General features: G+C 40.2%; 2 protein-coding genes across 2 annotated transcripts in view; both read right to left on the reverse strand.

Moving 5' to 3' along the window:
• Positions 1-1629: 1629 nt before the first annotated feature.
• VAT1L (vesicle amine transport 1 like) lies at positions 1630-43533 on the reverse strand (the record flags this gene model as incomplete). The annotated part of the gene is made up of 9 exons (XM_083370336.1): positions 1630-1820; positions 2501-2584; positions 16862-17056; positions 18512-18567; positions 20991-21094; positions 25709-25851; positions 29457-29672; positions 35545-35674; positions 43262-43533. The coding sequence occupies 9 exons, from the start codon at positions 43531-43533 to the stop codon at positions 1719-1721; spliced, it is 1302 nt and encodes a 433-aa protein (XP_083226462.1). The 3' UTR covers positions 1630-1718.
• A 25019-nt stretch (positions 43534-68552) lies between these two features.
• Positions 68553-72089, reverse strand: part of NUDT7 (nudix hydrolase 7) — an 8340-nt gene continuing 4803 nt past the window's right edge. Inside the window, exons 3-4 of the mRNA XM_083370594.1 lie at positions 71436-71594; positions 68553-69106 (exon numbers count right to left, since the gene is read on the reverse strand). Coding sequence (XP_083226720.1) covers positions 68738-69106; positions 71436-71594 — 528 coding nt within the window. The 3' untranslated portion in view covers positions 68553-68737. The remainder of the gene's footprint in view (positions 69107-71435; positions 71595-72089) is intronic.

The following is a 72089-nucleotide window of genomic DNA, read 5'->3' on the forward strand; positions in this document are numbered from 1 at the left end:
ATCACATAAGGCTTACACAAAGCATCAGTATTTGGATATAGCTTTAAGAGACTAATATTTCTTTATATGGGTTGAGTGGAAATAGTTACTCTTGAGCTACCTTTAAGTATTCTTAAGAGTGCTGTTTTGCTTAACAATGCTAAAAGAAGATGCTAAACAAACATTTAGGAAAAGTCATTCCCAAAAAATTTCTTTGTACAATAATATAATTTAGGCAAACCAACTATAAACATTTGTTGGCAATATTTTTAGTGAACCCATTTTAATTAATTGGTGGAGTCTGACCACTAGTATTACCGTAACAACCATTATACACTGATAATTGCACAAATCAGTGTGTTTTAGCATGTCTTGAGGATTGACTGCTTTGTATACCAAACAATAGTGTACACATGAGGTATTTTCTTGAGAAATGAGAAGAATTTGTTTACAACGATGGGGTGATCTTTACAGAGCAGGGGAAAAAATGATAATTGCCTACCAGGATAGTCTTAGTTTGTGATTCAAAGGAGATTTTCCTTCTTTATGCCCATGCAGGAAATGCATATTTATTGATACTTCACGGGCAGTTCTCCAAATATATACTAGGATAGGGCTTTATGTGCACATGGAATTATCAGGGTTCATTCTATCATTGCGCAGTTAATGATTATATTTTTGCCATGAAGGAGAACATTGGCCTAATACAATGGTTTAAGGCTTTGTATCAGTTTATCAGCAGAGAGGGTCTGATTGTATTAACTTCCCCACCTATTATAAAGCATGAGTACAACATTTGCCTGTGGATCAATCTGAACCTTTCATAGGGCTGGGAAGAAAGACAAGCTAAGTGTCACCAAAGAGAAAGCAAGCATTAAATGTTTTCCTTCTGTTTTCTTGACTCCAAATGCATTTTAAATAGCTTGATTTCTCTTCATATTCCCCCATATTACCAAGCCACTAATTTTAACTTGTTTTTTCCTTCTGTTCAACTGTGTCCAATTCTCAGAGACTGCCTGGACAAGTCCCTGATGGCTTGCCATTGCCTCGTTCCTAGAGCTGAGAGAAAGTGACTGGCCCAACCAAGGTCACTTGGGTGGTTTGGTGCCCAAAGTGGAGCTAGAATTCACAGTTTCCTGTTTTCTAGCCTGATGCTTTAACTACCACGTCAAACTGAATTTCAATTTCAATTTAAAATTACCGAAATAGAGTTGGTAATAGGTAGGGGTTAGTCTGGGCTACAAATTGCGTGCTTGTGTTTTAAGAGAAGAAAATGTCCGTAAGAGTCCAGGCTATGCACGTCTGCAACTATTGTAGATGTGGACTACAACACTGTCCACAGAAGTTAACATCCTCCCTTTCTCCAAAACCAACCAACCTCAACCTTGTCAAAGTGGCTTGAAAATTTGCCTCGGGAAGCAACATGGAAAGATGTTTCTGTCTCCTATCACTGTAGATGATAATAAGGCTTTTGATAGGTATTCAACAAGACTCTTACAGGCAGACTGGAGACCACAGGATGGAATGTCATAATACTGGGAAAGTCAGAATGGCACTTCAGTTCAAAACATCAATGACCAACACCTGAATAGCTCAGCTGACTGCAGACAAAAGGAAAAACAAAACAGCACACACTGTACTAGAGCATTTGTTCACTGGTGCACAAAATGGGTTTCCCCAGTTGTCTTCCCTTCTTCTGCCTCATCAACTCTTCCAGCTCTCATCCCCACCTTCTCCGACTACTGTTGGATGAATGGTATACACTCTTTGTTCTCATTGTCCCCCTCGTGGTCTTCTTCCTCTTCGGCAGCTTCGCTGGTCTCTGTGCTATCATTAGCCATCTGGGGATGAGACAGAAGACAAAGGATGCAGGTCGGTCAATATAATTCTCTGGCTAACGTGCAAAGCAATCAGCATAATGGAGAAGGCCCTAAAGGTAGAGGTTTTGTCAAGAATTGCAAAGACAAGATGAAAGGGAATTTTGGGAGTGACCTTTTATCGCCATCATCTCTTGCACACCAGGTTTGCATATATTGTGCCATTTTCAAGGTGTGTTGAGTAAAAGGAGAAATGATGGATCCAAGCAGCGATTTGCAAAGGCATGGCCCACCAACTGGCAGATCTCCAAATGCATTCCAAACTGATGACTCTCGTGGAATTGAAATTTTGCAAACTCTGTGGAACATTTCATGGCATAAACATTATCCTAAAACTTTATGATATCATGCAAATGTCATAAAACCTCTTCTATGGTCAGTTCCTGATGTTTAACCATTAAATGTGGGCTATTTTCAAAATAGTCACTTCTCTGAATATCTCCATTAAAATTAAGAACTTTTCCAGTGAAGGTAGAACATTGGAAGTTCTGCCATTGTTGAAGGCACTGAGGAATCTGGTAATAAAATACCTCTGAAACAATAACCCAATAGGTCACCTAGGGGGCTAATAAAGGGGGAGGTATCTTCAGTATTCACATATTGATCAATGTAGGATTTGAAATCTGCTACTTCTTGTAACTTACCAAAGGAGTAGGCGACTTCTCCACATCCAGAATTAATTTTCCTATATTACCTCTGTCATGGATTCTTTGCATTGCTTCCTTCACCTATAATCAATAGATCTTAAATTTTAATCCTCTTTGTGATGCAAGAGCAAATCAAATCAAAGACAAAATACCCCCTACAATGGGTATTTGAGTACAAGTATGTTTCCTAGGAAATGTGTGTATATATATATATATATATATATATATATATATATATATATATATACACATACATATACATATACACATACATATACATATACATATACATATACATATACATATACATATACATATACATATACATATACATATATATATATATATATATATATATATATATATATATATATATATATATATATATATATATATATATATATATATAATATGCCTGCGTTGACTTTTAAGTGTAAGTCCAAGAAAGACATGGAATTAATTAAACATCACAAGAAAAGAAAATATTGTATCACCAGAATATCACAGCACTAAAAAGGCTGCTGTCTAAAGCCTGTTTCCTAGGAGTACATGTTTGGAGATTTCTTTTGTGTAAATGTGTCTGGCAGAACTAGGAACACAATGCCTTCAGGTTTAGACTAAAACTCTTAGAATCCTTGAGGATTGTTCATGTGTCAGCCCTACAAGGTATAACAGATCAGGAAATTCACTCCGCAGAAAGATTAGACAGAAACCTTTTGGTGAAAGGCTACAGTAACACAATCTTGCAAGTCTGCTTGTGTTTTCACTTCCGTGTGTCTTTTACATCTGGGGATCAGAAAGAATCCGATCTAAGCCTTCTTCTAATACTTTCCCAACTTCCCTGGTCTTGTTCTGTCTCTATTGTTCTAATTCTTTCTAGATGCTTTTTCCAAGGTTATCTCCCCACACCACGCAACTTTAGATAATAGTAATAATAATAATGTAATAAAAGCATCTGGAGAGCACCCCTGATGGATACAATTGAAGTGTCATATGCAATCCCATTTCTATCTCCTTGCGAGGATCATGGCAAGATATTTCACTGAGCATCACTTTGGAAAATAAGATCTCTGGCTTTCCATTCCACGCTATGATTTTATAATTGATGGGGTTTCTTTGCTGTTACATGGAATGCAGCTTAATTCCATGATACATGGATTTTGGTAACAAAATCCTGTAATCACAGTTAAATATTACATTTATACATTAGCTCAATTCAAGGGGATTTTAGGCAGTGTACAGTATATATAATAAAATGCAGTAAATAATACAATGGCAAAACCAGAAAGCACTGCATTAATGCAATAAAATCAGATTATAACATATGTAGCTATAAAAATATAGAAATACTATTTTGGTGGAAGTCACAAGAATATCATCTATATTATTCCATTTGCTGCATAGTCTTATGCATATGGCAGTTGCTATGGGCAACTTTCATCCAGTCTGTAGCTCTGAAGTCCCTCAGATGTACCTGAGCTGAAATCTGTCCAAAATACCCCATAAGGCAACAATGGTGACGTTGTAATTGTTAAGAAAACTACATGAACACATCCTGAAGTTACCAGATTGTAAAGAGGCTATTACAAGGCAAGATGGAATGCTTAATTGTTGTGTCACCATTAGCAATTTCCACACTGTATGTGGGCTACAGCTAGAAAAAAAATTAGTTTCAACTTTCCACCTTAGTAGGGCTAGATTCACACACTGTCCTAAATCATAATATTGCATGTTTAGTAACCATTTATCTATCATTGTATTTCTACCATCTTTTCTCCTTGTAGTTCAGGAGATAAGAAAGTTTCTCTCATTGCATTCCCGTAACTCTCAATGAAAGGTGTTGGGCTGAGAGTACATCACTCAACTTGAAATCAAGTGAGGATTTCAACTTGCATCTGCTTTATCCAAGCTCAATGTTAAAAAGTACAACTAGTCTTGAAATGTGAGCTCCAAGCCATGTAGGTTATCAGTTCCAAATATGGTCTGTTCAATAACAATTAGGGACTGACTTCATGTAAGCCATCATTATGCCAGACATCTATTTAACTTGTGGTGCTCCAGATGCATCCTCTTCACCACCTGTTTTCCTTGTTACCTCCTGGGAGGAGGGGGCTCCGTGCTATCAGAAGCAGAACATCTAGATTCAATCACAGTTTTGTTCCATATAGTATTAACCTTGTGAACTCTAAAGCTTTCTCCTTTCGTTATGGATTCAAGATGGACAGTGAATAATATTTATATGTTACTTATATGTAAGGGTGTAGGTCTATACATATGTTGTATATAGTAAGTTTTAAATGTGTTATGTATGGGTACATTTTGTGAGGAAGCAACTAAATTTCATTTTTAATGTGTGCCATTGTGCCCACAGGGGAAAAATAACAGTAAAGGTTATCTAATCTAATCTAATCTAATCTAATCTAATCTAATGTTACTTCATGGTTCTCAGCACCATTCATATGCCAGCCAGCTCGCATCAATGGCACCCAACCCATTTTCTCCCCTAAAGAACTCAGCCACTTTATTGTTGAGCTGAACATTGTGACTTTCAATGGTTTTCAATCCTTGCTTTAATTTGAAATTCCTCTAAAGATAAAGAATGATTAACAGCTAACTGCTATTTTACAAGCCCTTAAGTCTACAGAGAACAAATGTTTCAATTGCTTCTACACTATCAAGAGAGAAAAAAATAATCATGCTGTCTATGTATCATTTGTTCTTTGAAAATATAGCTGTGCCTCAGGAGCTACTCAAATGCCATATTATAGAAAAAAGAAATTACTTGTGCTTTCTGTGACAATATATGTACTTAATATAGATAAGGGAAAAGAGGAAAGAGGTTGTTAAGGCTTCTATACTGTACACTTTCTAGATGTTTTCACAATACAATGAAAGGATTAATCAAAGGTTATTGAATAAATACAGTTCATTGGATGACACAACATTCCTACCTGTAGTATGTTGGGGTTTGAAAAAGCAAGTCGCAAGAGCCCATGATTATAAAACATGGTTTACAGCTTAGCAGCAAGAATTCAATCACTGTAGTGTATCCATCTTAAACAAATTGTTTGCTGTGCGACAAATCAAGGAACATGAATATCTTAGATTCTTGTTGAAAGGCTATATCCAAACAAAACCAAATCCAGGCAAACTAAACTTTCATGGGAGCAGCAGCTAAGGACAAGGGGGAAAGAAGCCTGAAAGAAATCCAAAACTTCTCCAAGGAAGAAGGTACCTTTCCTTTTAACCTACACAGAACATCAGGTACAAATCCTCTCCTTTAGCAGTGATCCACTAAATTAGCCTTCTGCCTTGTTCAGCTGAGATTCCAGTTCTGACATCTCCTGCTGGCTACCGAAAGTAATCCTGGGCCACTTTCAGCCATGATGTATGACACAAGAGGACCAAGCTAGGTGTGGTTGGTGGTGGAACTGCTATATGAAGATCCCATCCTCATGATCTGGTTCACACATCATGCAAAGTTTGTTTAAATGTAGTTTGTTGTTAGTTCACAGTTGCCTAAAACACGCTTTAAAAACACAATTTATCAGCTTATACAAGCCAAAATTAAATCACATTGTGGTTTAGCATATGAAGACAGCCTCTCTCTTCAACTAAAAGCATTTAAATTTAATCCTAACCACCGGCCACCCCTTCCAAGAACATTAATCTTCTTTGAAGCATTCCATTCAAATTCCTCTCATTTGACGCAGAGGGAAAAAACATACTGATACCTGCTGTTAATAGAAAAAAAATGGGAAAGAAAAGTAATTTTTTTCTTATCCTCCTTCTGGCTGCTTTTGCCGAAACGTAAGCAAAACAAACCCATTCATACATCTCCAAATTCATGTCCACTTCCTGCCTCTAGAGAAATCTGTCATGAGAACTGTAGCCAAATCTAGTAGGAAGCACAAGCCAATCGCAAAAAATGGAATTGTTGCCAAAATTATAGTACATGGAGGGGAAGAAAGCAGCTCTCCATTGTGTTCATGCTCTAGACAACTCACAAAATGTAGCATCTGATCATTAGGATCTGTTCCAGTTCAATATTGGGTATGCTTGCATTTTTGTAACTAAATCAGACTTGACATTCATTTCACAGTTAAGTTCTACTACTGCAAAATTCAGATGAGCTTTTCCTATGCTGGTATTTTCCATACATTATAGGCATCTAATCACCCATGGAAAGGCTGATGTGCACAGTATGAATACTATTATATTCTGTTTGATGGAAATAAGGAGGCAAGCATTTTTCTCTGCCAAATTCCAGAACTTTCCATTACACACAATATTCCATCATTCCTGAGGGACAGCTACATGATAGCCAATTATTTGAATGGGTGGAATAATCTTTCTACTTGGATGATCAGAGTTTAATATAAGAATGGGTATTATTATTTTTTTGCGTTTGAATTCTCTCAGAAAAAAAAATATGTTTTCTTTGTTCCTCATTTTGCCTCACAAGGAATGCTCAAAAGACTATTAACTCATTTTGTGCAAGAGTTTAAGGCTGACCTTTGACTGCAAACTGCTCCAGTTCTCACAGGAGATTAGAACATTCACATAAAGGAATGCATTTGCATTATTAATAATACTAACAGCGATAAAATGTAACCGCCAAGCTAGATAGCGGCACTAGGTCACTTTTGTTAACTCTCAAAAAGCTCGGGAGTAGACCCAGTTGGAAATCTCAGGACTGAATGGTAGGCTCGAAAGATAAAACATCGTCCTGGATTAAGTTAATAACAAATTATACTGTTTCCAGAAATAGTAATGATCAAGTGAGCACGACTTTATTTTACAATTCTTTGAAAAGTATTCAAAGCCTGAAATAAACAGAAGAGCAAAACCATCACTGGATAAATCTGAAAGACAATAGCTGGGTTGCTTCAGCACAGTTGGACATAATCCATGATCCAAGGATCACAGTGCCTGAGTTCTCATAACACGCTGAGCCAAATACAAATAAATAAAGCCAACTAGAAAGCTTTAAACATGTCCTTCAGAAAATACCCCAGTAATGTTGTATTAAAGACTACTTGTAGCACATCCAAATCAGTGGGATATTTTCCGCATCAACAAAGTCAACATTTGGGGTTAAAGGAACATTGCCTACTAATATCTGACGCACAAGCATTTTTCACTTAACTCCTGGCAGAATAAAGTATTTTTTTAAATTATTCCCTAAAGTAGAAAAGTAGAATTTTTGGTCTTTGTAACTTTAGAGAAGGTGAAGAGCTACTGGTACTAAATTTGCTTATGCTGCTCGTGATGAAGTTTGGAAGTCACTTCTTTATGTATTCTGTTTCCTCTTTTTGTATTATATTTTTTATCTTTTTCTTCTTCTTCCTTTTTACCACTATTTAATTTTTCTTTCTTTAAATTTAATTTACATTTTACCATAATTAAAAAAAATTCTTAATAAAATGGTATATGGATGCTTGAAATGGGAGGTTGGTAGAAGATTGGCCAAGTTTCTTGTAAGAATTTTACACATTCCAAGGTGAAAAAGGCTTGTGTGTCCTGAGTTTATTATAGAGACAGTAGTCAAATATTAGTAGGCAATGCTCCTTTAACCCCAAATGCTGACTTTGTTGATGTGGAAGAATATCCCTCTGATTTGGAAGTGCTACAGGTAGCCTTTAATACAACATTACTGGGATATTTTCTGAAGGACATATTTAAAGCTTTCTAGTCCACCCAGGTGAGACAAGAGTTAAAGGAGACATTTTTGGTCTGTTATTCTTCTCCCTGTCTGCTTTACCCCAGTGCTGCTAAGGAACAAGCAACTAAAACATGCCGCTGCAATTTATGACGATCAGGTCTCCATGGTAACAGGTCATGTGGCCTAAAATTACAAGCTTTTAGCATCAGAGTTACTTTGGTAACACCAATGGCGCAGATAGCTCATCCAGATCTTGTCCAAACTGATAAAGCATCTGTCTGGTTTTCTGTTTTGATGCTCAGCCAATTGCTGGCGTTAACACACAGACAGCAAGCATTTATGCTGTGACAAGAACTCCTAAACTGTTCACTGAATATGTGAAAAGCGTAGAATCACAGCCACTGGACTATGTTCCCACAACGTACTTGGGTAGGCTAATGAAAGTTTTAGGAGCCACATGGACTCGACATTTAGATTGGCTAGCTTTAATCTTAGTTCATTGTGGCTCTGTCAAATATGGCAATTGAACTTATTTGATTGTACAATCGGAACCCTTTAGACTGGATTAAAATTGGTAATAAAATCAGTAATGTGTGATGTGTGGACACAGACACCAAGATCTGATTAGTCTCTGTCTAGCTCCACCCAGTCCACTGTGTATAGGATATTAATGGAAACCCAAACTTCCTGTGTGCATACATACACAATTCCAGGATCCTTGTATACAAACAACCAAAAGCAGTAAGATTCTTGAAAAGAAAGGAAGGCAGGGTGAATGAGGATGTTGAATAGAAGGATGTTCAACTCTATTACTTCACTTCTCATGATTCCAAGGGTTATTATCACCACCTACTGTTTTGTTTACATTCAGGCATCTATGTCTACATATTCCTAATAGCTTTTTCTTTATTTCTAAATGGTTTGGGGGAGATTTATTAGCCTGAATGGCTGGATATAAAGAACTGTAAATAAATCAACAGCCAATAATCATCATTACGGTCAACACAAATGAAGGGGGGAAAAGGGTGTAAAAACTTTGAAGTTACCCATACCAATTCAGCAAACCAGATGAAAGGGAAATTAAGAAAAAGGCAAAACATTGAAAAAACAACAACAGTCCAAACATTTCAGTAGCCCAAACAGTCAACCAAAGTTTTGAACTTTTTTCTTCCTTCCTAGCCTTAAATCATTTTACCTGATGAAGTATTTCATAAGATCCCTAGGCAATCCTCGTATCAATTCTTGTGCTATGAACTGAACTCATGTTAACTTACTGTACATAACCAAGGATGTATAAGTGATGTTCTCAAGACCACCAGGCAGATCATACCAGGAAATCAACGGAAGCTAAAACTGCTTTCATCGAGATTACCTATATTAAGAAAACTTTGCAAGCTGGATTGTGCTCTACCTCTTCCATATACTAGATTCAACAATCCAACCCCTCGTAAAGGAATTTCCAGGAAGAGACAGCCAATGATATGTCTCCTACCTTTCAGTAGACCATAAAATTAGCATTGACCATGGTATGGCCAATTTTTGCCTAGCTGATACAAGAGGAAGGCAACAAATATTGTTCAGTAGAACTGCAATTCTCAGATACCTTTCCAATTTTCTCCCTTCCCTTCAAAACTTCAGTTGCTACCACTACAACGAAGATCCCACCACCTGTAATTCTGAATAGCGGGACTTTCAGATTGGCCTTCCACTTTCCTGTTGCATCTAAGAACATGGGAAAGCTGGAACACAATGAGATAATTCTCCCTATACCTGCAAGTGAGAACTTCTAGGTCAACTGCAACACAATGAATTTAAAAACCATAATTGCTTTTTCATGACCAGGATTGTGTGCTCCTTTATAACTGTCACTATTAATATCTTGGCAATGACATTTTATACCAGGGTTAATATCTCAAATATCAACAAGGTTTATATTTGATCTTCTGCATCACAATGCTAAGGGGGAATATATTACATTTAGAGTGGCTGAGAGAGGGGGTTATGGGAAATCAGGTGTAGAATTCAATCATGTAGCCAATAAATATTTGAATTCCAAAATGTTTTGCTCATCCTTCTAAAATATTAACACTCTTGGGTGTGTTTTTTTCACGCAGAGTTAAGCTTTTGGCAGAGAACTGCTGGAGTTTATTCTTATAACTTTTTAAACTACAAAGTAATGAAACAGGCCAAGTCTGCAGTACCAGCTGCCTGGCACAAAAGCCAGTAATAATAGTCATTTAAAAACCAGCACAGAGCAAAATGGTTGGTAGAAGCCATGAAACAGAAAAATGTTATTAGCGTTTTGATAGAATCATTGATGAGATGAATTTTGGAGTCCAGATACTCAAACACATGGTCCAACTGTAAAAAAAAAATCCTAATTCTACTTAGGGCATATTTGAACAAAATGCTACACTACAGATAGAAAAGAATATTTATAGCTCAGGGCTGAACTGTGCAGTCCTTGGTGCTCTTTGTTGTTGGCTGTTTTCTTGCAGACATTTTATTACCAAACTAGGTAACATTATCAGTACTGGAACTCTACAGGGATTGCAGGTTGGCAAATCCACTTCCTGCTTCTTCCTTCTAAGTAGTATAGTCAAGAAACAATGATCTATGGTTTATTTTAAGCTTACTGGGTTTCTGGCTGGCCATGTCTCTCATATGGACAAGTAATCAACATTGGGTGTAAAATGGACATTTTAATAGTACATGTGGGACATATTCTATCCAAGTCTGAACAGAAATAACTTTGGCTTCCATAGGAGACGCCTACACGTCTCCTGGATGTTGCCCTAATAGGTCGTGCCCCAATTCTAATCAAGTAAATAGCTTCTCATGTGGAGCTCAAAAGACATTATAGAAATATCTAGGAAGGAGGAACAACTATATTATAAAAGAGATGGGAAACTTTGGTTCTGTTATTCTGGATATCCAGGTGCCAAATCTTCTGCTTTAATTCAGACAGAGTTTTATCAAATCGCAAAGTATGTAGTAGTGACAAAGTAAGACTGCAATATGCCAAATCATCATTAATTTGCTTTAAAGTGGAAAAGAATCTAACTGGCGAGGTGAGATGAACTAAGCAAGTTTCCAAATAGACTTGCTTTCAGCCAGCATCTAAGACATCAGAGGCTTAATCAGTGCGCAGTGGGAAATGCAGCCTAATTCTAAACATGTTAGGGCATTGGAAGTTGATTAAGGAGCTCCTACTAAGATTTCCAAGAATTGTGATGGGATTATTTCTAAACTTGGAAAATGTCTCATAATATACAACTGAGCATCACAGAGCATCAAACTCCAAAATTCAACTTTAACTAAAGCTGAAGAGAATGTGATTATTACCTGGGACATAATTGTTATCACATTGATGGGCAGATTTAATAATTGCAAAGGATGGTTTGGAGGCTTTTCCAAGAGGGTCTCTGGTTTGAGTAGACCAGCGGGTAGAATGATTCCAGATTCCCTGTTTAACTATTCAAAAAATCAACAGTAACATTTTAAATTGGAGCACCGATTTAAAATACCCTTGCTGATAGATTAAAACCACCAGGGATTTAAAATACCCTTGCTGATAGATTAAAACCACCAGGGATTTCCTATTTCCTATGCTCATATTAAGCAATGAAATTAGATTCCACCTGGGGTACATAATTCCACTGGCAAGAACAATGGAACAATCTGATCATAATGTGTCACATTCTAGGGGAGATTAAAATGTACATACATCGTGATGGTGGTGGAATTGCAGTGACGAGAAACAAAAACCCTTTCTCTAAATCTAATGCTCTCTAAATGTCTCCTAAAGGCTTTTTTAAATTTGAGAGTAAAGACAACTGAAGGCTCTGGAAAGTAATGGGTATATGGATGAGCATTGGGATCCTGGCTTACAACTGTCTCTCCTCAAAGTGTTTTGTTCTTAAATTTAATTAGTAATTAGAATTTGTCTTGAGCTGTGAGTATGTAGAAATATTGTTTCTGCCAGATGGTGTAGATCACGGGTCTTCAAACTTGGCCCTTTTATGACTTGTGGGCTTCAACTCCCAGAATTCCTCAGCCAGGCACACTGGCTGAGGAATTCTGGGAGTTGAAGTCCACAAGTCATAAAAGGGCCAAGTTTGAAGAGCCCCGGTGTAGATGATCCCATCTCTCTCTATTTTCATTTGTTTAGGACTAAAGCTCATTATAGTTAATTTCAAGTAGAGTAAACTATGAGATAACCTCTCTCATTCTTAGTATCTAATTGACAGTTTGTTCCTAACATTCATCTTCAAAGATGAGTTCTTACTGGTTGGTTCCAGGCTTATAAATATTTCCTACTTCAATTTATCAATTCTCTTACCAAAATTTGCCAAGAATAATAATGGTAAATTGATAGCCACACTCAAACCTCAGTTTCCTACTAACGCTGATCGCTTCTGAAGCCAGCTCAACTTGATTACAGGAGCCACTGCTGTGCTGGAAGAAAATAAGAGGGATAGCGCTGATCCCACCATCTAAATTTATTAGTAGACTTTGAACATCCAATCTTTACTTAATAGCGAAACCAGAACCGGAAGACTGTTCGGCAAGGCAAAGCAAATGACAAAGTGGAACGCTAGCACATTAGTCTCCTTGGTCTTTTTTCCATTGAGACATTGATCTGCATGATAAAGGAAAAGTTGTCATGGCAATATCAAGCACGGATGTACAGTACATTTCATTAGTTTACCAGCAAACCTTAGGGGAGAAAATTAACAAAATCAGTCTTCTGTTTCTAACATTTAGTTTGACAATGTGAACTTTACCATAATAAAGCAACCAGCCTATTGAGTTAATATCCACCCATACAGAACTGATACAGATGGATATAGTTATTAGGTTTTATTTCCCATGGATATCTGTGGTATTTGTTCACACAGTCAGTTGTCAGTAAAAAAAAAAAACACCTCATAGCAGAACAGTCATGATATTGTATTAGGCCAGAAATTCGAAACACACCAGGCAGAGAGAACAATCAATAACAAAAGTAGTAGATTCAAAAGTCCCTAAGGGTCTGCAGATCCTTCACTTACAAAACTGGCTTTGAGACAAACTAGAATCTCTCCCATCAGAAAATTTCATGCTTTGCATCTGAGAATCTAAGACAAAACACTTGAGGATATCTTCAACTGGAGATGGCTGATTGAGCCTTGAAGGAGTATAGAGCAGAAGATTTCAAACATCCCTAAGGCTTCAATTGGAGCAAAAACTAACTGGGCCATAGTGTGTTCAGCTCCTAATGATCTGTCCAGGGTCCTGAAAGCTCGTTCTCTTTCAATGATATTTTTCAGCTACTTGAATCTTCACAGAGAATGTTTTGTGTGACTTCTCTGCATTGGCAATTGGAAATTTGGATTGAAAACTGCTTGCAGATTACATCATTTCTTTGCTTAAGCCGAAGAGCCAGCGCTTGTCTGAAGACATTTCCAGGGTCATGTGGCCGGCATGACTAGATGCCAAAGGCGCACGGAACGCTGTTACCTTCCCACCGTAATTGTCCCTTTTTTTCTACTTGCATTTTTACGTGCTTTCGAACTGCTAGGTTGGAAGAAGCTGGGATGAGTAACAGGCGCTCACTCTGTTATGCGGCACTCGGGATTCGACCCGCCAAAGTGCCAACCTTCTGATCGACAAGCTCAGCATCCTAACCCACTGAGCCACTGCGTCCCTATATATATATATATAAAACAACAATCCTTATATTCTTGCTCTGCTTTTCTGAGGTACTATCATAGTGGGTTCAGATTCGAAGTCAGAGGTGGGGGATGACAATGATCAGGCAGTGCCAACTTCAGAAGTGCCAATAGAGCAGACAGCTCCAATGCCACTATTTGGACTGCTGCATGAGCCAGCAAAGTAGGCAGCGCAAAACAGCAGACACAGCTGCCATCTGAAGATAAGGGCATGGAATTACTGCTCCCGTCCAATGCAAGAGTTTGGTGGGCTGTGAAGAGTAGAGCAAAGAGGGTCTGCAAGACCACTCCTGCAGAAGGGGTCTCACCTCACTAAATTAACTACACCAGGGCTGCAGGCACAAGCTTTCCATTGACAACAATCACCTATTAATTCCCATTCTGTCTGCCTTGACTTGTGATCACATAAATACACCGACATTGAACCTGAACTGGCTGACAAATTTGCTACAAGCTTTGACCCTCAGATTCCACCTGATTACTTGCCTGTTTGATTTGGAACCCTTTGAAGTCAAACTTACTGAACTTTGGGAAAGAACTTGTCTATATTGCAAATGATGTCTTAGCAAGCCTCATTTAATAAAGAGAACAAAGCCACCCCTTTGTTTATTTGTGTGATTGATCTGGGACAGAACAGAGACAACAGGAACTCTGTCTTTATAACAGCAGGCAAAATTATCCTATTTTAGTCACTAGAGAGGAAATGGAAGACTCTACTGTCCTGAGCATCTGTGTTTGTTTGTTTGTTTGTACTTCTGCCAAACTTGGAGTTTGATAGATTCTATCCATACAGCTGATGTGTCTTGATGGTTTTATTTTATCTTATTTTATTATTTTATTTTATGTTTTGCTATGTAATCTCTGAGACCTTAGATTCCAATGATGAAATGACAAGAGCACTCTTAATATGGCAACTCAGGAAAAACCTCAGACTGATAATTGAAAAATAAATGCATATCTTAGGGAGGAAAGGAAAGGACAAGGACAATTATAAGGTTTAATGTGTTTTTTAATTTCCCCACCCGATGACAGTGAGTAGGCTTGATGAATGAGCTAGACGATAATCTTGAACAGACTGTATTTATCTACTTCTCAAGCTAATGTCTGAGTGATAGGAGACACTGCTGCCAAATGGTATGAAGTGTTACCAAACAAATGGAAGAATGTTATTTTGTAAGATAGCATGACACCACTTACAAATACAAGCGTAAGAACATCTATGATTCTTTAGGTTTCACTCAATTTCTAATTTCTCAACCTTGTTTTGCCCCATGTCTACTTTTCTTATGTTTTTAAGATCTGCACTAAAACTCATACATTTTCTTGAAGGCTTATTCCAATAGATCTTATTTTAATATGTCTCTCATACTACGGCAGCGGGCCTCGGAGCGCCAGGGGAGTGGGAAAGTCAAGAGGTGTCTCTCTTATTATTAACATCCATCTGTCTGCTAGTCCCCTTTTCTCTTTCTGCTTTTATAATTTCTCATTTTTAAAAAAATATTTAAGTAATGGTTTTAATTAACAATTGTCTTATTCGTTTACTGATTTTATTGCATGGAGCCCAAGGTCACTTTCTGTGAGATGGTCAAGGATATAAATTTGATTAATAAATAAATAAATAAATATTCTCATTATGGGACACAACAAAGCATGGGACACAACAAAGTTTAGATGTCCTTTCTCAAGTCTTTAACTCACCCTCAAGATACTAACCTTTTTTCTACCTAAGTCCTCAGTTCTTTCTTCACTCCACTTTTTCCCCCTTTTTCTTTTTGACCCATTCAGCCTGAGTTCTTTTCTCTGTGAAGTGTTGCCCTTGGCTGGGGCTCTTTTCCTACCTGTTTTCCCCCATGTCTGTCTGATGATCTCCAGGTGTGCTAGACCAATGCATTGTATATATTTATATTTACTTATTTGCGGTCACAGACCAAAGAAAAACATGGGGAAAGTAAAATCATAGACAATTGGACACCAGAAGCCTTGGTTGAAGGGAATTGCAACGTGCTAGACCAATGTTTCCTAACGTGGGCAAATTTCAGATGTTTGTACTAAATCCAAGAATTCTCTAATCATCCTGGCCATTGCTGAGTGATCTGGGAATTGAATTCGATACTTAGGGAAGTTGTTCAGGTTGGAAAACTCTATGCCAGATAAAGGATCCCACCTTTAACCAGCATGGCTGTCTGAAACATTTAGTACAGGGGTGTCAAACTCAATTTCATTGAGGGCCGCATCAGCATTGCGGTTGCCCTCAGGGGGCCGGGTGGGTGTGGCCAGGGTGGGCGTGGCCTACTGGGTGGGCGTGGCTAGAGTGCGTATGGCCTACTGGGTGGGCGTGGCCAGCTCTACATCGTTTGCATCAAGGGTGCCTATGGGGGCCTGGGCAGGAGTGGGACAGATCTGGGGGTCTCTGGCAGAAGGAGGGTCTCTGGGCCAGGGCCAAGGCAGTGGGGGCCGTTCCCTCACTGTTTCCAGGATGGCTTCGCGGGCCGCATGAAACCACTTCGCGGGCCGGATCCGGCCCCCGGGCCTTGTGTTTGACATGTCTGATTTAGTACTTCTTGCCCAACACTCTGTGGGAAGGCTGCCATGTCTACAAGCATTGCCTATAGGCTTTTTGAGAGAATAAGCTACGGAATCCATAGTAAGATACAACTGACAGCAAAGTACACGACTGAAAAGCATTCAAGTGTTTGTTTGTTTTAAAAAATAGGAAATGCCAATGTTTAAACAAGCTACATTGAGTATGCTTATAATTAAGACACTAGAACATAAAACCAGGAAATGGGATCCTTCCTTTTTCATTTCTATGCAATGAGTTACATTTTAAAAATACAAACTTATAAAATCCCAGTGCTCCCGTGTTGATATTTGAAGTATGCAGATGGAATGTCTGTAACATATTTTAATAATGCATTGTTTATAAAAAAAACAAACCAAAAGAAATATATTGGAGAAGGAAAAAAGATAAGACCTTACCTCTTCCAGTGCCCACAGTGAATCAACCACTGGTTTGATCTTCTTCTCGTTGTAAAGTTTTATGAGATTGTCCATTACTTTAGTGACAAGGCTACTTCGGCCCTGTTTGAAAAGCAGGTTCAACAGAGAAAATCCAGCCATGACTTTGTTTTCTTCGTAGAGTTTGATAGGATTTACTTTCTCTACTTGCCACCACTAAGGGCACACAAATTGTGTCAAGATTAGAACCAATGTATTCCAGGTGCATATTATACTGGAGACACATGATGTACCTCATAATCACTCACTCGCGCACTCACACATGCACTCAGTGTACAGAAGAAAGGAGACCAGAGGAGCTGAAGTATGAACTTCAAAGCTTCAGCATACTGGAGGATCTAAAAAAACACACAACCATGAAACAAAGGTAAATCCAGGTCAACCACTAAGATATAGGCACTTCAGTCTTAGCCTTTTGCTCCTAAGGCCTTCTAGCTTACTCTTTCAACTTTCACATAAAAAAGGAGAAACTCTTCCTTCTCAAATCTAGGTTAGAAGAAAACTGGATGGGTTCACACATTGCAATAAGCCAGAGTTAAATATAATGAAGAAGACACCATGGCTTGGTTGATATATGACCCCAGATCATACATAACAGTTTAAAAACCACAATGGCTGAATCTGCAATGACACACTAAGCCAAAGTGAAAAACTAGAATGGATTAGCCAGTGTGAACCTAGTAAGGATGTTCAGAGATCATTCATTCATTCATTCATTCATTTTGTGACAATGTACTTTGATTCACTTTTTGATTTTTTTTTTAGCCAATGAAAGCAAAGCCATTGTAGGATGAACATTTTTGGCTTTACTTTAGCCCACCAACCCTTTCAAAGCTCCCAGAATGGATGGCCTAATTTTTCAAGATTTTCTTTTTACATTTTTCGAATTGGTTGCGAGATTAAAAGCAAATTGCTTCCCTGCCCTGGCAGATCTTGATTTCCTCCACTTTTGAAATGCAGCTCCCACTGTGCCACAAAAGGTAGAAGAGGTAGCAGCTGTACACTTCTGCATTAATACAATATTTGAATTCAGCCCTTATGCCCAGCCATTAAAAAAAGGCTGTGGATCACCGAGATTTGTGAATTAAGTACATATGGTTATTCAACATATCAATATTAAGATACCCAAGGGTTCATTGTGAAATACAAAACCAAGTCAGAGTTTGCTGTGTTAATTTCGATTTGGGAACTGATCACCTACTCGGATCTGTGAAGCAATTCTGTGCATCGGTGGTATGGGCTTGTGACTCAACCCTTGGACCGTTCTAAATTACCTTGTCTCAAATTTCCACCTGTATCTAATCTGGGTTCTATAACAGTGGATTTCAACAATCAACCAGTAGCTTTTTGATTCATATCTAGAATCTGGAAATGGATTTAAGCAACACCTCTTTGCCATTTCTTTATGGGTAAAAATAAGAAACTAATAAACTTAATGGAACATTCATACCTCTGCTGTGGATAATGCCTAGTTTGGATCTGAATCTGCAAAAGATGAGTCATGCTGTTAAAGGGAGAGAGGGGAGGAAACAGCAGAGAAAAGACGAGAGAGATGTGGAGCCGGGCACATACAAATAAGCTCTAACAAAGACAGAAAGGCCTTATACTCACTGATTTTGCAAAGCTGAAGAAACTTTTGGTTTCCCCAGTAACCATGTTTGAGGAGCCTAGAAAACAGTGACAAGAATGAAGAGAGGGGGAAGCAAAAGGAGAAAACGTGAGCGCAGAGGTAGATTTATATGTCACAAGGATAAAGCAGGAGAATATTGATAGCCTGTGTCAAAATCATAGAACAACATCTCCATTCTCATTGAAAAAGGCTGTCTTGTCTACTGTTGGGGCTTAATTCTACTCACATGTTGTGCTCTTAATGATGCCATCAGAAGGAGAAAACTCCCAACTATCTTTCACCAAATAACCTTCTGCTACTCTCAGTGCCGTAGAACGAACGCCTAACCCTCATGTGCTCCTTACCTAGTGGCAGTGTTGGAGCTTTTCAGCATCTTCTGGCAAACAGTGTGCATTACTGTATTTTCATCCTCTTTTTGGCGAGTCATGTTACTGGCAGGGTGCTATCTCAAGGACATAGGAGCCCCGGAAAATTATGTTTTCCTAGACTCCATGTCCCTGGGATGTCCTTCTGCAGTATTCTAGGTACAACACAACGAAGGAAAATTAGATAGAGTCTAACAGATCTTATGGTATCTGCTCTGTCCCTCACGAGTTTCCGAGAATGCTTAGAAAGAGACATCTGATGAGAAAAGACCTTTTCGCGATGAGTTTGATTACACATGATGTAAATTTGTAATGCTTTGGTTTGAATAAGAAATTGGAGTACCTTTTTCAAAGGTAAGAACATGTTGGAGGACATGTATTTTGAATCCCAAAATTCTAGCCTTAAAAGTATCTTATCACACAGGTTTGCTTCTTTAGGATTATCTTGATATGGGATTCAACTTGTGTGAAGATAATATACAGGGTTGGTGGGTTGGGGTAGAAGATTCCTAATCCACATGTGCATTTCCATTAAAAAATTAATTTAGCACAAGCTTGTGAAAATGTGCCTGGCAGTTTGCATTTATTCAAGAGAAAACAAATTGAGAGCAAGAGAGAAATGGAAACATTTCAAAAATGAGTGAACATCACCAATTGGACGGTTGACATAGAACCTATGTATGTATTATATACACAGTATATTGATACACAGTATATGAGAGACTGTGGAGTGGCTGGGAAAATAATGGAAGGGAAAATAGATTAACGGTCAAGAAATAGAAAGTGAGTCCATTGGTAGCTTATCACATAAACGGCATCTCAACCCAGGTGAGGAGAAGCCTTTCAAAGTATTCAAAGAGAGCCCATCTTAATTAATTCACTTTAAGTGAAGGTGGAAAAATTCTTCTGCAGTTTCCAAGATTCTTGGATTATTTACCCCAGACTTGAATTAAAGGGGCCTTACTGAAATCTTTGCAGTTTGTTTCCTTGATCTTGCCCAGCTATATGTGGCTTGACAGTATCTATTAAAGAATTATATTTTTTTCTGTTTCTTGCTGTTAGGGTTGTTTTCATGATTTGCATTTAGTGCTTTTTTTTAAATTAACATGGCTGTGAGAACCCAAATTTCATTAATGCAAAAAGGGGCATTTAAAATATTATTGAGCACTTTGACATCGAAAGGTCAACAACACTTGGCTTGGCAGCCTCTGTCACCTGTGAAATCACAGAGCAATGAATGGCAGTAATAATTCTTTACTGAAATTATTCAGAAGAGAGAAAGAATCATATAAGAGTGGGCCTCTGTCATGTCAAGCTTGTTCCACAAGAACTTTTCAATGTTAAGGTTCAGGTTGTGAGATATTCCTTGCTGCCAATGACATATTCTTCATTAAATGTGGGGGATCTGAGTTCTGGGTCCCAAAATTTACCCTGCCATATGGAAAACGTTCTAGAGTATCCCCGCAGATAGCATTGCTTATGACAGGGGTGTCAAACTGCTGGCCTGCAGGCTGGATGCGTCACGTGGAAACTGCTCCCACCCCATTGCCGGCAATGGCGAAACAGTTCCGATATGTCATGCAATGTCACGTGACATCGCGAGTTTGACACATCTGGCTTATGAAATAGTGAAATGAGATCCTTGGAGAGAAAGAGGGAAAATGGTGCAAAACCAAATGGAAAGTTGTGATGCCCTTGATAGAATGTTACCCAAGGTTCTATGAGTTCTATGCTATCAATCAGTATGCTTAACAGTTAACGTTTCTTTTCAATTTAAAACGTAATTTAGGCTTCTTCAAGAGCAAGAGAAAAGCTCAGCACAAAGAAGGACTTGTAAGTACGGTCATATGAAAACAGACAGCCCGGATGGCCAACATAGATAAATTGGTCCTATGTGTCTTTCATATCCCTTCTCTTCTCTTTCTGCCATCTTTTCATTTCTCCTCCTGTAGTTATAAGGTTCTTCTCAGTTGGTATTTGAAATAGTAACAGAATTTTCCATGCAACCACTCATTAGAAATCAACTAGAGCAGCTCCAGTGGAATGGTGATTCTTGAGAAGTTCAAGATTTATTTAGCTTTTGAATTTTACTCACCGTATAAAATGTAGGTCCCAAGTGGTTTGAGTAGACTGAGGCCTTTACCAGTATTTTCACCGCAAAGGCAATCCAGGACAATGTCTACACCATCTGGAGAGATCCTACAATGCACAGAAACACTGTGAAGATACTTGTTACCCAATGCCATCATAACTTCAAACAGTCAGTAGACGGGACAGTTGTTACGTGAGGACTACCTACAGTATCTATCAGATGCTAGGCTGGCCCCGGGTAGATGAAGACACAATTCCACAAATACTGAATCTACAAGATCTCTTTAGAATTCCCATCATGTTATCTGAGTATTTCCCTCCCTAGACATTCCACTTTAGCCAGCTTGAACTGATCCTTTCTCTTCATGTATTGGTCTACCCATCACTCAAATTTATTCTGTTTTTAAAAGGAACTATGCTACTCCTCCATTCTTTAATTAAATGTGTAGAAGGCTGTCAGCCCAACAGAGGAAGAAACTATTATCATGGAAGTCAGGGCTTCTTACATTAGAACAGCTATAATAACAGAATCTTGAGATTCTGTGCCCCTCCCCATCTTTATGTCAACTAGGAAAGATCTATACACGAAGCTCCAATTAAACTGATTTTTTGCTAAATAGCTTATGCACAAGAATCTTCTCAACTAATGGTCATGGACTTAATCTACTTGTGGCTATGTAGGGATTCTAGGCTTCTCTCTCTTTTAACTCTGCCACTCCTTCCCTTCCAAGAAGCTTATCTGAGACATTTTCCCAAATTACTTTCTTGAAATGGATTCAAATCCTGCTTATCTGCCCATTGCTTTGATAGCGGCTCTTCCTCCTGTCTTTCAAGGCCATTCCCAATGCCCTCTACAAGGTCTTTGTAGCAGATGAGAAAGTTAATGCATAAAGGTCAGCTATTAAAATATTTGGCTTGGAGTAATCCATGGCTTTCTGCAGAGATAAGAACAGGACTCCAGCAGGTAGAATGATTTGGCCAACTTTGCTGATACATTGCTGATACTGCCCCCTTGTGCACAGGGATACTTTCTTTGCCCTCATGATAAATAATTGTTTCCTCTACTTTTATAGGGCAATAGATTGGTAAGAACCTACAAGTCAGAGTTGTTCAACTTTTTATATTGCAACCAATTAAAATGAAAGACCATCTACAGTATTTAGAAAATAGAAAACATACTTATCTTTATAGGGAGGTGAAGAAAAAAGAAAACTCACTCCTGCTTTTGATAGTCTCCTTTTACTCATTCTGATCTTTCTTCCCCATCCCCTGCTTTTTCTCTTCCCTGCTCTAAGCTAAAGAAGGAACAGTTTCTATAAGAAGTCTCAACATCTTTGTAGACATCCTTAAAAATTAAACCAAGGGGCCCATAAAATTAGGCTGTAGCAAACATGATGTTTTGGGTGATCCATTTGCACAGGAGAGAATGCCAGGTAGAAAGCTTTCCGCAAATTCAAATTATTATTTCAAGTTTCAGTGTGATATTCCTTAGAGCCACTTATGCACAGAAAGATCAGAGATAAACGTGCAATGTGAAGCCAACTTCAGTGCATATCCTCAAAAAGCAAATTCCATGTTGTAGATTTAAGTCTACAACTTTCAGCCTGCCAGAACTCCAGGCTAAAATCTTTTGCAATTAGTCCCAATGGATGCAGCTGATGAACAATGAAATCCAAAGAATCTGGATGGCACCAGGTTGCCAGGTTTCTGCCTTAAATTAACCAAATCTGTGAAAACCTGGCTTCAACCATTCTCTAAAGTTACATAGGATATATGCGTCACTCTCTATAGCCGTTGTTAAAAGAACGTTTCAATAGCTCACTTCAATTAAATAATTATGAAAATCACTGGTGCACTCATTATGGATAATTGTACTCTATGGAGTCTAAAGGGCATAAGGTGTACCAAATAACTTCTATCTCCTAAGACCAGCTTTTATCTCATGACAATTATTGTCTGAAATTGGTTAATAGCAGTTATGAGGATATAGCTTCAACTTACTGACCTAGATCATGAACATTTATTTTTCTAGAAATAGGAAGAGCAGTGGGCATCTGATGACAGAGAAAGGGATGGAATTATATGACATGCAAGTAGTTCGCTAGGACTAGGAGGTTATCTGGCCACATTAAGCAAATCATTTATAAAGCTCGTTTTAATTCTGCGTTTCTCCCAAAAAGTCATCTGTATTTTTAAAACAATGGTGGAATTGCAGGTTTCAGCCTCATCAGCAAAACCAAATTTTGAAATGGCAGAAAGTATCCCTGTGAAAAGTAAGTTATGGGTCAAGAGACACAGGTAAAACAGACAGAAGACCCAGTAATTTGTCCTATATTCCGTACTGAGTAAAGAAGATGGATGGGTCTCTTAGGATGCTAAACCCTACCATCTGGATGCTTCTAAAGAGAAGGAGTTACTTTGCAACCATTTGCAGATCAGCTCACGTTATTGTGACCCCTTTGCTATGCCATCACACATCTCACAAATCCTTCTATTTTCAATTTCAGGCTCTACAACCAAAATAGTAACAATCACAAATAGCAGAAGTATCAGCAAGCTTGGAGAAGACGGAAATCCATCTTTCAGAAAGATAGCAGGCTTATGGCTACAGGCAAGAAAGCCCTAAAAGAGTTCGCTGAAAACTGAGCACGCTTGCAAACCATGGTCTGTTTGTTAAAGAAAACCAGAATGTCAACGGACAGATTCTGCAAGCAGGCCACCCGATGTGCTAATAATCACTGGGACCGTTGCAGCCAATTTTTGCTATAATCGTTCAACTTCAGTTTTCAGTTCTTGATACTTTGTGATCTTCTCTTCTCAAATTCTTTCTCTTCTACCGTCTCCTGCGATTGCCACATCAATTATCCACCCTCCCTTCTTCTTGTAGCTGGTGTGTTACGAGCCAAGACTACCATCAGCGTTATTACTATTTTTGCCTGTGCCCTGAGCAATTGCTGAGGAGTGCTATCTAACAGCATTTCTTTTGATCACTTTTCTTTTAGAAAAGCCTGCTGACTAACCTCTTTTTAAAAAAAAAACAGAATGAAAGCAAAGAGAAGGAGGGGGAGGCAAAACCTTTTCTTTTGCTCCTATAACTATACATAATAATGTATTTGCTCTTCAAGAGAACAAATGATGCTCTAATAAGAAAATAATTGCTACTCGTATTCTGCTGCTGGATTCCAGTTTCTACCCACTTACCCCGAGAGGCAGAATGACTTTATAAGGAACAAAGGCAGGAAAATGTCCATATTTTAGTGTTGGGCAGATTCTATTGCACCACTGTTTCTTGAACAAGCTAGAATTCTGATTAAGTACAGACAGTGGACTAAGACTAAGACATAACCAGCAATGTCTGGGGATGGGGAGAAGAATGACAAAACGAGTAAATACAATGCAACCTCAGCCTTTTTTTTCTCCAAGCGTGGTTGTATATATGCTCCAAGGCCTTGCAATGAAACACTGATGGAAAGAGAAAGCTTCCTGCAGATGTCACTGGCCATAACCATGTTCCTGTACAAAACACGGTGCCCGAGTTTGACACACTAAGTTAGAACCAAGCAAGCATGCTATGCTTTCCTAACCACAGATACGCATTACTTAGGAGCAAGTAGGATTCTATTCAAACATGTAATGCATAGCTATCTGAGAGTGAAGCACAGAACAACTCAGACAGATGTTATTGGGATGCCAATCCAAGCCAGCCAATGAAACAAAAATTAAAGTGGACCATGCCCAAGGAAACTTTAGTTCAAGTCTCTGGTTGAGTAGGGACTTTGACCCACTCAAAGTCTCAGCCCAACTTTCCTCATAAGTTTGCTGTAGGGAAAAAAAATGGAGGAGGATTGGTCTATGCAATTCTGGAGACAAAAACATCTATTAAATGCATAAAAATAGATTAAGGGAGAACTTTCCCCCCCACATCTGGATTCCCTGAATACTACCTCTGTATATGTAAAAGAAAGATTCAGTAAAGAGAATGTCGTGAGAATTTTGCACAAGGAAATAATCACATTAACAGAATAATAACAGAATAACAGAACTGAAAGGGACCTTGGAGGTCATCTAGTCCAACCCCTTGCTCAGGCAGGAAACCCTATACCATTTCAGACAAATGGCTGTCCAGTCTCTTCTTAAAACCTTCCAGTGTTGGAGCATCCACAACTTCTGGAGGCAGGTTTTTCCACTGGTTAATTGTTCTAACTGTCAGGAAATTTCTCCTTAGTTCTATCTTCATTATTTTCAGGCAGCAATCAAAGAACCTAGTATTATTAAAAGGGAATAGGATTTGGGGCTCATTTCCCCACCCCATTTTGCTTTTCTTTTTTAAAATATATTGTTCATGTGATAAGCTTATTGGAGACCTCCTAACATTTCATTTCCCATTGATAGCTGGTCACACCATCATTATCTAGAAATACAATCTAGGAGTTGCAGAAGAAGAAGAAGAAGAAGAAGAAGAAGAAGAAGAAGAAGAAGAAGAAGAAGAAGAAGAAGAAGAAGAAGAAGAAGAAGAAGAAGAAGAAGAAGAAGAAGAAGAAGAAGAAGAAGAAGAAGAAGAAGAAGATTGTGAGACTGTTCCATCTTTTACTCTAAGAGACCATTTTCAATAGAACAATAAAATTATTTTCCAAAATTAACTTACTTGTCACCTCCATTACTTTCTTACTGTTCTCATTAACAATTTCCCCTATCAAGTAAAATGCAAACTCACACACTTACTTTTTAACTTCTTGGACATAATCCATATTTCGGTCAAACAGATAGGTGACAGACTCTTTGATGGCCTCATGCTTGAAGGAAGAAGCCGTTCCAAAGACAGTAACATTGGGAACTGTTGAGCAGAGTTGAGCAATAGCTTGTCCCTAGAAATGCATTTGCATATTAGTTGCATGGATATATCAAATGTGTTTAGCGTTCATTACCGATCCTCTGTTATGGACCTCAACTGAGCCGAGATTCCAAGCCCAATTTCATTTGTAAAAACATTAACAATCCAAACTTTCAAAAGCTCCACTGCAGGCATAAAGTACGTGCCAAATGTTGTATTTCAGCTTCAAATGGGATTCCTGGGGATTGAGAGAAGAGTGTGTCTTTCCAAACTCAATTACTAGCAAAAATTACAATGTTAACCATTCAGGTCTAGTTCCTTCTGTTTGGTGATGATTTCCAATCAACAAAGAAAATGATGATTCATAGAAAAACACTGTTGCCTGCCTCTCACAAGTACTTTAGCCATTTGTGCCTTGTGAGATGGAGAGTTCCTTGTCCAATGCAGCAGAGGGAAAACTATAGTGAGAACTTTTAAAGCAATAAAAATGGAGTACACTTTCTGTATATCCAGCCAGCCTATTATATTAAGACCTTTGCTCTGCTCAAAAATTGGAGAATATTCTTTAAAGCTCACTTGCTCGGCTACAGGAAATTCAGCAATGTAACAATAATGAACATTTTTTCCCCAGTAGACCAGCAGTAGTTGAAATTCTTGAACACCTTTTTTAAAAAAATAAAATAAAATAAAGACCTTCGTATGGAATTTGCTTCACCTCCTTGCCCATCCTCTTATGTGCTCAGAAACTTGTTAAGTTTCTATCCTTTAGTTGACAAGCCCCCTGGTAACACCACATTTTGCTTTGTAGACGTACACTTTGGGTTTGTAAAAGGAGGAATCGCTGTCTTTTTTGGCAAATGGAGTGTTTTATTTGATGATACATTTTATGATGCATTTGAAATCTTTCTTGCCTGTGTAAATGTACTAGGACGTTGCTCTTCAGCTGGACTAAAGAATGATTTTATTCTCTTAGGGCCCTCAAAATTAGGTGATGGTTAAATTGGGAAAGATAATTTATTAAGTGAACAATCTGTTATTTGATTTAAACAAACCTCACTTGAGATGAATTGAGTATTTGCAAAGTGGACTGTCAGACTCATTCTTGGGAAGAAAAAAAAAAGAAGAGATGAAGGAAAATTCCATCAGGTTTGCAATTTTAAAGCAAAGTGCCCTGATTCGGAGATTTCCTAGATGTATAAACAACACATAACTACTAAGCTTCTCTATAACCTTCTCCATTACCTCCCTGGAGATTTGACAATGCAGCATTTGGCTCAATAACCACATATAAAAATAGGAACATTCAGGAGGGTTTCCCACAGAGAAAACAGACTTCCATGTTTAAAATATTTATGGCAAACGGACTGTTGCATTAAACCGTACATTTTAATATATATTTTTAAAGACATCATTTGCAGAGTGATGTGGAAATCTGACAGAATAGGCTTCTTGGTAATGAAAAAATGAAAATGCTTTGATGTAGAGAATATCCCTATAAAAGATGCACACTCCTATATCTCCCTGTTGATGAATTACCCAGTTTTGCTTACAGGGTGAGACATGGATAGCACTTAGACCCAAATAACATTCCTGGAAGGAAAGTTTTTCTTCTCATCGGATGGGAGAAACTGGTTGCTGGGTGGAAAGGAAATAAATAACAACCAGATGAATTGATTTCCCCCTTTATCACTATACTTATTCCCAAATTATTCAGGAGGCTCCCCAATTCATCAGAAATTAAATTTTTAGGTGCTTGCTGGGATGGAGAAAAGACAATCAGATCTCTAACCATTGATACCAATAGTTAGGGATGGTGATCGGAGATTCAGTGTTGGAAAATGCCAAGCAGATTTTCAGGTTATAGGTTTTAGCCAAGATCTTTGGAAATCTTGTGCAGAGTTGAAAAAGAACTAATGGTTAGCGATCCCAGATCCTGATTTTCCAATATCACAATCATGCGGAATACAATAACCATGGATCATTGCAGTTAGCTATACCTTTCAACCATTCATCTTTGAAATGTATTTATTAAACTTATAAGAAGTCGCACTCCTTTCGAAAGGAATGGCCGTACCATTCACCCATCTAAGCAACCAGTGGAGAGGTCACCATAAATCATCCAAGACTATAGACTTCCCACCCTTTTGATATTGCAAAAGATCATGTGCTCCTGGAATGTTTGGAGTACTTGAAACAATGACTCAGAACTTTTTATTAATGCAAAACGAAGTCCAAGATTGTTGGGCCACAGGACCTCCATTGTTTTACTTAATGGCTCGAGAATGCTCATGACATTTGAAAATAAATGGGGTACTTTGGCTGTCCTCCTCCTGCTAGACATTAAAGTCCTGGAATATGTTATCCACACAAGCCTACAAAATCACTCTCTTGGGGCTATATCCAATGCCTACTCCCTTGCATTTTTTATAAACCAGCTTGATAGGCAATCATTGTTTCAAATTGTACTGCTGTAGATATTTTTCCTACCATGAGCTAGTGTGGGAGTCTCCAGATTAACCTTTTTTGCAACTGTTTGTTATTAACTACATGACTGTATAGTGTCATTTGGAAATAGTACTAGTGCTTTTGTGGAGTTCAGTAACTCCTTCCAAGTTCTCTTGCACTCAAATTTTTTTCTGGCTTCAAATGATTTAAACGGTCTGCATTTGGGTGGGGGTTTTTTTGCAGGTGGGGTGGGGTAGAAGGAGGAAGAAAGTATTTGAGAAAAATAAAAACATTCTTTGCTTATACTGAGTTATAATATCATGAGATTATACATTCCAGACAGCTAGTAGCAATGACTCAGGAGTAATCATTCAACATGAACAAAAGTATAAAGATAATGTTGGCTATGGCAATTACTTTATTGTCTTGGTTAGGCAGTTTATAACTTATATGATCAAGATTTTGGCCTAGGTAAAGCTTACAACTTTGTTTTCCAAAGCACTTCCTCTTCAAGAAAATGTGACATATCAGTGAACATCTGTCCTTTAAAAAAGATGTTTCATAAAATCCTGTTAAGATTATTCCAAAACATACTCAACTGAGTATCTCTATTTCTACATGGAAAGTCCATATATGTTCACTTTTGGAAGTTCCTATTGCTCTTCCTCAGTTTTAATGTACCCAGCTCTCAATATTCATTCCATTTTCACCAATAGCCACAAATTAGAAGCCAGATTTCAGAAGCCAATAATTCTTCTTCTTCTCAGATTATACAGACTATTTTATTCTGAAAGGAAGTCATTATAGACTTTCTTAGTCAAGGAGCCAGTTTTCTTTCAACAAACCGGGCTTGGAAGAAAATTTTCATTACTTTCATGGCATTAAAGTACACAACATCTGGTTAAGCAGACTGAATTCCAGTAACTGCTACATTTTAAATCCAATTCTACTTATAGTAAAATTTAAATTTAAATTCTTGTATCTTTTTCCTCTATTTACATGACATAACCCCCTTAAAGACACATTCTTTTGAGCAGAAGAGACTTTTACGTGGGTTGTTGGGTTTTTTTTTTTTTTACATCTAGCCCTCTCAATCCATAAGAAGATGGAACTGCAAAATCCACAACAACATCAGTTATTAATACTGACAATCAAAATTGTAATTCTTTATAGGACAATAAAGTGAAAACTTACCACTCCACCCCCTGCAGAATGAACCAGCACAGACATGCCCGCTCGCAAATTGGCAACTTCGAAGAGCATCATGTATGCAGTTACAAAATTCATAGGAAAGGCAGCTGCTTCAGAGAAGCTTATGTCATCGGGAATTTTGTACACAAAGTCAACAGGTGTGCATACAACCTCGGCCCAGGCGTTGTAGTTGGTAAAGGCCATGACTCTGTCTCCAATCTGAAACCATTTGAAAGAAACACAGTCAGATTACAATCTCTTGGATAATCCTCCTTGAGTTATCCACAAAATGCAGGCTGGTTTCAGACATTGGCAGTTATTCCTTGGTGACAGTAACATCCAGTGATTAGGGCTACAATCACATATGGGGAGGGCAGATGAGAGTCACTGTGGGCATAAGAATGATGCAAAATGTGTAGAAATATGCCAGATATTGTTATGCCATATTTCTATCCCATTTTTCCTCTGGACAGGACTGTATTGTTCCTGAAATAGACCAATGGGGCTACTCAATTTTTCAAATGAGGTTGAAAACATTTTGAAACTAAAAGAGCTATACAGATAATAGTCTGTCTCAGGGATCTGCAAACGTGACAACATTAAGACTTGTGGGTTTCAGTTCCCATAATTCCTCAACCAGCCATGCTGGCTGGGGAATTTTGGGAGTTGAAACCCACGGGTCTTAATGTTGCTAAGATTGCAGACTCCTGCCCTAAGTACGGTATTATGTTTTCCATAATATTTTGGGAAAGTAAGTTCAAAATAATCAATAGTTTATTGTTTAAACCAGTTTATAGAGCTGGCTTATTCCAAGCTGAACAAAATCAGTCCTATATGTTTCACATTTTAAATGAAAAGTATTGAACAGTGATTGTAAATCCACCCCTTCCTGGCATGCTTAATATCTGTGGATTTAAATTCATGCATAAGCTGCATCACTATGCTGAATTGTGTTTTAGAGAACATTGTTTGATTCAGATGGCAACATGTGTATCTTTGCGGTCTTCTGCCTACAGTACATTCAACTTTATCAGCTGCTTTTGATAGTTTTTAAAGCAGGAATACATTCTTTACCTTGCTCATATTTAATTATTCGTACAATAAAATACGGGAAGAGGGAAAGGAAGACTGTTTTCACATATAAAGTAGCAAAAATCAATTTTAAAAACTGGTTATTATCATTCCATATAGCATGTTCAAGTACTCAATGCAGTTTTATTTAGATGTCAATACAGAATTACAGCTTGGGAGGAAAAAATGAAATTAAACGGCAAAGCTGACATTCTTATAGCTAACAGTTCAAGACTTTTCCTACAGTCATCTGATTCTTCACATGAACACATCTGAAATAAAATTATTTTGGTTACTTAATTAGCTTGGCCCATTGTACTTTTTCCTTCCAAAAATTACAACATAATACAAAAATTACAACAAATGAAATAATTGCTGGTGAGCAAGCAGGAATAGTGTGTGTGAGATACAATCCAATGCTTCAAAGGCTGCCTAGCTATAGAGTACAGTTCTACCCATGCTTATTTAAAAGTAAGCTTACATATTTATATTAATTTATTATATTAATATAATTAATTTATATTAATAGTTATATTTATAACTGGCTTGGGGCCCTGATGCGACTATCCCATTTTGGAATGGTTAGTAGACAAGTACAAGATTTTACTTCCACCCCATCTATGCAATTGGTTCATTTATCCATTTTAATATTAATTTTAATGTTTTGCTTTCCTGGTGATGTTTAAATCTTATATTTGTTTTATTCTGTTATTTATGACATTATAAACTGCCCAGAATGTCTTGGTAGAGAAGATGGGCAACATACACATTTAATAAATAAAAACAAATATTTAAGAGAGCTTATTTCTTTACTGGGTTACTCAGTCTTACTGAATCATGTTGCAATTTGGAATTTGCTTAGGAAGTTGAAACTCTTGGTTTCAATAAACCTTGGGTCTATCAGGTGGGAGATGGCTGATGTGAAATACAAAATAGTAATAGTGACCATTGACACTGTCAATTAACTTGAACTTGATAAAGCTCAAGAACTTTGTTCAAGTTCAAGAAAAATGCACTTCATAAAGCTCAGACCTTAATCAACTTTAGCTTCCAGCATCCCTCATTACTATGTTCATTTAAGGAGATGGAGTTATAATCCAACAACATCTGGCTAAGCTGGGGATTTTCATTGCTATAATACATGCTGACTAAATAATGAAGCACCATAGCATGATTAAAATGGACAAATAAAACAGCTGAGTCTGTAGGATGAATTAAGACAACCAACTATCATAATATGATTTTTTAAAAAAGGCAGGACCACAAGGTAGGCTGACTGGGATATGCCTATACATTTTTTTAATAATATCAAATATTCTTTTCATAAAGTAGCAATGCTGGGAACTGAAATAGACCCCACCAGATGCAAAGCCTATATTCTGTTTTTAAAGAAGACACCTATTAAATGTTAAAGGCTGTTAAATGCTCCATCAGTGATTATATCTCCCATCATAGATCATCTCATATTCTATTAGCTCTGCATGTCTTTTAGGTGATGACCTTTCAAAATGAGAAAATGAAACAGCTAGCACCTCTCTTTTGCCTCCCACGTATTAATTTATTGTGATATTGTGTAGTGGGTCCGACGCAAGGAAGAGACGCCAGCCAGAGTGTGAGTTCAGCTCTTTATTGGAGGGGATGGCCAACTGGGGAATGAGGGTTACCTGGCCTCCTTAAATACCTAGCCAGGTAAGCGGACAGCCAATGGGGTTGGCCCTAGGTTTCCCGCCGAAACTGGGTTTCCTGCCAAAAACCGTTCAGGCCAACGCCCCCTGGTGGCTGTTGCTATGCAGGTGCCTGCATACATAACAGTGAAACAATGCTTTTCTATCTTGATCAAATTCTACTGCACCCTTTTAGAACCCAGCTACTCTTCCTTCAAGGCTGTGGGGCTGGATTGAGAGCTTTATAGCACGGAAACATTTATAGCGTCTTGAGTAGTGTCCCATTTCAACTGCCTTGGGGTATAGAAAAGATTACAAGCTTGTAAAATGGTACTGAAACAGGATGACACGTCCATTTTCCCACCTCTTCTTCCCCACCAGCAAAAAGTAGAATTTTTACGTGAAACGAAATGGTTTACCTGTTTTCTTTCATTATTAACAAACAAATAAAAATATATATATACCGTATTTGCATACAATGGGTGAAAGCTTAGAATTAAGTTGAATATCTCAATTACGGGCCCCTCCTCCCAAGAAGTGCAAACAAACTCATTCAACTGGTTGATGAATTGCAGATTTGGAATAAATTTTATTGCAGTCATAACTAGTGGGCATTCATTTGTGCCTTCAGTTGAATGGATGTACTGTACCACTTTGTTTACCCAATAAGTTAAAGTTTATTTGGCTTAAGAAGCATCAACTATAGCTGACTGAGTTTGACTACAGTTGACTGAGTTTACAAAAACATGTGTTTAGGGAGATTCTCAATAATCCAAGTCATGGTTGTCCCAAAGATGCTTTTTCAGAAGTTTTTCTTCCTTGAAAACATTCTATTTCTCATTGAAGAAACTTCTTCAGTTCTGGGCTGAACTGAAGAAGCTCCTTGGATGAGAAGCGAAATATTTTGCCTTTTGGAAAAGCATCCTTGGGACAAAACACGCTAAGCCACAAAAAAGCAAATTGCAGTGAGCTCTTTCTAGAACCCCAATCTTTGATGGTTAGAAGCACATGGGAAAATCTGAGAATATGGGATGGATGCAGACATTGAATGACAGCTGGGGCAGAAGGCTACTCCATTCACAGATTGGCTAGTTATGTTTACTGATTATAGTCCCAGATCAATAAAACACAAGTATACTATAAAATATAAGAGTACATGGTAAGCCAATCTTGAAACAATAAATAATAAAAAGAGGGCACCATTCAAATTTTACAATCTATAGCTACTGCCGAGAAGTTGGTAATATTTTAAAGGTTTTCCTCCCTTTAATTTTTTTTAGGAGAAAGTCTGCAGCCTCTTGCTCAGTAAGACAAGTAAAATTTATGTGTGCCAAATACTAAGGGTGATATAGTAGACAGTTTAACAATTCATAAGTTACTGTCTTGACTGCAGTCTGCACAGAGGTAAATGCAGTTATCTTCTGATTGTCTGAATAGCCCTGGGTTATTTCTCACTGTATTTTTGAAGAAAAACAGATTTAGGGCCCAAAAGAAATGATTGCTTTTCCTTTTCAGCTTAAATCTCAAACTCAGATTGCCATGAATGTTATTCGAGACTAGCTCAAAAGCCCAAAGGCCTTAACAATGAAACCTCTAGTGAGTCAAGAATGAAAAAAAATAAGGGTGGCAAGCACACGTATATTAAATAGATGAAGTTTACTATGAAATGTAACTACATTTGGGGTTATTTTATATAAGCCACTTGGGCAGCAGGGGTGGCTATGGCTGGTTCTTGGGTGGAGAGCAGCTGGGACCATTGAAGCTGATGGCTATGTGGAAGCAAGCAAGGAACACTTCTTAATGTTTAATCCCTCAAATCCCTCAAAAAAAATTCCAGAGGAGACATTTCCTTCTAATTCCTACCAGAGGTTGAGCATTTGCCTCCATGGGGTCCATGGATCCTGACATCACCCCGCTAAGCAGGCATCTATCTACTTGAGGTGTCATTGGAAGAAGAGGGAGCAAGGCTAACTCGGCCAGTCTTGGATGAACCCAGTGAATGCCATCGTCCACTCTCCTACGTAGGTATCTTTTCCAGTCACCTCCTTCCAGCCCCAAGGAGGAGCTGGACAACACTGACAAGCTGCAACGTTGCCCGAGCTGAGACAGCCGATCTTCTGCTGGGTTTACAAAAATGGAGGTGACTTTTACTGCTCTGGGTCACGGCCAGCCACTTCCCTCCTTTTTTCTTCCTCCCCACCTTTGTCAACCTAGCTTGCTATTGCCTTCCTTGTTACCATCCCACACCTTCTAAGAGGGTAGGTCCTTGTCAGCTGAGACCTGCACTTTGCACTCCTTCCTTTAAGTATCTTTTTTTTTCTTCTTCCAGAAAATGACTTGGTGGGTTATAGATTTGAGACCTACCTTTATAGCATGTTGGCTTTTCACGTTTCCTACAAAGAACTTCTCCCTATTTGATTCTCCTTTTCATTCTATTCAGTTTTTCTCAAGGAGTCTATATTCTATTAGAACCAAGCATAACTATTGTCATTAAGGGATGATGATGATGATGATGATGATGATGATGATCTGTTTGTTTCTGCAGTACTTCTCCTATTGGCTACATCAACAGTAGCATTCCTAATGTGAATTTTGTTTTTTTTAAAGAGAGAATTGTGTCACGACGCTAGCGTTTTAAAATTGCTTCTATTTCACTGCTGCTGCACGTTTGCTGTATTTATATATATTTATATAGCTGTTATATTTAGACTTATTTCTAACCAGCCATTTTAAAACCAGTCTCCTGGTAGCTATAGAACACATATTGGAATAGGGATGTCTAATTCTAATCCCAAAGCAAACAAACCATCTTATGGTTCAATCTGAGGTATGAACAAGGCCATTTAATCATCAAATGCTCTACCACCATTTAAATTTCACTAATATCTGGTTAATTGATTTGTTCCATTTTGGAGATTCCACTACATCCTTATCAAGAGGTACTGATTCACAATACTTTAACATTCAACACATGGGCAGAGTTCTGACACTGTAGTATGCCAGGATACTTAAACCTACAATAACCTGATCCACACACAACACAAAGCAATGATAGGCAGGTACACGCAGCACATTATAATAAAACCCAAACAGGCCATGTTATGGTTTATCACAGTGGTTCTTATTTTTTTCTTCACCACGGACCCTCCTTTAAATACATTTTGTGGCCATGGACCATGGCCACAGACCCCCAAGACCTAACTCAAGATTTAAATCATAATATTTCTTCCAGCCTTTGTGGACCCCCTCTGATGACATTGCGCCTTCCCCAAAGGTCCGCGGACCACAGGTTGAGAACCACTGGTTTATCTTAATTTATGGATATATTGTTTTGTTCTCAAGCACCATCATATTACCTCATAGCCTTTCACATTGTCACCCAGAGCTTCTACAATTCCAGAGCATTCAAATCCAGGTATAAGTGGTGTTTTTGGTGGATTATCAATGTTCCCTTGGCGAACCATCAGGTCAATAAAATTTAAGCCACTGTAAGGAAAGAAAATGAGAAGGGAAGATATGAAGGCCTACATTTGAAAGTAGCTGATAAACACCACCAAAGTGACACTGAATAAACTCCTATGATGCCATTTACAACCATGTTTTAGTTACCAACCCAAAATGCTCTTTATATGAGATTTCTTTTCATTCCCCTTCCCCCAAGCTGCATTCGCTATTCATCTTTTGGGATACTCCTAAGAAGAGCTCAAATTACATTGTTTCTTCTCTTTGTCTTCTCCAAGTAACACAAAATAATTTCTCGTTAAAAATAGCCACCCCTTTACACATTGTTCTTTTGTTGATTAATCTCCCCCCAAAAAAAAACCCCCAGCATGTTATGTTTGAAGTTTTAAGAACTTAATCTCAAAGAAACAGGCAACAGCAACAATAGATTGAGCGATAAGTCTCATTCAATGTACATGACTTTCTAACAGTTTTTTTTCCCCCAAGGGAAAGAGTCCACAACCTGAAGAGAGGGAAGTTTTTGCTTTTCTATATGTCCAAAATCACATACAGTTAAAATCCACTTTTGTTTATACTGCTTTGGAAAATAGTGGGATTAAAATATTAAGGACTTCACAAAAACGAATTGGTTCAGTTTTCAACCAAGTACAGAGGAGATTGCAAATGATTTAATTTTTAAGGAAGCTACTCTATATTACAATAGCATACCGTTAAAAACTGAAATGTAACATTCCTTTCCCACAAATTACTGGCAACTTTCATCTGATTGTTTTCCATGCTCCCGAATCTTTCAAAAAAGGTGGTGTAATCTGATCCATGAGCTATTAATCAAATGTGGTTATCAATGAGTCCCTTCCAGATAGTCCTCGACTTACTACTATTTGTTTAGTGACCAAAGTGATGACAATACTGAGAAAAAGTGACTTACGACACGTTTTCAACAATCCCTGCATGATCACATGATCAAACTCATGGGGCTGTCTTTCTTAGTAATGGAAGACCAAAACTGGGGTCATAAATTGAGGACTACCATAACTCCTTGTTACAACAGTTTCCCTGGGCTTCTGGATTATAGCTAAAACACTGATGGCAACCTACAAAACTGTGTAGGATTTTGGCCAAAGCTATTTGAATAACCCCATTCTATCCTTGAGACTTTCAATTCCCTTTAAACATGTTAGTGGAAATAAGACAATGGTTACTCCCAGCACTGGAGATTATTATTATTTTTTTAAATGTTTGTTTCACTGAACGGCAAAAATGTTATTCTCTGGGTACTTAAGCCTAATTTGCTGAAAATGGCTTCAAACTGGTGAATGCTGTCTCATTCTTTTTATTGGTGTGCTTTTTAAAGATTTCCTGGATTCCAGCTACAGTCTTTTTCTCTCACTATGCTTTTACTCTTAGTCCTACTGAGTTAACATTTTTAGCAGAAAGAAAGGAAATACTCTTAATGGCTGACTCCGATCTATAAAACCCTGAGATGGTGAAATAGACCACTCTTGGCATATTATTGAATCAGACACACATTACAGTAAAAAGGAGAAGAACGAAACTCTACTCTAACCCATTGCTCATTGCTTTTTTCAAACATAAGACTTGGGTAAACAGTAATACGATGCTTAGCGTTGCGGGATATATTTTGTAATGAACTGAATAAGAATATGAAGGAATATAAGGCAGAACAAATCCAGCAAAGCAATGGAATGGAGCCAGAATATATACTAGAGAAAGACAGCCAGCTTCCATTTATAAAGCAGAATGAAATTTAACATGATCCAAGATCGGATTGCATTCACCTCTCTATCAAGGGTAGGCAAACTATACATTCCAAGGGTTTTGGACTACACTACCCATAATCCATGATCATTGATAGATTATATGCCACTAAGTTAGCCCCAGTTCTTGTTGACTACATAGGCTGATTTTCTCCCAGATGACCTGTCCCCAGCCTGGTCCTTCAATTTTTTCAATGACACACTTATTGTTGCACTTCTGGAACCAAGTCCATTGATCTTGCTGTTGACTGCCGCCGCCTCCTCCTCCTCCTCCTCCTCCTCCTCCTCCTCCTCCTCCTCCTCCTCCTCCTTCCACTTTTACCAATGTTATAGACTTCTAAAGAGAACTGGCTCTTTGCAAAATGTGTTAAATATATGATTTGAGCTAATTATTCACACTTTGAGTGAGAATTCTAGAATTCTAAGGAATCAGTAAAACTAGGCAGATTTAAAATAAGCAACCAGACCCAATGTGTGCCTGGTCCTTAGCAATACAAATCATTGTTCCCATTGTTCCCCAAGCCATAATGCTTCTTTCAAGGTTAAAGTCTTCTAAAATAAGCACTGCAGCATTTCACCTTGATTTTTTTTCTCCTTCCGATAAAATGCCAGGACTTTGTGTAACAGGAGCCACACTTGGATGGCAGAAATGTGATTTTCTGACCTGGTGGTACACAGGAGATATTTCTATTCCTGAACTCCATTGGAAAATGCCTCACATACCTTCCTCATACCAAATCTGCACTGAAACATTTCCTAACCTCTATACTGCCAGAGCATCACTATTCATTCATCCATGAGTGCTTCTCGACTGGAATTTCATTTTAGCATGGATGCCAATGTGAGGTGGCAGTACAGTGTTATACGTGCTATCAGGATAGATTAACGCTGTCAGGAGCTGCAGCTCCAAATTCTGTGGACATTTGATGCATGTGGACATTGAATGCATGGATGGTCTAGATGGGAAATTTCATTTTCAGTTGTGTGAAATATTTTAAATAATAGATTAGTCTTTCTTCACCCATATCCACCACTGTCTTTACCTTTGGATTGAAAAGCATATTTGGACTGAGTATCAGAGATGTTCAAGTCTCTGATGCATTTCCTACTTATGTTCCAGGGATGTTTTTTAAGCTACTGAAGCTCAGCATTGAGAGAAGGACATTTTGTATCACTTCTATGCATACAGTATTACTTTGAAAAATCTATAATTTCATAAAGAGCTGAATATTCTCCAACTCATGCTCACTCTACTAACAGATCCTTTAAATTGTAGCCTCTCAATAAACTTGTGACTTCCCAACATGTTTTTAACCAGGGCCCAAATTTGATAGGGCTTCTAGGACTCAACTCAGCCTTACCTTACCACAATTCCCCCAAAGCTTGGCAGAGTGAATTAACTTTGCAAATGTTCTTTGAAACATGCACCTAACTAAAACTGTAGCATACATACTGTATGTGTGCTACAGTAGTATAATCTATGATTATATAATTACCAAATAAATCCTATATCTCTGCTTTTGATCTATAGGATAGTAGCACACGTGCAATGGGAAGAACATATAGCAGGGGTCTTCAAACTTGGCCCTTTTATGACTTGTGGACTTCAACTCCCAGAATTCCTCAGTTAGACATGCTGGCTGAGGACTTCTGGCAGTTGAAGTCCACAAGTCATAAAAGGTCCAAGTTTGAAGACCCCTGACATATAGCATGTGGCAAATGTGAACATCCAAGAACATGGGAGAGACAGAAAGAGGCACTGTGAAACTCTACCACTGGTCAAAGTTTCAAAATAATTTGGGCACCCCTAAAAATAGACCCCTGAAGATGCAATACAACCCATATTCACAGAATGCTGATAAATTGTTGAAAATCTGGAGGTAAAGGTAAAGGCAGAACACATTTGAAACAGGCAAAAAGTAGTTGGATTCTTGAACCAAAACTTTCCACAATGCATTTTATTGTTTGTAGTCAACACCTAGTTCCATCTATTTGGGAAAGATGCACTTCTAATCACTTAATCACATACTATATGAAAACATATAGCAGGGGTCTTCAAACCTGGCCCTTTTATGACTTGTGGACTTCAACACCCAGAATTCCTCAGCCAGGCACATGTCCACAAGTCATAAAAGGGCCAAGTTTGAAGACCGCTGACCTATAGCCTCATTTCACCATTTTTGTACAAGTATCAGGGGCGCACAGGAGAATTGGATATTTCTCTGCTGCTTGTAGAGGATAATCTTTCCATAACACAATATTGTCAACAGCACTTAAAATCCCTCAAATAATTTTTTGTACTGTATTGAGATGTGCTCATCTCCGTTTCAAAGCCGAAGAGCCAGCGCTTGTCCGAGGACGTCTCCGTGGTCATGTGGCCGGCATGACTAGACACCAAAGGCGCACGGAACGCTGTTACCTTCCCACCGTAGTGGTCCCTATTTTTCTACTTGCATTTTTACGTGCTTTCGAACTGCTAGGTGGGCAGAAGCTGGGACGAGTAACAGGCGCTCACTCTGTTACGCGGCACTCATGGTTCGACACGCCAAACTGCCGACCTTCTGATCGACAAGCTCAGTGTCCTAACCCACTGAGCCACTGCGTCCCTTGTGTGTGTGTGTGTGTGTGTGTGTATATATATATATATATATATATATATATATATATATATATATATATATATATATATTAACCTTTCATGTATTTATCTGTTGTTTTTATTCCTCTGTATATTTTAGATTTTTGTGTGTATGCATTATGTGTGTGTGTGTATAAGTGTGTATATGTGTATGTGTATACATACACACACACACACACACAAACATATATAGGCTTTTAAAAATATATAGGCTTTTTAATATATATATTTGTGTATTTTTTTAAAAAAATTTTTGTAAAAATCACTGTTTGTATCCCACCTTCCGTATGCTAGTCTAGGACTATAATAAAGATCTGACTGCCAGAGCAAATTCCCTTCCTTCCACATCATTAGGAGAAAACACTTTTAATATGGAAGAGGAAGATGGAAGAGATGGGTTGGTGGTTAATTCTAAATCAGTTTTTTATGTGCCACTTCTTAGTTCTCTTTCCTTCCAATTATCCTCATTGTTTGGAATGGCCTTGTGGAGCAGAAGTAAATAAATCCTGCTGATTTAACAACAAACATAACATCAAAACCTCCAAGATGTTAAAACAGTTAAGACCAACAATTGAAAGCGGGAGAAAGATTGTCTGCACAGACATAAAGTGTACGACTCTAATCTCTTTTATTTTATTTCTTTACTGCAAAAGAAACAAAAATGTTCCGATAGGATTAGTCCCATGACTTCTTGCTAACAATACGTTTAAGTTCATACAGTCACATACTTTCAGAAGAAACTAAGCAACACAATCCACCCTTGACCTATTTTCTGTCACCTCAGAAGCTAAGAAGCATTGGGCCTGGTTAGTCTCTTGGATGGGAGACTTCTACAGAAAATCAGCTAAATGAGGAAATTGTAAGAACATCCTAGAAGGAGGCAGTAGCAAATGACTGTTGCCTCCTGCCAAAACTGCATATCTAGGTAGTTGGGTTGAGCCAAGTTGGAGATAAAAATATTGTATTTTCAGTAGATGATAACAACTTAACTTTGGGCTGGGAAGCTAAGCAGCACTGGACATAACTATTAACTAGAGAGGACAATTAGTTAAATATCCTTGGGAATTTCAGGGTCACCGAGTAGATTAAAATAATCAGGAAGAAGATACTGGGAAACCATTGCCATATTGCCCCCCCCATAAAACTGCATGTTTCTGCCCAGGTAGTCATCAGGAGTCAAGCACAACTCAAGGACCTCAAGGTGCATTTCCTTCAAGTAAGCAAAGGAGTTCAAGAAGAGGCAGCAAGCCAGCATTGGCTTTACAAGCCTGCTTCATCATTCTTTCTGATTTCTACTGCTCACTTTTAGACATTCCAACCCAACATGTTACCCACAGTTTGCTCAAGCTCTCGGCATCTCAACAAGTTGTACAGCCCTTGAATAATTCCAGTCTGTAGTAGCCGTACGTCTAACCCTCATCCGCATCTTTCCAGTAGAGAATTTCCAGGGGGAAAAAAATTAGCTAGGAGGGAAAAAACAGGGATTAAGCATAGAGCAGGGGACCCCTTGGGGAAAAGAGGATTTATTAATGAGCTTGACCAAAGAAAAGAACTTGAGGCTATCAGAAGGAAAGGCAATCAGTCCCTATATAGCAGAATCAACATCCACATATACCAAAGAGTGGGGGGGGGTGTCACAGACGTAAGAGAAATGTGAAGGTGCCAGAAAAAGACCAAAACAGTCCAAAATATTGTTCCCCTTGGAAAAGGCTTCCTGATACACAGGAATCCTTTAAAAAAAAAACTTGAAAGGGTTTCTAATACATTGGGTCCTTTGGAAAAAAAAAACATAGCAAAAATGATTCACATTTTTTTTTAAGATTCACCGTCACCCCATTATTGAGCGCCAATGGGGAGAGAGGAAAGGGGGGGAGAGGGAAAGAGATGGAAAGAGGAAGAGCAATGGAAAGAGGGAGAAAGGGAAAAAAAAGATAAGTCGATTTTTTTTTTTTGCTTGCAGTCTTGTGCACATTTTCCTACAAATGAGAACTTGGGGGCAGAGCTGCATTTGCTGCCGAGTCAAAGCTCAGAAAGCTGTTTTTTTATAACCAAATGCTCCGGAAGTTGGGAATAAGCCCCAGTTTGTTTGTTTGGAGGTGTTTTGTTTTTAAAAAAAGGCTCTTTTCTCCGTGATGGTTAAGGAAGGCATCGATTGCAAAGGACAAAGGTGGGGGTGGGAGAGCTCCCTATTGAATTCACCGACCTCCCCCCCCCCCCCCCGAGATTGAGCTGGAACTTTGCAAAAGTCTCTGGAGAATAAAACGGGGATGGGGAGGGGGAAAGGTTAGGGTTCTTTTTGGGTGGGGGATTGGACCAACGCGTTCTTCTCTTACTCAGTCACTACATTGGAGCTGAAGAGTCTCCAATCCCTCCCCCTCCACTAGACGCCCGTTTGCCCATCAAATCCAAAGAGAGGAGAGAGAGAGAGAGAGAGAGAGAGAGAGAGAGAGAGAGGAGAGAGAGAGAGAGAGAGAGAGAGAGAGAGGATGGAAGGGAGGCAAGAAGATGCTTCCAGACGACCGTGGTCTAACCAGAATCATCATCATCATCATCATCATCATCATCATCATCATCATCATCATCACCATCATCCAAAGAGAGAGAGAGAGAGAGAGAGAGAGAGAGGATGGAAGGGAGGCAAGAAGATGCTTCCAGACGACCGTCGGCTAACCAGAATCATCATCATCATCATCATCATCATCATCATCATCATCATCATCATCACCATCATCCAAAGAGAGAGAGAGAGAGAGAGAGAGAGAGAGAGAGAGAGGATGGAAGGGAGGCAAGAAGATGCTTCCAGACGACCGTCGGCTAACCAGAATCATCATCATCATCATCATCATCATCATCATCACCATCATCCAAAGAGAGAGAGAGAGAGAGAGAGAGAGAGAGAGAGAGAGAGAGAGAGAGAGAGAGAGAGAGAGAGAGAGAGAGAGAGAGAGAGAGAGAGAGAGAGAGAGGGAGAGAGAGAGAGACGCAGAGGATGGAAGGGAGGCAAGAAGATGCTTCCAGACGACCGTCGGCTAACCCGAATCATCATCATCATCATCACCATCACCATCATCACAATACTAATAAAAAATATTAAAATAATAATAATAATAATAATAATAATAATAATAATAATAATAATAATAATAATAATAATAATAATAATAATAATAATAAAAACAAGCCAGAATACTGGACCAGGCTTTCACGCGGATCTTCAGCTCTCCTTCCTGAGGCTCCGGCATCACTTTCTTCGACACCCGGAGCTTGTTGAGGCCCCCGAAGGCGGAGAGCACCACGGCTCGCATCTCCTTGGCATCCCCGCCTTTCGGGATGCCTTCGCCGCCGATGCCTTCGCCGCCGCCGATGCCTTCGCCGTTGCAGCCGCCGCCGCCGCCGCCGCCTTCGGCCGCCTCCTTCTCGATCATCTGCTCCGTCTCCTCGGCTTTCTCGGCTCCTTCCTTGGCCATGGCGCGGCTGCTGCTGCTGCTGCTGCGGCTCCGGCGGCGGCAGAGAAGGGAGGCGGCGGGGCCGGAGAGCCGCCTTTAAGAGGACGGGGGCGCGCGCGCGCGGCGGGAACGGGAGCCAGCCGCAGGACGGGAGCGCGCCTGGCTTGGCCGGCCGTCTTCTTTTTAATTGAATTAATTTGAATTTTATTAAATTTCTATCCCGCCCTTTCCCACCCACCCCCCCCCCCCCGAAGGACTCAGGGCGGTTGACAGGCTATTTAAAATCAAACAGGGCATACAAAAGTGGGGGAAAAAAAAAACAATTTAGAAAAGATGACATTATCCCTTAACTAAAAACCTCCGGTAAAAATTTGCCCCCTCCCCTCCTTCCTTCCTCCCGATGCCATCGCGGGGGCCCGGACTGCCCAGGGCTCGGGGCGTGCCCGCCGGCTGCTTACCGCAGCGTTTCCCAACCTTAGGAACTTGAAGAGGCGTGGACTTCAACTCCCAGAATTCCCCAGCCAGCTACGCTGGCTGGGGAATTCTGGGAGTTGAAGTCCACGCCTCTTCAAGTTCCTAAGGTTGGGAAACGCTGGCTTACCGTACCCCCTGGCGTAGAGGCGCAGGAACTTTTTTTTGGGGTGGGGGTTTGTCTTAGAGCCGGGAGAGGATTTTTTGGGGGGGTGGGTAGGTAGGGGAAAGCTGGGGGAAGGGGGTTGCCGCGGGAAGGGGGGGCGCAGCGACGTCTTTGGAGGGCAGCGGTCGCCTCTCCGGCGCGGGATGGGGGGGGTCTTCGAGCAAGCCATCTGCTCGTTCCCCGGTTAAGGGATTTTAGGGTCGTTTGACTTGTAGCCAAGAAATTAAAAGAGGTTTGCTCCTGGGGAGGGAAGCCATGGCCAATCTAGACAGCACACTAAAAAGCAGAGAGGTCACCCTGTTGACAAAAGTGTGTATAGTCAAGGCTATGGTCTTCCCAGTTGCAATGTATGGCTGTGAAAGTTGGACCGTAAGAAAGGCCGAGCGCCAAAGAATTGAGGCCTTTGAACTAGGGTGCTGGAGAAGACTCCTGCAAGTCCCTTGGACTGCAAGGCGATCAAACCGGTCAGTCCTAGAGGAGATCAACCCTGACTTCTCTTTAGAAGGCCAGATCCTGAAGTTGAAACTCAAATCCTTTGGCCACCTAATGAGAAGGACTGACTCACTGGAGAAGAGCCTAATGCTGGGAAAGGTTGAGGGCGAGAGAAGAAGGGGACGACAGAGAATGAGGTGGCTGGATGGAGTCACTGAAGCAGTAGGCGTGAGCTTAAATGGACTCCAGAAGATGGTAGAGGACAGGAAGGCCTGGAGGAACGTTGTCCATAGGGTCGCGATGGGTCGGACACGACTTCGCAGCTAACAACAAGTTTGAGGGGGGGTGGGGTGGGATGGGGTTGTGGAGTTGAATTGATTTGAGTTTGGCCTGCAGATGCTCTTTGGCGGCTTTGGGTTTTTGTGCTCGTATGAATGTTGCGCTTTAATCCTTGTTTGGGATCGAAAGGAACCATTTAAGGGCAGGAAGGAAAAAAAGAAAAAAAAGAGAGAAGAAAAGAGATTTGGAAGGGATGCTCTCACTGTTTGGGAAGGAAGGATGTCGCACGGAAGACGCCCTCCCCCCCCACCTGGGAAGGAGGGGTTATGCGTTATCTTTCTGTGCCCGGGCAGAAGAGCCTTTACTGATGTTTCCCCACGTGTGCAGGTGGCCTGGGATAACCTAGGTGGCTTAGGCTGGCACACTGCCGGAAGCCATGGTTTGTTGTGCAAGCTACAATGATTAGGTTTGCACAAAACATAAGCCAGGGCTTACAACCCTCCCTTGCTGGAGCCAGAGCTCACTCATGCAAAGTGGATCCATTCGGTTGAACGACTCGTGGTTTATGGAGTAAGCCGCATTTAGCTAGGTTTGCATGACATTCTAAGGCTGCTTTTAACAAGAACTAAAAAAAAAAAAAAATTCCTCCTGCTTCCCTCAAAGCACTTGGAAGAAAGTTATCTGAGGTTGTCTGACAGACCAAACCTGATTCTGGATGCTGAGCAAAGGATGCAGGTATTTATGGATTTCTATGGAAACATCCTGTTGCTGAATTTGGGAAGCGGGTTCACACGCTGGGTTAACTCACGAGTGGACTTAACCCAGGAATACATCACATTTGGTGAGGTTCAGACATTGCAGTGGGCTATAGACTGTGCTTCCAACCACCATGATGACATAAACAGGGAGCTAAGAAAAAACTAAATCATCCTTAATAATGTGGATAAGAACTGTGATCTTCTGAATACTCTGAACCCACTGCCCAAATTAAATTCCATTGTTCCACATGAAACGTTCCTGCAAATTTTTTTTTCTCACTGATGCTGGGTTGTTGTTTTTCATGAAAAATCTCAGATGCAGGTATGGCTATCACCAGGTATAAAATCCTAACATCTGCCAGAGTCTCAGAAAAGGGACCTTGTTCTAATTTGTCCTGATTTTTTTTTAAAAAAAGGTTCTCAAATAAACTACATTTAAGCTTGCTAGAGGAAGTGATACCAAAAGGCACTTTAATTTGTTTTTTTTTTTCTCAACTCTAGTTGCCTGGCTAAAAATCAGAAATGCTACACATATGGATCTTTTCTGAGGTTATGTTTCAGAAATAAACTCGGGGAAGAGAGATTGAGAGAAGAATGCTCCTTTAAAAAAAAGCATTTATTCTGCCTGTTTTGTATGTGCTGTGAACCATAGCTTCAATTCCACCATTGTAGCTGGTGGATTGCCTCCTTAAGTAACACCAGCTGCCTGCAATTAGTGCAGGTTCGCATCCCACCAGGCTCAAGGTTGACTCAGCCTTCCATCCTTCCGAGGTAGGTAAAATGAGGACCCAGATTGTTGGGGGCAATTAAGCTGACTTTGTAATAATGCCGCTTGGGTGTGTGTGTGAAAGCCCTAACAAGCAGGCATATACATAGAATGAAGGCTACTGCTAAGCTTGTAAGCCGCCCTGAGTCTTCGGAGAAGGGCGGGATATAAATGGAATTAAAAAAATAAAAAAATAATTAAAAAAAATTCAAATTGGTTGACCATTTCATTTGCATCAGAAGTGTCTGAACATTTTGTCATGGATCTGATGAGGTCTTCTCCAGTAGCCCTCCATCCATCTTTCACCTAATAGGTTCCTTTGCTAGCAAAAAGAAATGATGTTGCTGACAAAAGAATAACAACCCATCAATTCCTTTTCAGAAACAATGCCTCCTAATTATGTGGTGTTTGGTGTGGGAAATGGAAAGTACTTGGAGGAAAGTCATATGCCAGCAGACTCTCTCAAATTTGTGGGAAAAACAAAAACTGAAAAAAAATGAGAAACTTAACCCTAGAGGACACCATGTGAACAAACAAATCCAATGTCTAAACCTGAGTCCCCTCCCTTTTTTTTTAAAAAAAGCAGGATTTGACTTAATTTAATCTCCAAAGACTAAACAAGATTGGGCCTTGTAAGTACTTAGATGGACGAGACAAAGAAATTCTAAGAAAACGACTTGTTTGTAGCCAAGGGAACAACATGGACGTGTTCACGAAGTCACCCAAGGGTCAAGCTGGATTCAAGAGAAGCTTGGTTGGACTTCTCTTTCCATCTAATGCAGCTTGGATTTGGGGGGGGGGGCTCTGAAATATAGAGAAGAAAAGCTGTTGAGAAGATGAGAACCTGCACTTCAGGTGGCTGGTCATCAACTTTGGAAAAGGATCATGGGCCCTATGCTAAGTTGTAATTCAAAATAGTTCCTAAAATCAATCAATTTCCCTCCCCCCCCTCTCTCTCTCCTATCTATCTATGTATCTAGTTAGCTAGCTAGCTACAATCTTTGTGGCTTGACACCATACAATACAATCAATAAGTCACATTAAAGCTTAGCAAATTGTCAATAATGAAAGAAGACGAAGTCCTTTTTTCCCATGAATCCTAGCATGGAACTAAGTTCTGATTTACTTCTCTTGGTGGCTATCAGGCTAGTTCACAGATAATTGATTTTCAGTGAAACGTGTCAGTTGAACAGACATTTAGAATTTTAAGCAGTACATATTTTTTTAAAAAAAATGAAACTATTTGTTGTCTAAACCAGTAGTAGGAATCTGAGCTGCTAAGATAAAGTGTGACTTTCCATCTCCTTTTTTTGGTCCTCCAACCAAAATTTCGAGTTTGCTTCCCCCCCCCCCCCACACACACTTTCTGCTTATTTCAAAAAGAGAAGATGCAATCACTGCAGTGTAAATCCTAAAAGAGGTTCAGTTCAGTTAACAAAAAATAAGTAATTTAATCTCACAACATAAGTACAGAAAAGGGCCAAATAGAGGTGACAGTCACCAAACATTGCCCACCTAAATAATAAATCTTATTTCCCATCTGTTTTTTTTAAAAATCTAAATTATATTGTAGAAAATTGTCCTTAGACAAGGCTGCACTGAATAGTCACCTGTACAGATTCTCTGAAGTCTACCTGAAATATAAAAATATAAAAGGCAAAATTATTTCCCTAGGAGGGTGCTATGTTACTGGTATTTTCTTCTCTAGCTGTTGCTTCAATCTCTGTTTTGCTTTAATCTCAGGGGTAATAGCAGCCAATTTCAAATCACAAACAGTGGATGGGATGATACAATACCACTCGGAAACTAATTAGTTTGGCTGCATTGTGACATCACAAAGGCAGGTGAGGAAGGGCAAATTGAAAATGCAGGAAAGAGTGGACATATCAGCAATTCAACATTTTTGTGAACATTGGGGTGGGCAAACACAGCAATATGAATTACTTTGGCTCAGACGCATTCTTGAAATGAATAGGCTTAAGGCTTAGGAATAAACAAGAATCCAACAGAAGAGAATATTGGTAGCTCGGGATTGAACTGTGGGGTTCAGATGTACCCCATTCCATACTTTATTTGCTTATTTTGCCTGGTATTAGGAATATTTTTATGATATCAACAGGACCACGTAATCTACAAAATGTACAGAAAGAATCAAGACTCTTGTTTATGCGGTCCTTTTATGGTGCTCTCTGAGCTTGGTTGTTTTCTTGCAGATGCTTCATTACCCAACCAGGTAACATCATCAGGGCTAGAAGGGAATGTGATCTGCTCTGTTTATGTACAAGCAATCAAGAAACCAGTTTCCTACCCACATTGACATGGCAAGCCATTGTATGTAAACAAGAGAGCAAACCTCACTGTCTTCTAGCACTGATGATGTTATTAGTAGGGTAATGAATCATCTGCAAGAAAACAACTAAGCTCAGAGGCTGCCAAGGATCCCACAAACAAGTCGTGATTCTTCCTGCACATTTTGTTGATTACGTGGTCCAGCAATTCCTTTCGATATCATAAAAAATATTCCTTTACCAGGTGAAATGAGCAAATAAATATAGTATGGAATGGGGTACATCTGAACTATTTCAGTCTGTGGAGTCCTTGGTGCTCTCAAAGCTTGACTGTGAGCACCATGGGTGCTATTTTTGCCTGTTGTAGAATTTTGTCTGTTTATAGAATTGTGGAATTGTTCTGCTGGAAAGGATTATTTAAGCCAGCATCCCGTTCTCACTGCTGGAATTCAGTTGAAAGAATCTTGGAAAAATATCTACCTAGCATCCCCTTGAGCCCGTCTAATCAAGGGTAACCTATCACCTTTTGAGGTAAGTGGTGGCCCCGGTGTTCAATTTCTCATCCTTGAGAATTTTGTATTTCTACTGGTGCAACTACAATCCCTTATCATTCATTTAAGTCAGGGGGCCTGGGCAGGAGTTGGACAGATCTGAGGGTCTCTGGCAGAAGGAGGGTCTCTGGGCCAGGGCCAAGGCAGTGGGGGCCGTTCCCTCACTGTTTCCAGGATGGCTTCGTGGGCCACATGAAACCACTTTGCGGGGCCATATCTGGCCCCCAGGCCTTGTGTTTGACATGTCTGATTTAAGTGATCTGTTTCCCAATGGCTTGTCTTCGTTTTGGAAAGTGAATCAGCAAAGGAGAGGCATGAAAAACTTCTCTACGCCAATTTTCCATATCAAGCCATCTTGTCACTCAAAAAGCTTATTCACAATCTAAGATAATTGTTTTCCTTCCTCCCTCTTCTCTGCCAACTTCACTCAAAGCTCTTTCCCCTTCTCTCCAGAAGTCAGTATGAATCATGACTGTAATGAAGCAATTTTCTGTTTAGAGACTCTACTGAGAGCTGTATTTTCTTTTCCAACACACACACACACATACACACACACACACAACAAACACACACACACAATAATGCACTTTGGAGTGAAAACGGGTTCTCCTTTCAGTGGAAGAGATACACAATGCATTCACTCGCACACTCTGGTTTTCTGCTTGCTCTCACTCCATTTGAAGAAGGAGAATTTGCTTTAGAAATTCTTTTAAAGGTAAAGAGGATTTAGTGTTCTTGGATGCAATTTTAGGCTGCATTAACAGAGGGTTAGAATCAAGATCACATGAAGTGTTAATACCACTTGATAAAGCCTTGGTAAGGCCACACTAGGAATACTGCATCCAGTTTTAGTCACCATGATGTAAAGAAGATGTTGAGAATCGAAAGGGTGCAGAGAAGAGCAACAAAGATGATCAGAGGACTAGAGGCTAAATATATATAAAGAACGGTTACTGGAATTGGGTACGTCTAGTTTAATGAAGAGAAGGACTGGGGGTGACATGAAGGCAGTCTTCCAATATCTCAGGGGCTGCCCCAAAGAAGAGGGAGTCAAGCTATTCTCCAAAGCACCTGAAAGCAGGACAAGAAGCAAAAGATGGAAAGTAATCAAGGAGAGAAGCAACCTAGAACTAAGGAGAAATTTCCTGACAGTGAGAATAATTAATCAGTGGAATGGCTTGCCTTTAGAAGTTGTGAATGCTCCAACACTGGAAGTTTTTAAGAAGAGATGGAACAACAATTTGTCTGAAATGGTACAGGCTTTCCTGCCTGAGAAGGGGGGTTGGACTAGAAGACTTCCATGGTCTCTTCTAACTGTTATTCTGTTCTTGTGCTTAGTGAGTTATCTGATTTTTCAGCATACGATGATTCTCCATCTGCCTGCAGTCTCCTGGTCTTCTCACATCTTCATTGTCTCCCATTCGCAGGTAAGAAATTCCCAGGAATGGTGCTTCTGTTACCTCTAAGGAAGAGTTTTGTCTTAGAAAACAATCTCTCCTTCCCTCAGGATAATGTAATTTCTCTGCCTACAAACTGTGCCCAGCTTTAGTGCACAGTCTGGATAGGGCAAAAAAGATCCCTGATTAACTTTAGTCCTGAGTTTAATTATGGTGGGATTTTGCCAGAACTGTTGAGGGGGAGTATTAAAAGCTCAGACTGGTCTTGGATTAAAAAAGAGTGAGTAATTTTTTTTCTTCTTCAAAAGTATTCATCTTGCAAATGCTTTTGCCTCCCTCATCTCAAAACATAGAAGGCATTAGCTTATTTAACCCAAGTCAGTACTGTTTTTCTGCTGTTGCCTGAAGTCTAAGCGTGATGGTGCAGATTGTGCATAAAAGGGTTTAGGCAGGTTGGATTTATACATTATTTATGTGTCATCCTATAGATACTGGAAAAAAGTCTCCATCATAATAGCTAACAAAACAGCACTCTACCCAAGGGGACAGTGCCTATAATAGTAAAGGTAAAATCAGCTCTGAGATGAAATTGACACATGGAGAGGCATCCACATAGCTTTCTTGGTGATTGCACAGAAATAGCTTACCGTAATTCTTGTTGTTAGTTGCGAAGTCGTGTCCGATCCATCGCGACCCCATGGACAATGTTCCTCCAGGCCTTCCTGTCCTCTACCATCTTCTGGAGTCCATTTAAGCTTACGCCTACTGCTTCAGTGACTCCATCCAGCCACCTCATTCTCTGTCGTCCCTTTCTTCTCTTGCCCTCAACCTTTCCCAGCATTAGGCTCTTCTCCAGTGAGTCCTTCCTTCTCATTAGGTGGCCAAAGTATTTGAGTTTTAGCTTCAGGATCTGGCCTTCTAAAGAGCAGTCAGGGTTGATCTCCTCTAGGACTGACCGGTTTGATCGCCTTGCAGTCCAAGGGACTCGCAGGAGTCTTCTCCAGCAACATAGTTCAAAGGCCTCCATTCTTTGGCGCTCAGCCTTTCTTATGGTCCAACTTTCACAGCCATACATTGCAACTGGGAAGACCATAGCCTTGACTATACGCACTTTCGTTGGCAGGGTGATGTCTCTGCTTTTTAATGTGCTGTCTAGATTTGCCATGACTTTCCTCCCCAGGAGCAAGCGTCTTTTAATTTCTTGGCTGCAGTCCCCATCTGCAGTGATCTTGGAGCCCAGGAAAATAAAATCGGTCACTACCTCCATTTCTTCCCCATCTCTTTGCCAGGAATGCCATGATCTTGGTTTTCTTAATGTTAAGTTTCAAGCCAACTTTTGAACACTCCTTCTTTACCAGCAACAAGAGGCTCTTTAGTTCCTCTTCACTTTCTGCCATTAGAGTGGTATCATCTGCATATCTTAGGTTGTTGATATTCTAGGATGCTGTTTTTTAACCTCCAGCCTAATCTGCAGTGTTGCTTAAATTCTTGGGCCATCTTGGTGGTCTTCCATGTACCTGCTAACAAAGTCCAACCTTCTTGAGTTTTTGATATCAGTCAAGCAGCTCCCTAAATTACAGAAGTACTTTTTTTTCCTCCAGTAGAAGTTCTTAGTGGGTGAGAAACTCTCAAGCAGAGACCAATGTTCATTGAGCAATAAATAGTACAAAACAATAAAAATGAGGATCATATAATTGTCTTACGAGGAGTATAATGTTACAGGGACAAGTGATACACGTCTGGGAGGTTTCACTCACTGAATTCTAAACGCCAATCCTGGAATTATCCAGTTTTTCCCCCCTTGGTATTATATTGACTTAAAAGTTCTAGGGAGATTGTAAGGTAGGTAGCTTGTAAAAGAGATCAAGATAATAAACATAAGAGAAACATTTCTCTTCGCTGAACAGCGGGAAGCAATTGACTAAACCAAAATTTTATCTACTGGAGTCTCCGGTGCAACTTCGCTTGAGAAATAAATGGTTTTATTCCTTGGATTCTATCAGTTCTGAAGTGTTTTGCCTTGTTTAGTATTCCTGAGACATATGCAGACATAGTCCATTTGTTTCCATTCTTAACACTCATGCAGAAAATATGGTAAGTTTATTGGGGGTAAATTATTTGATTCTTCTGTGCATATATAAATTTAGTGTCTGAGAAATTTAAGCTCTCACTTGACATTACTGATCAATTTCCATCTCTGAAACATTCTTGCTGGCATTACTTACTTTAACGGAGTTTTGTGTTTAGGGTGTGTGTGTGTGTGTGTGTGTGTGTGTGTGTGTGTGTGTGTGCCTGCGTATATCTATATTATTGGTGAAGTGCAAACGCATTAATCCTACAGAAGAAATTCAATATCCAAAGGACTCAACTGCTAGTGCCCATTAAGATAATGTGCCCCTCAGCATGAGAAAAAGGATTGGAATGGATTATATAAAGTCTAGAGACTAGACATTATTTTTAGTTTTCTATATCAGGATAGAATTTTGCTTGTAACAGATTCAGCCTATTAGTGAAACAGCCAGGCTTCAAAGCAATTACTTGAACTTGCTTTGTCCTTCACATTGGGTGCTTCATTAGCATGCTTCCGTTGGTTATCTTTAATCGTCTAATGTCATTACATTTTTTTCTTTTTGCAGTTAAAAAAAAGAAAACCATGTAGAATTTAATGTAAGAGGTTTTGTGTCGTTATCACTTATGTTGCATTTCAGGGTTTTAATGGAATATGTCAGCTCTGAAAGAAGGCTGAAATACAGGAAGACTGTGGCTGTTGGCTATGGTGTATGGAAAACATATACATACCAAATAAATATGTGTATGTGTGCAAATGTGAATGTACTTACACAAACCCACATACACACTTTGTTATAGTTTTTGGTCAATCACGGGCTTCTACGTTGTGTCTGTATGGGATAGATAATGAAATATACACTGCAACCTTGTAATGCAAAGCATCCATCACAATGTTGCACACAAATATGTAGTGAGTAGACTTTGTATCATGGTATCATAACGCAGGTTTCATCACTGACAAAACTGTGGTTTCCTCGAGAAATCTCTGTGACCAGAATAAAGTAAAATACGGTAGGCCAAAATGAAAAAAAGAGAACCAGATTAGTTTAGTGGGGAAGGCACCAATCTAGAAACTAGGAGATGGTGAGTTCTAGTCCCACTTTAGTCATGAAAGCCAGCTAGGTGACTTTGGGCCAATCGCTAGGAGTCAGTGAGTTCTAGTCCCTCCTTAGGCACCAAAATCAGCTGGGTGACTTTTGCTCGTAAGTTCTAGTCCCTCCTTAGAGGCATAAAAGTGGAGCCAGTCACTCACTCTCACCCCAGCCCACCTAACAAATTTGTTGTGGGTAAGATCGGAAGAGGAAGGTGTGTAGGATACCTTCACCACCTTGAGGGATACAAATAAATAACAAGTAATAAAGAAGAAATATCATGAGCATATTGGCATAAGCCAAATAACACTTGGGCCCCAGTTAGATCATAACTGGGCCAAATCTGAAAGGATCAATAGTACAAAATTTGGCCATGCTCAGAGGAACATTTTGAATGTGTAACTGCATTCAAATCAATAGATAATGGGTCAGTTCTACTAGCCCGTGACAGGGCAATATAGGTGGCACGAATGTCTTGGGGAAAATAAACAGTACAATAAAGAAGCATTAAATCTCAATTTATACTTTACCAAATATACAAGACTGGACTTAAAGTCCTATGGAATATTACGGTACTTTCTAAGACCATGGATGATAAAACTTTAAAGTGGAGTTCATTACACTAACCAAGAGTAGTTAAATAGGAAATGTACTTTTTTCAGCTGGGAAAGAATAAAAAAATATCACCAGGGCAAAGGACATTTAATTCAGACAATTCCACTTGATAGTTTCAAATAAAACATTCTTTGCCTACCGTTTTTAAACCCAGAGATAATTTGCCATGCATTCTCCGGCTGATTATATCTGGATGTTTTAATGGTTTTTAATATTTTGTGTTTATGCTTTGGGGTTATTTCTGTATTGTTTTTGTGTTTTTAACTTTATAAGTCACTCCAAGTGATGTACCGTATATACTTGAGTATAAGCCAAATTTTTCAGCCCACTTTTTGGGCTGAAAAATTCCACTTCGGCTTATACTCCAGTCAACAAAAAAACTTACCGAGGACTTGTGCGCGGCCGAGGCTTTGGAGCTTCCGGGATCGTGCTCACCTCTCCCAAGCCGCCGTCCGGAGACCTGCCGAAGTTTGGGGAGGTTTGGGGAGGTGCGCGCGCACCTCCCCAAACCTCCCCAAACGAAGCCGGGTCTCCGTTCCTCCGCCCCCTGCCTGCCTGCTTCTTTCCACAGCGGAAAGAAGCAGGCTGGCAGGGGGCGGAGGAACGGAGACCCGGCGACGTTTGGGGAGGTTTGGGCGCCTCCCCAAACATCCCCAAACGTCGCCGGGTCTCCGTTCCTCTGTGCCCTGCCTGCCTGCTTCCTTCCACAGCGGAAAGAAGCAGGCTGGCAGGGGGCGGAGGAACGGAGACCCGGCGACGTTTGGGGAGGTTTGGGCGCCTCCCCAAACATCCCCAAACGTCGCCGGGTCTCCGTTCCTCTGTGCCCTGCCTGCCTGCTTCCTTCCACAGCGGAAAGAAGCAGGCTGGCAGGGGGCGGAGGAACGGAGACCCGGCGACGCTTTGGGAGGTTTGGGCGCCTCCCCAAACATCCCCAAACGTCGCCGGGTCTCCGTTCCTCTGTGCCCTGCCTGCCTGCTTCCTTCCACAGCGGAAAGAAGCAGGCTGGCAGGGGGCGGAGGAACGGAGACCCGGCGACGCTTTGGGAGGTTTGGGCGCCTCCCCAAACATCCCCAAACGTCGCCGGGTCTCCGTTCCTCTGTGCCCTGCCTGCCTGCTTCCTTCCACAGCGGAAAGAAGCAGGCTGGCAGGGGGCAGAGGAACGGAGACCCGGCGACGCTTTGGGAGGTTTGGGCGCCTCCCCAAACATCCCCAAACGTCGCCGGGTCTCCGTTCCTCTGTGCCCTGCCTGCCTGCTTCCTTCCACAGCGGAAAGAAGCAGGCTGGCAGGGGGCGGAGGAACGGAGACCCGGCGACGCTTTGGGAGGTTTGGGCGCCTCCCCAAACATCCCCAAACGTCGCCGGGTCTCCGTTCCTCTGTGCCCTGCCTGCCTGCTTCCTTCCACAGCGGAAAGAAGCAGGCTGGCAGGGGGCGGAGGAACGGAGACCCGGCGACGTTTGGGGAGGTTTGGGCGCCTCCCCAAACCTCCCCAAACGTCGCCGGGTCTCCGTTCCTCCGCCCCCTGCCAGCCTGCTTCTTTCCGCTGTGGAAAGAAGCAGGCAGGCAGGGCACAGAGGAACGGAGACCCGGCGACGTTTGGGGAGGTTTGGGGAGGCGCCCAAACCTCCCCAAACGTCGCCGGGTCTCCGTTCCTCCGCCCCCTGCCAGCCTGCTTCTTTCCGCTGTGGAAAGAAGCAGGCAGGCAGGGCACAGAGGAACGGAGACCTGCCGACGTTTGGGGAGGTTTGGGGAGGTGCGCGCGCACCTCCCCAAACCTCCCCAAACTTCGGCAGGTCTCTGGGCGGCGGCTTGGGAGAGGTGCGCGCGATCCTGGAAGCACCGAAGCAAGTCCTTGGTAAGCTCTGGGCGGTCACTTGCTTCGCGTCTCCTGAGGGAAGGGGGGGCGACTGGAGCAGGCGTGTTTCCTCGCCTGCTGGGCACCGCGATTTGCCCGGGGAACGCACGTGGAGCGAGGAAGCGGACAGCCAGGGCTTCCCGGAGAGCCAAGGCCACACAGGGTATTCCTGTGTATTCAGGCTTGCAAAATGGCGGATCGAGCCTCTGCTGGCGGCAGAGGCTTGCAGAACGGCGGATCGGCTTATACTCGAGTCAACAACTTTTTCCAGTTTTTGGGGGTGAAATTTGGGGTCTCGGCTTATACTCGAGTCGGCTTATACTCAAGTATATACGGTAAGTGAGATGGGGTAATATACAGTATGTAAAATGAATGAATGAATGAATTCTGTTCAAATTTTGCATTTCTATGTTGACTGAGTTGATAATTGAGAGGTGCTAAACCTACTGGAAAGAATTTAAGCTGGTAGTTGATTATTAAGAGCCAAATTCTTGCTTCAGCCCCAATCTAACCTGCTTAAAATCTACTGCTGCATTTTAGTACCTATGAAGTTACTAAAAAAAAGCTCAGAGAATTCTTCAATGGGCAACTTTAGTTTAATAAAATTACACTTGGAGATTATAATCTCCTAATGGATTATGTCCAGTGGGATATAAATAAATATGTTTCAAGTAGGTTTTCAATGTTCTGTGAGGGAAAAAAGCCGTAAGCTGAAATGATTTTGCTTCTTCAATATTTATTGAATACCCATCAATTATTTCAATCCATGGCTTGAATTTAGAATTGTCTACACTGCCTAGATACAATGAAAATGCTGAATGACTTCCTAGTTGTATGTTGTTTGGCTTACAACAGAATCTTAAACCTCACCAGGAGTTTTCAGGGATATCTATCAAAATAAATTAGGAAAAATTGAACAAGTTTCAGACTGAATCAGGGACAACTGGGCTCCAACTGCTGAATTCTGCAGGGCAACACTGAAGCATGGTGTTAATCTTGTAACAGTGCAGTTGTCACAAAGCTGCATCCAAATACAAGTAAATGTTCACTTAGATTGGCAGGAGAAAAGTTGGGAAATGTAAAAGGACTCAGAGAAATGATGAGCATTTCCCAAGAGCTGTAGTAGCATTTGAAGAAAAAAAAAGTCAAACCAGTTCATGCCGTTTGGCCCATTGGAATATCAAGAGACCTAGACTATCAAGCAACCTAGAACTAATAGTGAGGACTTCCTAACAGTGAGGACAATTAACCAGTGGAACAGCATCCCTTCAGAAGCTGTAGGTGCTTCATTGCTGGTTGATATAACTCCAAGACCAAAAAATGTACATTATGGCTTAAGGCACAGTTATGAGCATAGCCATTTTTTTCTACTGAAACAGTGCTACACTCAGTTCAGTGTAGAGAAAGGTCCATCATGTCAAGTAACTGACTCTTATTTTATCACTGGAAGAACAGCAGGATTCCATGAACAAACCCATAGCTCAGTTCTAGGAGATAAATGGGGGGCGGGGGGAAACAGGTTATTTACAAGGAGCATTTATTTATTTAATCAATGTGCTCCACACATCCAATACCAACTAGCAGATGGAAGGTAAGATAAGAACTCCTTAAATACACAATACACGGACAAACTTCATCATAGGTTTAACTGGGAGACCGTGAGCTTCTAGACCCAGCCAAGTTCAAAAGTGTGCAGAATCCCTGAAAGCTCGGCACTCAGACAAGTCAGCCATCAATAGACAGGAAGGTAAACAACATCTACATACCACTCAAAACAGACAATCAAAAACCTAAGAAGGAAACCGAAAGACCTCCTGCTCAGCAATCAGCCCAATCGATCAGAGATTAACACCAGGATTAATATTAGACTAACAATCAAGCAGTAAACGATACCCCAATCAAGGATCTACCAATTCAGGCCAACAAACAGTAAACAGTAGCCTAATCAAGGAACCAGCACGAACACTCCCACAATGTTAACTGGGCAAGACCCGTTCCCTTCCAGCATTGATGAATTCCCTACATTGATGTCAGATGTCGTCACTTGCATTTGTGATGACATGAACTGATGTACCACGCACCTCTACGCATAGCATGCATAAAATACACAGTTCTGTACTTTATTTTGAACTGCAGTCATCAAGTTACAAAAACACAAACATGAATTCATCCTTTGTGTTGAAAGCAAACCACAAAGTGAATAAAAACATTTCACTGAGGATCAGCTGCATAACACAAAATGTCCCTGAATGTTCCTCTCTTGCCAACACCATCCCAGAATGTATCACTCTTTAGCACAGAGGTGTCCAGCATGGCTGGCTTGGAATTCCACATGTCTTAAAGTTGCCAAGGCTTGCTTTAGCATCTATTCCTGCCCCTACAAAGACTTTTATGTTATGTTTGCACCAATGTTAATAAGATGTGGTTACATTATACAGTGGTACCTCATGTCAACTTTCAAACAATTCTGTCTGCAGCCATCTTTACTTCGTTTTCGGTTGCCACAGCAATGGAAAGGGAGAGATGTATTCTTCTAGTTTAGCCATAACAATAACTTTCCTGTGGGAACCAAGGTCAAGTTACATGAGTTTTGGCCAGCTGGAACTTCCATTAGAAAGCCCGCCAAAGTAGTTAATTGGGGATTGTGATTTATGACATATTACAGGGGTGGGAAGTTCAACTTGTTACATTGTAACCTGGGAGGCAAACTTTCAGTCTTGGTTTCACCTTTGTTTGTGCTGATACTATGTAGCCATTAAAAGTATTCTTGGAGGGAAGCAATTGCCTCAAAGTTCTTATTTCTACTGGTCTCATTTATCGGAACCATGACAGTGTGGTTACATTATTCAGTGGTACCTCAGTACTTGTTAAATTGATTCCACGAGATGTGATGAGTAGCAAAAATGGCCAGTATAAATAAATTGAACATGTCAAAACACATAAAATGACCATGAAAACTAAGATAAGACCTGCAAGGGGATGTGTACAGGGCAAGGGCTACCATGTGACTGAATGCATGACTCTTTTATTTTGGCTGGAACGAGGCAACTGACGCCGGCAAGTTCTAGTTTGTGCATCAAATACAAACAAATGGCCAGTACTGGGGCAAAATTTTCATGTAAAAATGTATTGAGTACCAAATTCAACAAGCTTAAAAGCAATCAAGTAAAGTACTAAGGTATGACTGTGTTAGCTAATTTGGAGCCATCCAGCCACACAAAAATGGCAAGAAAATCCAATGCAGAGTGGAGACAGAAGTGGATCTGTGTAGCCCTCTTAAAAAGAAAGTGCTGTACCAGGAACAGGAAGCAATATGGAATTAATTTTAGGGCTTCTTCTGCTGTCCAACTCCTTGTACCTTTTTCTTTTAGTTCAGAGAGCTTCAAACTTGGCCCTTTTATGACTTGTGGACTTCAACTCCTAGAATTCTTCAGTCAGCATGCCTGGCTGAGGAATTCTGGGAGTTGAAGTCCACAAGTCATAAAAGGGCCAAGTTTGAAGAACTCTGCTTTAGCGTATAAAGCAAAATAACTATTTCTTGCATGTCTGCTCTCAGTTAATCAGCATTTCCTGGTTGGTAATGAAGTTCTTCCTTTGTCCTTTCTATCTCAACAATCTACAATAAATTCTGCCAACTGTAGTATGAAATGCATGCTAACTAGTTCTGTAACATTAATGTGTGCATGTTTGTATTACAGACAAGCCTCAAAGCTCAATTCCTGGACTACATGCTCAACTGAAGTTTTCTTGCTCGTAATGAATATCCATTTGTATGCGCATACATTCCCTAAAGATAAAAGTCTATCCAAATGTTATGAAATGCAAAAAAATAAAATAAAAATCCGGGAGTCTGTCAGGCTTCCTCAATAATTAATTCAGAACATAGAAGATGGAACTTTTGTAACAACTTCCACATGAAATAAAATTAAGTGGATGGTGTTTTAGAGGGAAAAAATAATGTGGTCAGTAGTACTTTGCAAAATCACCAATTATGTTTTGACCTCATTCACTACATGGTTGTGTAGGGTATTCGTTCCCCAACACTCATCTGACAAACAGCAGAGAATAAACTCTTAAGTCATGCCACAAAAAACACTATGGCTTTCTCCCCAGTAATTATCCCCCTTATAATAATCACAGAGCATTTTCCCCCTTTTTGAAGCTAATTTGGAAAGTCTCTTTTGCAGATGGGAATAAAACTCTCCCTTGTTTCAAGTACGTTTGCTTAAAAATGCTTAACTCAGTCCTTAAGTACCTCTACGCCAAGTTCAGAATCATTATGGAAAGCACTAACACACAGGACTCTTTATGGAAAACACTAAAATAGTAATCAAGTCCACCGCCTGCGTTCTTCCCCAATATTAAAAGATTGGTGGGCACCCAGTGTCTCTGTTCCTTGCTTGCTAAAGGAGCATGCTGTACAATGTGATGGTTTAAGAGATGTAGTTGTCATGGCAACATCATGAAGGAAAGATCACTGAGTCCACAACCAGACTAGAATCCTGCACATATTCTTCTACCCGAGTCCAGAAGGTTAGCATAAGATGAGCATGAAAAACACAACACCCTGTACCACTTTCTCCAAATAGTGGCAATAAGCATCAGTCCAGTGCTTTCATTTAATATAACGCTGAAAGAAAGTGGGGTTGATTAAGGAGGCTGATGCCTCCTTAAGTAACACCAGCTGCCTGCAATTAGTGCAGGTTCGCATCCCACCAGGCTCAAGGTTGACTCAGCCTTCCATCCTTCCCAGGTAGGTAAAATGAGGACCCAGATTGTTGGGGGCAATTAAGCTGACTTTGTAATAATGCCGCTTGGGGGGGGGGGGCGAAAGCCCTAATAAGCAGGCATATACATAGAATGAAGGCTATTGCTAAGCTTGTAAGCCGCCCTGAGTCTTCGGAGAAGGGCGGGATATAAATGGGATTAAAAAAAATATCACTATTTCCCAAGTCTTTAAGGTTCAGCTGAGATTACTTTCCCCTCTCTGATATATATGTTTTTCCCCTTTAATATATTTTTAAATTTTTTTCTTAGGGTTTATATTAGTGTTGTTTAATATTACAGTGACTAGAAACAGAAAAGTTACACTTTCAAAGCTAAATCTGATCAGCTTGTCTTTTTCAGTGCCTTAAAAACACAGAATTGCAATCAAGCTGCCTTTTGGCTTGTTTTATTGAGGCATATGAGGCCCGTGTTGAGCCTTACGTGCAAACTAGACTACTAGGTGATTCACAGAGTGGTATTGTTTCTATATTATTCTATGTATTATTCGTTTTTGATATTCATGCACCTTGTCAATGTAGCTTAATGCTATCAACGAATCAGGACAGAGATAATCATAGTTAAAATGTGGCTTATTGCAATAAGAAAGATGGGCAATCTATACTAATTAACTTTGAATTCCCTGGTTCCTAAAAAATAAATAAATCATGTGAATAATTTTATGAGGTAATGGAGAGAATGTTAATAGCAAATTTTACAGCGAAAATTTCTTTTTTTGTTGAAAAGAATTAACATGTCCTATACAATTTCAAATCCATATCTGCAGGCAATACAATGCTTTACTAGAGGATAATTTACATATTTTACATATCAACATCATCATCATCATCTCTGGCTTGCACTGCGTTGCTTTCAGCTCTCTGTATAGAGACCCAGAATCACTTGCTGAGTGATAATAAAAATGGAAGTAATAAATAGAAAATATTATTACTGAATTACATATTCTATTTTTAAAATGTTATTCTAAGCAAAACGCAGCTCCATAGCAACATGCAATGAAGGTCACTGGAACACGATTTCATTTATAGCGTAGCAGGCAAAAAAAGGAGGGTCAAATAGACTGCAACAGGAAAAAAACAAACATTAAAAGCAGCAAAGTGTAAATAATTGAAAGCACCGAGAGAAGAGTCTATAACTGTTCACAGCAGATGAAATGTTCTTTACCTGCTCAAGCAAATAAAAGGCATTATACAAATAAAAATATGTTAAGCAAGTAATAAGGTATTAACCCAGTGCCTTAAAACTAACAATGCAGAATTGATGTTGAGAGAACTTGGCAGTTTAAGTTGCCATTCTGTCATTTTAAAATCCCAACATATTGTTTACTCCAGGGTATTATCGGAAATTACCGTACTAAAGTCTGTCTTTTTAATTTCCCATGTTCTGGAAGAAGGATGGGCTGACAGGACCACAATTTGCCCGGGACCCTCCAGAAACGTATAACGCTATCCTGCATTTTTATACTGTAGCAAACTCATACCATTAAAACTTGTATCTGTCTGAAAAATGTGTCCCCCTCTCATCTTTCAGTAATGTGCCCCGAAAGTCTCCTGTGGCCCCTTCATTAGGTTATGGGCCCCTATCGCTTTCCATTCCAAGAATAAAAACAGGACTTGCAAATTGTTACAGAAGTGAGATGGGACAACTCAGGAAATATTTTTTTTCTAAAAAAAAAAACATTCATAGTCTTAGGAACATATAACTGTCCTTCCAAGTCCCTCCCAGCCAAATAACTCTGACCTTCTTTGGAATAGAAGGGTTTAACATGACTTAGTAACAAGCTGGAGGCAGGGGATACACACGTGCACCAATAGAAGAGAATATTTATAGCTCAGGGTTGAGTTGTAGAGTTCTTGATGCTCCCTTGAGTTGGTTTGCTTTCTTTCAGAAGTTTCATTATCCATCCAGGTAGCATCATGAGCATTGATGATGTTACCTGGTTGGGTGATGAAACGTTTGCAAGGAAAGAAGCAAGCTCAGGCAGCACTACAGACCCCGCACACTTTTACGCGGGATAGATTGGTAGAACCCACTCAACGAATATTTTTTACAAGGCGATGCTCCAAGCACTCAAAGAGGAGAAACGCAATGCATTGTCACTTAAATCTTATCTCAACTCCAGCCATGACACAGCATCCTCTACTGGAACTGAAGATAACAGGGACATATAGGTAGTCTCACAATCACAACTGAGCCCCAAATTTGTTAAGTGAATTTTGCCCCATTTCACGACCTTCCTTGCCACAGTTGTCAAGTGATTCGCCGCAGTTGTCAAGTTAGTGACACAGTTGTTAAGTGAATCTAGCTTCCTCATTGACTTTGCTTGTCAGCAGGTCACAGAGGGTGATCACGTGCTTCCGGGACACCGCAACTGTCATAAATGTAAGTTGCCAAGCGCCTGAATTTTGATCATGTGACCATGGGGGGGATGGATGCTGTAAAGGTCATACGAAAAACTCTCGTCACTTTTTTTTAGTGCCGTTGTAACTTTGAATGGTCACTAAACAGACTGTTCTAAGTTAAGGACTACCTGTATTGCTATGTGAATGCTGAAAGCAAAGCTCTCAAGAGCTCCTCTAAACTATGTCCAAAACGTTCAGTCCTGAAAGTTCATTCATTTGTGGACAAGCACTTCCCAAAGCTAATCTTAACGTTGGTCAGGTAGGAGCGAACCCAAGCCAAAAGACAATTAAATACATGCAAAACATATCAAACTATGTTTCCTCTGGTCCACATCAACCTGGCCATTGCTGATAAAAATCTTTTGCATCAAGGGTGGTACGTATTCTTGTAATCTTGGTCCAGTTCTAAAATATTCCTTTTTTTCCCCAGAATACTAAATCAGAAGATTGACTTCCAGAAAATCTCCGGAATTCTATGGAGGAGAGGAACATAGAACATAGAAAAATAAGGCTAAAAGGGGCCTCCTTGCTTAAGCAGGAGACCCTAACCCAGGGGTCTTCAAACTTGGCCCTTTTATGACTTGCGGACTTCAACTCCCAGAATTCCTCAGCCAGGGACGCTGGCTGAGGAATTCTGGGCGTTGAAGTCCACAAGTCATAAAAGGGCCAAGTTTGAAGACCCCTGCCCTATACCATTCTGGACAAATGGCTGTCCAATCTCTTCTTGAAAACCTCTAATGATGGAGCACCCAGAGAAAAATATGACAGAGGCCCAGAACAGTAGGTTTTGCAGATTCCTAATCTATATTTCCAAGTACATTGTTTTTAGTTTTCTTACAATTTTTACTATTTTTTATTAGAGAGAAACAAAATGAAAATAGCCAACTTCTCCTTGCCGCAATAGTTCTATCTTCTGAATTAGGAAGCCACTGAAAGTTAGTTGAGGGGGAACAAGGTTCAAGGTCTTCATCAGACTCCACCTGTGGACTTCCTGGAAACATCTGCCTTGGCCAACTGTGAAAAACAGGATGCTGGATTAGACAGGTGGATGTTTGATCTGCCCAGCAGGAGACATCTTCTATTTTTATGTACATTAGAAATTGTATAACAATTAGAAACAGCAAGGAAGAAACATCCTACATTCCAAAGAGGCCGTGGCAACATTTCAACCCACAAGCACGTATTTCTAAACTAGTGATTAATAAGCAACATTTCAGGTGCTGTTTGTGGTTCCACAACTAGTTTTGTGGCACACCTTCTTTGGTGGCCTTTGTATCATGGAATATATTACACACGGAGCCTCAGAAGGCATCTTCCATTCTTGAATTGATAAAGAATTATCCTTTTTCAGTTGGATGGAGATTGCTTCGTGCATTTTTTCTTGCATCTCTTATTGACTATTAATTTTATTATTTATATATATTTGGTTTGGTTTTAATTGCTGTGTGGTTAAGAGCAGGATTGTTTTAATAAATGTTGCAAATTAAAAACAAAAACAAAAACAAAAACCTAGATTGGAGAACATATCTCCATCAAGGCAATCTAAACACTCACCTGTCTTGCTGGATTCAGAAATCACAATAAAGCTGTGTTGTTTTAAATATAGTTGAATGAAGAAGATACCATAGCTCAGATGTCTGAAGTTTGCATCTAAGGCTTTGGGAGGTCACCTTTAGCCTTAGCAGAATGGCATTCAGTAATCCAGTTGCATTTACACTTCTGACACAATGGTCCATTTCTTTCCTAGGTGACATTCAACATTTCATGCTATAAAATGTATTCATTGAAGAATTATGTTTCATTAAGTTCTTTTTAAGGATATTTTTATATAATGCACCTGTAGACCTTATAGTTCCTTGAACATGCTGCTTGCTTTTTCATAGCTCCATTTGTATTCCTCAAGCCCCCCCCACCCTCTCCCAGTACTGTCTATTTGACTTTGTTCCAGCTACCTAGTGTGGTCTGTACTAACCAAGAAGACTGCTGGACACAGAATTTTGCAACCCAGATTTACTAGCCCCAGACCATGCTCTTTGACTAGAGAGTTGGAGAAGAAAAAATCAATTCTGCTGCTTCCCTGGGATCTAATTTATACTAATAATTTCAAATTCATGCCCTACGGTGGGAAATAGAAACATTTGTCAATTCACACTTTAAATCAGGGAACCTGGAAGAAGTGCATATCTTAATGCTGTTATCATATTTACAAAAAACCCGAAGTCAAAAAGCGATGCATCTTACCTAATTCAAAGACTTTTTTTTTAATGCCAAGATGTTCCTGTTATTTCTCACAAAATGGGAGCGATACAGTGCCTGGTGTTATTTTTTTTCTCCTCTTCCAGGAAAAGCAAAAGCAAAACCAAACCTTTCCAAACAGTGTGACTTGCTCCATGGGTAGAGGTTTTGCATTTTAATTCTTCAGCCAAACCAAATTACTATGGCAACAACTTTGGTAGACAAGAGAAGTAATTACAACAGCTAAATCCTACTCCGTCTGCAGGTTCCTATATGAACCTTCCCTCATTCTCTCCAGCCCCAACCTTTTTTACAATTCAGTTTTCAAACCAAAACACACTCTTTTCCCTCAAATATTTTCTCAACTCCCGGAGGGATTTTTTTCCCCCCGCTTCATTTTTTAGGCTCTTGGCATAACCTGCAATTGGAAAAATAGTATGGAGAAAGGGGGCAGGTGGAATTAAGGAGGCTGGTGTACATTTGCAACAGAATTCTTTCAAAAATAAAGGTTGGACTTGAGACCTTGTCCATCTCCTAGGTTCTGGTGAAGTTATCAGAAAGTTAGGATAAATTGTGGTTTTACAACCAGAAATGGTTTAAATCTTACTGGCAGACTCTTCCTAACAAGGGTAAGCCTGTAAATGATGCTTAAGACAGACTACTAACTACTAGTAGTTAGGCTGAACTTTCTGGTATTCCCTCACCTATATTGTTGAGAAGCACTGACTCTAGCTGCTGCAAAATTCTCCCTTCTCCCCAGCCTTAAGACAACTAGAAAGGAAGGTGCTTCAAAGTTATTTGTTGGCCAAACAAGGCTACTAAAACCCCCAGAATTTTAAAACTTCGCCACCATTCGTGTGCCAGTCCTAAAATTTCAGAAGCAGTTGCATTTCAACCTTGAATGGATATAAAGTTTTAGATGTTCCATTTCTGAAGGAAAAGAAGCTAAACTTCTAGATCAAAAAAAGAGCTAGAAGAAAGATGCAAGAGAAGGCAACCATCACTTGCTAAGGATTCTAAATAAAATCCATTATCAGTAGCTACACTACTGATTACTTCCTGGAGCTTTTAAAACTGGCAGTTCTGTAATATCAGGGGCATAACCAAGGAGCAACTGCTTTCTGGACTTAAACTGGCAGAAATGTGAGTTGTGCAATAGAGTCTCTTGCTATGAACATACCATATCCATCAGTTATGATTCCAATATCGATATGAAAAAAATAGAACAATTACGACTGCAGTGATTTAAGTGAGAGTGCCTTAGTACAAGGCCATACATACCTGAAATATGTGGTCCATGTGAATGATTAATCCTGCAGCACCACGGACCAAGCCAAATCCCTTTTTCCCCTCTTACCTATGCACTAGGAAGTAACATCATTAGAAAGCATTTTAATAATTTTCTTTATTCTTAATTTCACAAAAACGGTGGTGAAAAGTACAGATGCTGTACATAATAAGGAGCTAAACTCCACCAAGAGGCTTCCACCTGAAGTGCAACTCAAGATTGTGCATATGACAGTTCTGTTTCTCAAATGCTACCTTTTTACCCTATAGTAACCTATTAGAGAGGCCGGTAGGTATCTATATTAAACAACTTTCATCTGGTCTCCAACCTTCGCTTTCTTGCGAAGGTTGTTGAGAGCGTGGTGGCGCATCAGCTCCCTTTGGTCCTGGAGGAAGCTGACTATCTGGACCCGTACCAATCGGGTTTCAGGCCCGGGCACAGCACGGAGACGGCATTGGTCGCTCTGGTGAATGATCTCTGGAGGGCCCGGGACAGGGGATGTTCCTCTGTCCTAGTCCTATTAGAACTCTCAGCGGCTTTTGATACCATCGACCATGGTATCCTGCTGCGGCGTCTCAGGGGATTGGGAGTGAAGGCACGGTCCTTCAGTGGTTCTCCTCCTACCTCCTGGGACATTCGCAGTCAGTGTTGGCAGGGGGACAGAGGTGGACCTTGAGGCCTCTCGTTTGCGGAGTTCCTCAGGGGTCTTGTGTTGGGGGTCTCCCGATACTCCCATGTTACACCTCTGCTCCGTGAGCTGCATTGGCTTCCAGTTGCCTTCCGGGTGAGGTTCAAGGTGCTAGTAATAACCTACAAAGCCCTACATGGCATGGGTCCGGAGTACCTTAGGGAGCACCTGCGGCATCAACTTCCCTCCGCCCAGTGCGCTCCCACAGAGAGGGCCTCCTTAGGGTGCCACCGGTCGGAGAATGCCATCTGGTGGCTCCCAGGGGGAGGGCGTTCTCTGTGGGTGCGCCTGATCTGTGGAACTGTTTACCGGTTGAGCTCTGGATGGCTCCCCACCTTCGCTCCTTCCGACGTGATCTAAAAACCTATTTGTTTGAACAAGCCGGCCTGGTCTGATGGGTTTGGGTTTTAATTATTGTTTTTAAGTAATTTATTTATTGTATTTGGGCACTATGGTTTAATCTGTTTTTAATTTTTGTATTTTGGTATTTATTGCCCTGTTCACCGCCCTGAGTCCTTCGGGAGAAGGGCGGTATACAAATTAAATAAAATAAATAAATAAATATGGCAGGGATGTCAAACTGCCAGCCCGGGGGCCGGATGCGTCAGGCCGAAACTGCGGCCACCCCAGCTTCGGCAATGGGGAAAAAGTCGCGATATGTTGTGACACGTCATGTGACGTGGCGAGACTGCCACCCCTGGTATATGGAGACATGGGAAAATATTGCTAAATCCAGTAAAAATGAATTTTATGTGTATAAAATGTGCAAAACCTTTTGCACTGGTAGTGTAATCCTAGATTTATTTACCATAGTGGTCCCACCATGTGATCTCTATTCGCATTTTGATTTCAGAGGGGGGAAAAAAGATAAAATGCTAAGCATTAGAGACTGTGGCACAAAATGGCACATTTTAAAATTTTAATTAAACACCTTCATATCTCAGTTGAATGTGGCAAAAACGGATTCCTGCAATTATATTCTCCAACGTGATTTACAAATATAAAGTTACCAAATTATTTCAGCTAAAACATGGATCATAGTTCCAAGAGTTTCAATTACATTTGGGGAGGGGGGGGACAATATTACCTGTCAAAGTTTGCTTTTTATACTATGGTAGCGCATCATTAAGTATTTCTCAGCTGAAGAATTCAAATTATCAAGGTCAAATTCAACTTCAAATGTCGGGTTCTCCTCATAAATTGCAACAGCAACGAAGATTGCAAAATGTGCGGTGAGTCCCCACACTTTAAATGAGATCTGATGCTCTGGGTCATCGTAGTCAAAGACATGTATCAAATATGGAGCATGTCCCTTTCTTTGTAAAGGCACAATACTGTGTTTCCCAGGATGGATAAAATATTCCAGCGGCACTGAGAACACATGACTGACTTCTGGATTTGGTTGGGCTTGAAAAGTGTCTTCTATGAAGGCTACAACTGGAGTTACGAGAGAATGAGTCTAAAAGGAAGAAAAATAAAGTTATAGTTAAACTTCAATGTTTCCAATGAAGTACTCTTCCAATTCTCTTTAATCATATTACTAAATAAATTTGGGGGAGGGGGGTGTCTTACTAAATGTGAATGTCATGGTTCCGACTGATGAACTCAACCAAGCAAACAACTTCAAGACCAGGGGGTCTTCAAACTTGGTCCTTTTATGACTTGTGGACTTCAACTCCCAGAATTCCTCAATCAGGCATGCTGGCTGAGGAATTCTGAGAGTTGAAGTCCACAAGTCATAAAAGGGCCACGTTTGAAGATCTCTGTTCAAGACATTCCAATCTCTTAAAGCAAAATTTTCTTGAGCACACTAATTTGGCACATTATGAAAACAAAACCAGCTCTGGCCAGACCTCTTCCAGATCCACATAGTAAAAGCACTGAATTCTCCCTCCTTCCTCTGGGTCAGGTCACGTTGCCCAATCAAGTGGAAAAATATTATTATGAGAAAGCATCTCTCGGCCTGGTGTACTGTCCTTGAATCTCATGGTCTGGCTTCTTAATCTCTGAAGTCTGCACGCCAAACCAGTTCCCTCCCCTCCCAGAGTTCGTTGGCAAGTTGAGAAGTGGTAACTGTGGTAGCAGGGACGCGGTGGCTCAGTGGGTAAAGACGCTTAGCTTGTCGATCAGAAGGTCAGCAGTTTGGCGGGTCGAATCCCGAGTGCCACGTAACAGAGTGAGCACCTGTTACTCGTCCCAGCTTCTGCCAACCTAGCAGTTGGAAAGCACGTAAAAATGCAAGTAGAAAAATAGGGACCACTACAGTGGGAAGGTAATAGCGTTCTGTTCGCCTTTGGCGTCTAGTCATGCCGGCCACATGACCACGGAGACGTCCTCGGACAAGCACTGGCTCTTCAGCTTTGAAACGGAGATGAGCACCGGCCCCTAGAGTCGGAAACGACTAGCACGCATGTGCGGGGGAACCTTTACCTTTACCTTTAACTGTGGCAGCAGGGAGAAAAAAACTTCAAAACTTGACAGTGAACGAGAGAGCATAAAAAGTATAGTCTTCACTTTTAAAACTCTTAATGGGATCTCAAATGTTCTGGAAGACAACTGGGAACAAGCCTCGTACTACCTAAATGTATATCAAGTAATATGAAGGACGTATAAAATTCATAACTCTGGTTTGAGGTGTGAAACAAGCTTCCATTGTGGAAGATTTAGTTCTGAAAACTACTGTAACCCATACTGGGAATGGCATTGGATGGAGGTCAATGGAACATTCCAGAATTCCCAGGTCAATTAATTTTGCATACCCCAATTTGTTATGTTGTTCTGGACTGCTCATTATGGTGCCCCCCCCAAAGACTTATAATCTGATTCCAAAGTTCCAATGGCTGCCCCCCCTCCCCCCCAGTGATGTGACTAAATTTCGGCTACTTCGCAACCGGCCCGCAGTTATGGCTGTTTGCAGTGTCCTGTGGTCATGTGACTCCAATTATTGTTGTTTTAACAGGTATCTGCTTCCAATTTTCAGCAAAATACCCCTTAATGACTGCTGAACGAATGCCAATTTATTTAGCAATCATGATGACTCACTTAACAACTGCCACGCACACAAAAAGGTTGGTCACATGATGAGCCCTTTACAACTTTCACAACTTACAACTGTAATGGGGAGAGACTATCTGCATTCCTTATAATTATAAAACTTAAAACAGAGTTCACTCTTTGAAAAGTACATTATGTATCTAAAAAGACGGTTCCTGGATGAACCTAGGATTTTCCAACTCTCACCTTAAAGAAGACAACCTGGGGGAAGACACCTGTGGTTCACTCAAGCAGCAGTTGAATACTTTAGATATTCATCAATGCAACCTACAGGACATGAGCAAGCCTTCCCAGCAATTTGTAATGTAGACTTTTTTTGGAATTGCTGGAGGGCAGAGTTTAAATATTTGAGTCCTAAGTCACTAAAGGACATATAGACTCATGTCAATGCTGTGAATACAATGCCAAAGATCTTTTTCACGAGGCAACTGGACTTTCTTGTTTTTCTTTGAAGACGTTTCGCTTCTCATCCAAGAAGCTTCTTCAGCTCTGAAAATGTCTTCAACGAAAAACAAGAAAGCCCAGTTGCCTCATTAAAAAAACATCTTTGGGATAACTATGACCTGGATGACTGAGAATCTCCATAGACTGTGAATACAATGGATTAAGTCTATTGTCATTTTAATTAGTGGCTGCCGATTATCCTCACACTGAATTTGTTGCATCCCTTTTTAAGGCACATTCAAAATAACCTACAGCTTCTTTGAACTATTACAGATCTACTATGTACCTACTTTATCTATTCCAGGAACAAGTCTACAGATGACTTCCACCTGATCAGGAAGAAGACCCACTTCTTCTTTAGCTTCTCGCAGAGCTGTGGCAACTTCATCTGTGTCTGTTGGATCACTTCTACCTCCTGGAAAACAAACTTCTCCTGGAGATGTTCTCAACTGGAATTAGAACATTAAAAGGGTCGGTTGGCGATGTCAGTCAGATGTTTAGACTGGATACGGCATTTTTATTTACCTATCAAATACTTTTCAAGAACCTGGGATAGGCAGATGTTATTGTTTGCTGTGTAATTATCATTATCATTGAAGTTTCTTCATCCAATTTTAAATCCACAGTCCTGTTCTCCCAGTTTGACATTTCTCAATTTATGCTTTGCTTATAAGTTGGTTAGGGGCGCGGTGGCTTAGTGGGTTAGGACACTGAGCTAGTCAATCAGAAAATCGGCAGTTTGGCAGGTTGAATCCCGAGTGCCGCGTAACAGAGTGAGTGCCTGTTACTCGTCCCAGCTTCTGCCAACCTAGCAGTTCGAAAGCACATAAAACTGCAAGTAGAAAAATAGGGACCACTACGGTGGGAAGGTAACAGCGTTCCGTGCGCCATTGGCGTCTAGTCATGCCGGCCACATGACCACGGAGACGTCCTTGGACAAGCGC

This window comes from Vipera ursinii (assembly GCF_947247035.1).
Source record: "Vipera ursinii genome assembly, chromosome: 10".
In the NCBI taxonomy this organism is placed as follows: domain Eukaryota; kingdom Metazoa; phylum Chordata; class Lepidosauria; order Squamata; family Viperidae; genus Vipera; species Vipera ursinii.